The sequence below is a fragment of the Erigeron canadensis genome, chromosome 1, assembly GCF_010389155.1.
Source record: "Erigeron canadensis isolate Cc75 chromosome 1, C_canadensis_v1, whole genome shotgun sequence".
In the NCBI taxonomy this organism is placed as follows: domain Eukaryota; kingdom Viridiplantae; phylum Streptophyta; class Magnoliopsida; order Asterales; family Asteraceae; genus Erigeron; species Erigeron canadensis.
In genome coordinates this window covers 30,011,849-30,083,937 of record NC_057761.1, presented here as the reverse complement: position 1 = coordinate 30,083,937, position 72,089 = coordinate 30,011,849, and the positions used below count along the sequence as shown (strand labels likewise).

At 32.7% G+C, this 72,089-nt stretch overlaps 5 protein-coding genes and 3 long non-coding RNA genes across 8 annotated transcripts in view; 4 read left to right on the top strand and 4 right to left on the bottom strand.

Moving 5' to 3' along the window:
- Nucleotides 1-1,585, top strand: part of LOC122601563 (ABC transporter B family member 20-like) — an 11,985-nt gene extending 10,400 nt beyond the window's left edge. The window contains exon 11 of the mRNA XM_043774317.1: nucleotides 1-1,585. This exon is cut by the window's left edge and continues 25 nt beyond it. Within this exon, the coding sequence (XP_043630252.1) occupies nucleotides 1-1,205 (1,205 nt within the window). The 3' untranslated portion in view covers nucleotides 1,206-1,585.
- Nucleotides 1,586-2,141: 556 nt separating this feature from the next.
- On the top strand, nucleotides 2,142-3,264 carry LOC122582158 (aquaporin TIP1-3-like). Its single transcript, XM_043754517.1, has 3 exons — nucleotides 2,142-2,347; nucleotides 2,446-2,696; nucleotides 2,781-3,264. Exons 1-3 carry the CDS (start codon nucleotides 2,215-2,217, stop codon nucleotides 3,147-3,149), a joined length of 753 nt encoding a protein of 250 aa, XP_043610452.1. The 5' UTR covers nucleotides 2,142-2,214; the 3' UTR covers nucleotides 3,150-3,264.
- A 128-nt stretch (nucleotides 3,265-3,392) lies between these two features.
- On the bottom strand, nucleotides 3,393-5,850 carry LOC122586016 (F-box protein At2g39490). Its single transcript, XM_043758133.1, has 4 exons — nucleotides 5,786-5,850; nucleotides 4,753-5,548; nucleotides 3,932-4,087; nucleotides 3,393-3,782 (listed from the first exon to the last, which is right to left on the bottom strand). The coding sequence occupies exons 1-4, from the start codon at nucleotides 5,821-5,823 to the stop codon at nucleotides 3,435-3,437; spliced, it is 1,338 nt and encodes a 445-aa protein (XP_043614068.1). The 5' UTR covers nucleotides 5,824-5,850; the 3' UTR covers nucleotides 3,393-3,434.
- A 9,584-nt stretch (nucleotides 5,851-15,434) lies between these two features.
- Nucleotides 15,435-17,508, bottom strand: LOC122608521. The gene is made up of 4 exons (XR_006325239.1): nucleotides 16,591-17,508; nucleotides 16,305-16,520; nucleotides 16,036-16,073; nucleotides 15,435-15,938 (listed from the first exon to the last, which is right to left on the bottom strand). It is a non-coding gene; the product is annotated as an uncharacterized LOC122608521 (long non-coding RNA).
- A 16,915-nt stretch (nucleotides 17,509-34,423) lies between these two features.
- LOC122585278 (protein SOSEKI 5-like) lies at nucleotides 34,424-36,549 on the top strand. Its single transcript, XM_043757398.1, has 4 exons — nucleotides 34,424-34,703; nucleotides 35,423-35,492; nucleotides 35,597-35,819; nucleotides 36,032-36,549. Exons 1-4 carry the CDS (start codon nucleotides 34,439-34,441, stop codon nucleotides 36,365-36,367), a joined length of 894 nt encoding a protein of 297 aa, XP_043613333.1. The 5' UTR covers nucleotides 34,424-34,438; the 3' UTR covers nucleotides 36,368-36,549.
- Nucleotides 36,550-40,256: 3,707 nt separating this feature from the next.
- LOC122585279 lies at nucleotides 40,257-41,162 on the bottom strand. The gene is made up of 3 exons (XR_006321682.1): nucleotides 40,954-41,162; nucleotides 40,429-40,505; nucleotides 40,257-40,276 (listed from the first exon to the last, which is right to left on the bottom strand). It is a non-coding gene; the product is annotated as an uncharacterized LOC122585279 (long non-coding RNA).
- Nucleotides 41,163-54,323: 13,161 nt separating this feature from the next.
- LOC122585171 (zinc finger protein ZAT11-like) lies at nucleotides 54,324-55,111 on the top strand. Its single transcript, XM_043757278.1, has one exon. The coding sequence runs from the start codon at nucleotides 54,461-54,463 to the stop codon at nucleotides 54,986-54,988; it is 528 nt and encodes a 175-aa protein (XP_043613213.1). The 5' UTR covers nucleotides 54,324-54,460; the 3' UTR covers nucleotides 54,989-55,111.
- A 3,694-nt stretch (nucleotides 55,112-58,805) lies between these two features.
- Nucleotides 58,806-62,761, bottom strand: LOC122596793. The gene is made up of 3 exons (XR_006323384.1): nucleotides 62,708-62,761; nucleotides 62,372-62,492; nucleotides 58,806-58,829 (listed from the first exon to the last, which is right to left on the bottom strand). It is a non-coding gene; the product is annotated as an uncharacterized LOC122596793 (long non-coding RNA).
- Nucleotides 62,762-72,089: the final 9,328 nt, after the last annotated feature.

Genomic DNA, 72,089 nt, shown 5'->3' with positions numbered 1-72,089 from the left:
AGGGAATACAAGAGATGCACAGGAAAGCATCATTGGTCCTTGAAGATGCAGTTAGAAATATTTATACAGTTGTGTCGTTCTGTGCTGGTAACAAAGTAATGGAGCTTTACAGATTGCAGTTACGGAAAATATTCACAAAAAGCTTTTTGCATGGTATGGCTATTGGTTTTGGTTTTGGGTTATCACAGTTTCTTCTCTTCGCCTGCAATGCGCTTCTTCTTTGGTACACTGCACTTTCTATAAAAAATGGACATGTGGATCTCCCAACTGCCATTAAAGCGTACATGGTTTTCTCTTTTGCCACATTTGCCCTTGTGGAGCCATTCGGTTTGGCTCCATATATTTTAAAAAGAAGAAAGTCTCTCATTTCGGTCTTCGAAATAATAGACCGAGTCCCTAAAATTGAGCCCGATGACGTCACTGCTTTGAAGCCTCCAAATGTTTATGGAAGTATCGAGTTGAGAAATGTTGACTTTTCTTATCCTACACGTCCCGAGATTCTTGTGCTTAGCAATTTCAGTCTTAAAGTCAACGGTGGGCAAACTGTTGCGGTTGTGGGTGTTTCGGGATCAGGAAAAAGCACGATCATTTCTTTGATAGAGAGATTTTATGATCCGGTTGCTGGTCAGGTGATCTTAGATGGTAGGGATCTAAAGCAGTTTAATCTAAGATGGTTGAGGAATCACCTTGGTGTTGTTCAACAAGAACCGATTATCTTTTCGACTACCATACGGGAAAATATAATTTATGCAAGACATAATGCAAGTGAGGCTGAAGTTAAAGAGGCAGCAAGAATAGCAAATGCTCACCATTTTATAAGTAATTTGCCTCATGGTTATGACACCCATGTTGGTATGAGGGGCGTAGACTTAACCCCAGGTCAGAAACAGCGCATTGCAATTGCACGTGTTGTGCTTAAAAATGCTCCAATCTTGTTATTGGACGAAGCAAGCTCATCTATTGAGTCAGAATCGAGTCGCGTGGTTCAAGAAGCTCTCGACACACTGATAATGGGGAATAAAACAACTATTCTTATAGCCCATAGAGCTGCTATGATGAGGCATGTCGACAACATTGTTGTGCTTAATGGAGGGCGGATAGTCGAGGAAGGCGCACATGATTCTTTAATGTCTAAAAATGGTTTGTATGTTCGGTTAATGCAACCACATTTTGGAAAGGGTATCCGTCAACACAGGCTTATTTAGTTTTTTGGGGGTATATGATCCGTTTTACAGAGTCGAGGCGGCCGAGGTTGTGGTGGATGTAGCGACTGCCTGGCAGGGGTTATGAGGCGAAATAGGTTTGTAGATTGCAAATTCTTTTGGAGGCCAAGGATTGAATCTTAGCCTTCATGATATATTGTTTTGTTAATTGTAGAATTGGTAGTTGGTATTGTGCCTTTTTACTTTTTTTCCTTTGTTTCTGTTTTGTTTTTCTTAGCATGTTTGACCATTTTGTAGATTTTGTATATGCTTTTTACTTCTGTGGCAGTTCATATGAGGCTCAAAAGGAGAAAGTTAAGGTATTTATTGTAATCTTCATTGTATATAAAGAGACTTAGAATTCATTCAAGTTCTCTATTTAATTCTTGGTGCGTCTAGTTTTGTTTATTGTAACCCGAAGTACCATTATGAAAAAGGGGGTGATATCTGTTCCACAACTATCGATTAATCTACCACAAACATGTTTCACTGACTTCTACGGTATGCCTTAAAAATTGTACTAATATCAATTCTCTTATGAAAAAGCCACCCATCTTCGATTTTTTTATCAACACTTGTACCTATTTCATACGAAAAAATTATATGCAGGTGAAACAATTACAAGTAAAACGGCGTATCTTATTATTATGTGAGTTAATTTTTAATCTTTTTATATTAGATGGCATAGATATCAATGTGAAGTTTACCATTTGATTAGTGGTTGCGATGTGTTGTACTAATATATTTTGACATTTTAATAGGTGGAAATGTAACATTATGTAATTAAAGTCTTAGTACAATCTCAACTATTAGCTACCATACACGTGTCAACTGACCCCATTGAGCAGCTTTTTAACCGGGCTTACTAATTTACCGCGACCTGTAAGACCGGTTCCTTGGCCGTTATTTTTGTTTTATAAACACATTAATACAATGCTCTTCATGCCTTTCACTCCTGGTCACTTGGTTTACACAACCATTAGTTTTCAAGACAAACTCATCTTAAGAAAACATGCCTCTCTACAGAATTACCATTGGAACTCCGGGGGAAGCCAGCCACCCTGATACACTTAAAGCTGGCTTGTCGGAGTTCATTTCAACACTCATTTTTGTGTTTGCGGGTTCAGGATCTGGCATGGCTTATAGTATGCTATTTTCCCATGTCATTTTTTTTCTTTTTTTTGGGTATTTGTCTTGGATGTTTACTAACTATTTATATGTTGAAAATATTTTTGGGGGTCAGGTAAGCTGACTTATGATGCACCAGCTACTCCGTCAGGACTAGTGGCAGCATCACTATCCCATGCATTCGCCTTATTTGTGGCAGTTTCAATAAGTGCAAATGTCTCTGGTGGCCACGTAAACCCAGCCGTGACACTTGCATCCTTCATTGGTGGAAATATCTCATTTCTTAGTGCAATTGTTTATTGGATTGGTCAGTTGGTTGGGTCTGTTGTCGCGTGCTTGCTCCTCCAGTATGTCACCGGTGGAATGGTAAGATCATATGAAACACAATCCTAAACACCATCCAACTTTTTCTCAAAGGCTAATATAAGATAATCTATAACCAAATTGTAGGAAACGCCAGCGTTTGGTTTCTCATCTGATGTTTCTATTGGAAATGCACTTGTATTGGAGATCGTAATGACCTTTGGGCTAGTCTACACAGTGTACGCCACAGCGGTGGATCCAAAGAAAGGCAATATCGGAATCATTGCACCTTTGGCGATTGGTTTGATTGTAGGTGCCAACATCTTAGTTGGTGGTGCGTTTGATGGGGCCTCAATGAACCCAGCAGTCTGCTTTGGCCCAGCAGTGGTGAGCGGGGTATGGAAGCATCATTGGGTCTATTGGGTCGGTCCATTTATTGGTGCTGCCATAGCAGCCCTCATCTATGACAATATCTTCATTGGTGAACACGAGCAGCTTCCAGTAACTGATTATTGATCGTATTTAGTCCAAGATCTTTTGTTTCATGTTTGGTTTAAGATTATGGAGGAGAACAAATAGTGCAATTAATTTTGCCATTTTCGGAAATTAGCTAAGGTGTTACTTATGCTTTTAGGGGATTAAATAAGATGTCATGTTTTTGTCTTGCTATTAATAGTATGATCTTGATTAAGTATCATTAGGGAATTACTAGTAGTTTATCCACAAACCATAAATACAAAAATTTCAATTATTGTTTGGTTTAAAAACTTAGTCAACAGCATTAAAGAGAAAGATGCCTCTTTAAGCCATATGAGGATGCTTAGAACATAAACCTATGTTATTTTCAAGTTCTTCCACAAACTTGTAACAAAACTTCAGTTTATTTGATTTTGTTGCTTTACCGATTGTCTGCCGCTTGGGGATCCTTATCAGACACCTTGTTTGCATCCCCTCCCTCGTCTCTACTACTCGAGGCTCAACATTGAAAACTTCCATCATATGTTCCTTAAAGAACATAACTTCTTCGTCGCTCTTACATCCCTCTAGTTTGACCAGTTTGAGCTTGCGTAAAGGTGATTTTTTGACCTTGATGGAGCTCTTATGGTCACCAGTAAAGGGCTTGCGTCTTGAGTACCTTTGAGGGTCAATCTGAGTGTTATTGAGTTAAACAATGTCAATGTCAAGGATATCCAATCCCATCATGAACAAGGTATAAAGGGGTGAGAAGTAAACAGTCTAAACCCTACCATATTAAAACATAAAGGTTCAAAGCTCTGTATACATGTAAGGGAGCTTACACTTATGAACAGCCTCTTGAGAGAAGTGCAATACTTTAAGAAAGAAAACAACCAATTCATGTTATCCTCTCCCATACAACCATCAATCCACCACAAATCTTCAAGTTTGCTGAATCTGAACTCCTTCTCTAAAAACAGCAATGGCCCAAATACTTCCTACAAGTAATTAAAGAAAATCATAAACTAAAGTCTTTATAAGACTATAGCCGTTGGTATTATCTTCTAGAAAGGTACCCGCGGAATGCGGCGGTGGCGGCTGCGACTCCGGTCTGGTGGTGTCAGCGGCGGGTGGTGATGGCGGCAATTATTGGTGGTGGTGGTAGCGATGTCGATTGGTATTGGTTGATGTAATGTAAAAAATATAAGATGGTAGTGGAATATTTTATAAGATAAGTATTTAGAGTGTAAATTGTTAAGATAATAGTTTAGGTTTAAAATAGTTCATTAAGGGTAAATTGAGTTATTTTTAATAACTTCTTTTTACTAGGGGGTGTTCAGTATAGGCAATCGAGTCATTTCTAAACTAACTTTCTTGTAACTCTCTTTTGGAAAGAGGGGGCAAAAATTTTTAGAAAAGAGTAAAGATAAATATATATATATAATTGCCCAAAATAGCAGATTACTCTGAAGACTTCTGCCTTCAACTTATGACAAAATGCAACAAACCTTCTTACATTTTTTATTTTTTTTTGTCAATCAAGTCTAATTAAATCATAGCAATATTCAAAGTACATTGCCTTCAAATTATCACAAATGCAACAAATTAACCTTCCGATTTTATTCCAAGTATGTTGATATTTTATCTCTAGTAGGAAACTTACCTCATACATTCGTCCATGAAGTGTAAGCACTCTGACATCTCTCATTGTTTTCAAGAGCGAGTAATAGACCCTGTAATCCAAGTGTTTAGACCCCGGTCCTTCTAAGTCGAAGTATACATCTTCTAAATAGTTATAACTGTGGAACCAAAACCAGCATAAGAAACCATAATTTCGAAGAGATGTAAGCTCCAATGCATCCACATACACCGACTTAAGATCAACACAATTTTCCACACTTAAGCGCACGAGCTTAGCAAGGCCCTCAATTCTCAAAGCCCTCAATCCATTACACTTTTCAATAAATAAATTCTCAACATACCGAAACTTGCTGATCAAAGATGAAACAAACTCACAGCATATATAGTTAATTGAAGTTAGCTTAAGTGTCTTGATACAAAGTGAATATGAAGAAGAAGGTGCTAAATCCATTGTGTTCAACACAATGTCCCACCAAAACTTCTTTTCCCAACCTTGATTTCCTTTAGAAAAATCAAGATGAAGTTTCATGTTCACCCCAATCGAAGCCGTGACAATCAACCCTTGATTGAAATGGTACTCTAGCTTTCTAGGCATCTTTAGAGGATGCTCTTCATCAAAATTAGCAATAAAGGCACTAATCACAGACTCGAATTCTTGAACGTTGACTTCTCTTCCTCCATGTTTTATCAAAGGTTTGCTCCATAATCTTGTAAAGTGAGCTACAGCCTTTGATCCGGAATCCAAAGGGTGAATTGAGAGAATTTTTGCAAGAATTTCATCTGGTAATTTGCTTATATAGTCTTGATCAATCTCTGACCTGCACCATAAAACACGTATTAAAACATACAACAAGCCGAATGCACATATCCGGTTTGAACATCAAATTAAAGCTTTGTTAAACTATCGAGCTAGCTCGAGCTAAAGCGTAGCCTAATAATGTATTAGTCCGGTTTGAACTCAAAGTTGTCACAAGAAGCACCCAAATGGCCAAATAGGTAGCTAGGATTACGTCCATCTAAATTATTTGCAAACAAAAAAAGAAAGGAGAACTCACCTTGAGATATCATTAGTGTTTTTTCTTCTTTGTTCCATGTTTTGTTGGGGGTTTAGGTGGTTCAAATTTGCAATATGATATATAGAAGTTTTTGTCTAATATAATAAGACTTTTTAACAAAAAGGATAAAAATACATACCTTTAGCGAAACACATTGTCAATTATTTCCCAAGTCTTTGTCATATCACACTTTAATATGTTGACGTTTGACATTGGTCGGCCTACTATGCGCCGGAACAGAATTTTCTGGGAAATTTCTTAAGTTTGCTAATACTTTAGATGGTTGAAGTTTTAAAAGTAGTTACTTTTTACTTAAGTTTAAGGCTTTTTGAAAGTTTTGGTAATTTTATACTTCATTATTGGATATAAGGCTTTTGGAAAGTTATGGTGATCGATTTTATACTTAATTATATTGGATACATATTTTACTAGCATATATTAATGAGTTTAATTGGATATACAAAGGTTTACAATATAATTCATTGACGCTTTTCTTGAATTATTAGTTAAAAGTAATAATAATTTTGTCCTCTATATCAAAAAGTTTACTAATAATGTTGTATACATTAGCATATTTTTAATTAATTTGTTGGTGGAATATTTCAAAATAGAAATAACCAATCAAAGTACTTTCGTACGAAAGTTTCTAAAGGGGAGGGAGCCGGAGCGAGATGGAGGAGAGAGTTGGCGGCGAGCTCGCGAGATGAAGCGAGCTTCGGTTGTCGGTGAGGGGAGCTGGGCGCGAGATGGAGCTGGCGAGTATGTATCTCGCGGAGAGTTGGAGAAGACAAGGACCATTTGTGAAACTTTTCAAACGGTCATTTGACCGTTAAAGGGACTGTCGGTGCAAATTAAGATGCTCCAAGGACCATTTGTGACAAGTCTGGCAAACTTTTTTTTTTTTTTCAAATTTCTATATAAAGGGCCGAACCTATTACACCAAAATCACAACCAAACACCATTTTTACTCTATATTTCTCATTTCAAACACAAATATTAACATATTTTCATCATATGGATCCATCAACTTCATCATCATCGTCGTCCGAAGCAATTTCTTCGGCTTCGGAATTTTCAATTCCTTTGCCGTTTCCAAATTTATCCACGGGTAGTAGCCTACCTTTTTTGCAAAGTGTTCTTGACGCGGTTGAAGACGACACGGCAAGCTCAACCGAAACCCGCACCTACATCGAGCCGTTTCGGGAACGAGCTCACGAAACGCTTATGCGTGACTACTTTGTTGAAAACCCAAAGTTTGTGGATATTGAGCAACGGTTTGGTTTCGTGAAAGATTTCGAATGAGTCAAAGGTTGTTTTTGAAGATTGTTGTTGATATTGAGCAACGGTTCGTATTGTGGATAAAGGATTATAAAGGATGATGGAAGGGCAATATCACCGGTTTGTATTATGGATAGGGGAGTTCGAGTGGTTTATAACCACGATGCTGTGGATGAGATAGAAGATAAAGAAGTTCATTATCGTCTTCGATATGATCTTACAAAGCACGTTGGGAGACAAAATTTATCCCACCTCGACGACCCGGCGGCTCAACCAACACCGATTGCCGATTTATTTATTTAGTTTTTTATATTTCGTAATAAAATGTATGTGGTTTTATTTTATTTTATGTTTTGTATCTTTAAATTTTTAATATCTAAATGAAATGTATGTGTTTTCCTTATATATTTGATTAGTTTATATTAAAAAGAGTTAGTTATGTAAAGTTTATAAAGTTAAGGATAAATTATTAAAATGTGAAGAAAAGGTTGGGAATTTCGGATGCCACTAAAAAAAGGTTGAAAAAAGGTTAAAGGTTTGAAATGAGGTGGAGTAATTTGATTGGATAAAATTGAGGGTTGAGAGGATTGAGCTCTCCGGCTCCCTCCCCCTAACAATTTAAAAAGACATTCCGCATTTATTTTATAACATAGTACTAGTACGTAGTAAAGATAGAGATAGTTTCTAGTAATTCAATAATGGTTTGATGTCTAAAAAATTGCAAGTTCACAATATTAATTGAACAAGAAGTCCAGGCATTTTATGGCATGTGAGGATGATTAGATAGTTTTTTAGACTTCAAATCTCGAGTTTCTTCTGTAAACTTGTAATTAAACTTCAACGTATGCGATGTTGTTGCTTTCCCTATCAAAACCCTCGTGTACATTCGTTCACTTGCGTCTACGACAAGAGGTTTGGCCTCGAAAACATTCCTCAGCCGATCATTCAAGTCCATCATGTCTTCGTCATTTGTAAATCCCTCCAGTTTCACCACCTTAAGCTTGCACAATCTCCACTTTTCGACCTTGCTAGAGTGCTCGTAGTGATCACTTACAGACTGCTTAGGCGACGCATAGCTTTGTGGGTTTATCTGCAAATTAATATATATAGTTGCAGTGAAGAAAATTAAGATAGCATCAAATTAAAAAGAATTCACTCCAAGAAAAGAAAAGGAGCATATATACTTAACTGTTATGAATAACCTTTCTAGAGAAGTGCAAAACTTCAAGAAACAAAATAATGAATTGATGTTATCTTCTTCCATACAACTATCAATCCACCACAAATCTTGTACTTGGCTAAATATAATATGTTGGTTATTTGTATCCTCTTTGCACAATAATGGTTCAAAAATTTCCTAAATGTGTAACAAGAAAAGAAAAAACACACACATCAAGTGATATATAGACAAGCCATAGTATTTTCAAAAATATACAAGTCTATAGAGTATATCTTAAGTGAAATTCAAAAGATAAAAAAAAAAGTTACCTTAAACATCCATCCATGAATTGTAAGCACTTCTACACCTTGAATTGCTTGAAGGAGTGGATTAAAAAGATCATAGTCCAAGTGGTTGAACGCGGGACGCATAGAATCCAACTTCACATCTTTCAAGTAGACTACGTCATAGAACGTAAAAAGGTATAAACTTCCCCTGCATCTAAGAGATCTAAGCTCCAATGCTTCCACACACACCGATTCAATACCAACACAATCTAGAATTCTTAAGTCCCTGAGATTATACAATCCTTCAACTCTCAAAGAACTACCGAATCCATTACACTTTTCTAATATAAAGCACTTAATATCCGGAAACTTGAAGATCATATGTGAAAACAATTCATGACTCAAATGTTTGATCCAAGTTAATTTCAAGCTCTGTATATAATAGGGATATTTAGGAGTTAGTGCTAGCTTCATCGTGTTGTACAAAATCTCCCAATTACCCGACTCTTCTTGATTTAGTACTTTGGAAAAATCAAGATTCAGGCTGTTGTTCAACCCGATTGATGCAGTCACAATCATTTGCTTAGTGAAATGGAATTCAAGATTTCTGGGTGCTTTTAAAGGATCATTTCCTTTATAATAAAAAAACAAATCACTAATTCCGGTTTCAAAATCTTGGATTTTGACTTGTTTTCCTACATGTTTGATGCAAGGCCTGTCCACTAAACCAGTGAAAACAGCTACAGCTTTTGACCCAGAGTCCCGAGGGTGAATGGAGACGATTCGTTCCAGAACATCGTATGGTAATTTGCTTATGTAATCTATCTTTGATAATCTGCATGTATACATACAAATTAATTTTCCATTATATTGTTTCTTAAGGTGTAATATGTGCAAATCATATCTTTGACGTTCAAAAATAAGAAAATCAAACTCACCTTAAGTGACTACGAGCTGGTGACACTCTATCATAGCGATGTAAATTGCTTATGTAGTCTTGATCAATGTCTGTGAGCTGCAAATTCTTGATCTTTTCACTGATTTGTATCATAAATGTAATCGTGAGTCATACATGACCAAATAAATATCATACAAGGAAAATGAGCAACCATGAGAAAAAAAAAAAAACTTTGCAAGGACATGTCTTGATCGACTTTTTTTTAGTCAAAGTCAAAGGGATATATCATCGTTATATATCCTCCAATAGTTTTTATACATTTGTATGGCCTTTTTATTATAAAAAAGGTGAAAATTTTAAAATTATATATTAGAAACATGTAAAACATAATAAAAATTCATATGCGAATTTTTTTTGTGTGTGAAAAATATATAAAATATACATATAATTTTGTTCATGTATATATTGATTTATTAATATGTGAATAAATTTGTTTATATTTACCATTCATATATAAACCAGTCTTATATGTTATTATTTATAAAGGGTGCTCATGATTATTTCAGAATAAATGATTTTCACATAAACTTTTTCTTATATATACATATATCCTGTTTTGTATGCATATATATATTAATATATATATGTCTTAGGTAAAATAAAACAAGTATTAAAATAAAACAAATAAAATAATAAGTTTTTTTTCACTAAAAATCACTGTGTATCATAAAAATCATCGTACATAAATTGTTTCGTGAATCTTCGTGTATCAGTTTAACCATGATTTAAGAGTTAAGATCTTTAACTATTTGTTTTTACTACCCTAGAGTATTTATATATGCATTATTTTTGTATAAACATATGTTCTATATGTATATAGTGTTTATATAAACTTTATAAAGTATGTATGTATGAGTATTATGCATGTCATAGTGTCATACATATATGCATGTAGTTTTTTCTTAAGAAAACGTCCTTTTTTGTGAACCTTGGTTACTTTCTATGAAGGTGAACTTCAACCATGTGCACATTGATTCGGTTAAAAACATGCACGACAATAACTACAAATTAAAATTAAAAAACAATGAATAATAGAAAAACAGAATAACCTCACCTCGAAAAGTCATCATTGCATGTTTGTTTTTGTTCTTGTTCTTCTTCGTGTTCCATGTGAAAGTTTAAGGTCTAAATTAACATTGATAATGGGATTTTGGTTTCGAACATCAATTTAAAAAACTTATGAAATTTGGAGAAGGGTCTGATGAAGACGATGACGATTAAAACGGGTATCCGAACTTTTAATTATTATTTGTTAACTGCGAATTGAAGTTTGCACAGCCAATTAATTATGCATAGCCATAGGCACCATGAGCTTATTTGAATGATTACTTCAATTCACAGGAAGTCCCGAGTTCTCCGTTTTTATAAGTATATAGACAGAGAGTTGTTTAGCTAATTTATGTTATTAAAGTATATTTTTTATTTTATTTTTTAGACTAGTAATTTTTTCTGGACTCTTATTAAAATTTGATAATTATATAAGTAAATCTTAAAAATCTTATATTTAATTGGTGAAGGATATATACCAAATAATTATATTTACTTAACTCTATAAAAAGCTTTCCGTATAAAAATATTACATGAAGGAGATATATACCAAATATATAAGTTTGTAGATGATTTACTTTAGTCGATAGATATAATTTTTAAAAAATATACCGCTTGGCCAAAAAAACAATGTATTACCACTGGCTCCACATATGAAGTTCTAAAGACGTAGGTTCAATTTTTTTGGGTGCTCGTCTGCTCAGATCATGGAAGTATTATGCCGACATAATATAACTCATACGTGATTAGTTGATAGGTATTTAATTATGACACCGGGGCTAAGTGGTTAAGTATCTAATTGTGATACTAAAACTAGGTTCCCCGTTACCTTTTTAATATATAACTAACATTGATAACTAATTTTTTTAACAAAGCAATCATGCATGTGTTAGGTGTTTTAGATTAAAAAGTTGTAAACATATGAATCTTTCACTAGATAAAAACATATAGACATTTAATTTTATTTTACATAAAAGATAAAAATAAGCTCACTATAAGTTAAGATTTTATACAAATTGCATATTGTATATGATGTATCATGTGTTAAACCTATTATACTTATTAGAAACAAGTTTTGGAATATAACTTACCAAGAAGATTATTGAGGTTGGCAACCTATGAATAAAATCTTTGATCATGAAAGGCAGCTAATTAAAAACTATAGTCTTAATTTCTTAATTTTAGAAAAATCAAAAGTAAGTTTCATATTCACTCGGCCCATTGAAGCCGTGACGATCCCTTGATTGAAATGGTATTCAAGCCTTCTAGGCATCTTTAGAAGATTGTTTCCATCTGGTGAAGTTATCAAGAAAGTCACTAATTAATCACATACTCAAATTCTTGAACTTTGTGCTCTTCCTCCATGTTTTATACAAGGCTTGTTCCCTAATCTGGTGAAATGATCAGCTACAGCCATTGATCCAGAATCCAAAGGGTGAATTTAGAGAATTTTTGCAAGAATTTCATCTAGTAATTAATTTGCTTATATAGTCTTCATCCATCTCTGGCATGCACCATAAAACACGTATTAAAAGTTTAAAACATACAACAAGCCGAATGTATCCAGTTTGAATATCAAGGCTTGTTAAAACTATGGAGGTAGCTCGGGGTCAAGCTCAAGCTTAGCCTAATAATGTATTAGGCCGGTTTGAAGTCAAAGTTGTCGTAAAAGCACCCAAATAGCTAGCTAGGATTTAATACAAAATGGACAAGGATACATATACCAATGATTTGTACACCACTAATTTTTAATCATACACTACCAAATATCATTTTATGATAAAACATTGCTAATTTTATAACTCTTTGTCATATCACACTTTTATATATATGTTGACGTTTGACATTCGTCGGCCTACTATGCAACGTAATTTTCTATAAACTTTTTGTCAATCTATATATATAATTATTAAAACAGTAGAAAACCGAATGATTCTATAGGCTCTACAAACTCAAACCTATCTTATAATATTGCCACATAGGATTCTAACATATGTGGCATTCCCATATTTTTTTAGAATTAGAATAAAATAAAAAAATATATGTCTATATAAAAATAAAGATAAATACAAGATATAGAAATGAAAATAAGGTGAAACAAATCTTTAGACACAAAACAAAAAAAAAGTTGAAAAAATTGTTCGACATTATGTTAGGTTTTTTTTTTGGCAAACATCATTCAAAATATTAAAATTAAATACAAAATATTAAATAAATGATATAAAATTCTATATAAATCTTAGATCAAAATTAACAACATAATTAAATTAAATCTTACAATATACGAAACGACTACTTATTATAGGTATGGTTTAAAATTATCGGCCGAAATTTTGAATAAGAAGATATGAAAACAGCTCCAATGTTTTCCTAACCGTAATTATATGAAGCAAATTTCTTTTAATTGTTTCATACATATGTTGTGTGACAAGTTATATATAAATTTTCTCCAGGTTGAATATATCTCATCAAAAACAAAGTAATTTTGCAACCATTAGATGATTTATTATCCTCACCACATAGCATATCTCCTCAAAGTATGATATTATGTTTCTTATTATGTTTAGATTTTTTTTTTTATTTTTATTTTTTTTTTGACAAGTAATTTTTTTATATTTTATTTAGGTATTTGTATTGACTACTGAATTATTGTCATGTTTTGTTTGTATTTATTTTTGGAAATAATCTGCTGCTTATGTTTTTGTTAGTTTTCTATTTAAAGGTGGGATCAAATATCACAACAGAGATCAACATTAATAATAAATTTTGGTTAGTCTAAACTATATTTTGGTTAGTTGATTGTACATTTTATATATGTTGTTAGGTAAGTTAAAATTTTTGTTAGTATTCTTTATAAAGGTGGGATCAAATATCACAATAGAGATCAACATTATTAATAAATTTTTGTTAATCTAAACTATATTTTGGTTCGTTGATTGTACATTTTATATATGTCGTTAGTTAAGTTAAAATTTATCAGTAAATTTTGTCATTAATTATTAATAATTTCTAGATATACAGACGAGCATGTTGGTAATTTGCGATGACTTCATAATTGAGATTAGTTATTTTTGAATACAGAGATCAACATCTTTATATTTTGAGATGGATGTATAATCGGTTAATGGGTGATGTGAGAAAATGGAACAAAGGATGGCCATAACAATTTGGAATTGAACACAAATTATAACATAATCAATTTTTACAAAATTAATCTCTACGATAGTTATTTAATTATGTATTTAAATAGTTATTAAAGCCTATTTATGTTAAATTTTTTCCCTAAAAAATTTTATATGTATGTATTAAACAATTATTTTAACTACCGCACATCGTGCGGGTAAAATACCTAGTATTACATATAGGAGGTGTGAAGTTTTAAACATCGTTATTGTAAGATTCAACTAAGCACAGAGTCACAAACAATAGAAACTATACAACATATATATAAGAGGAAATATATATATATATATATATTCAATTTGTGGATCAAATAATTATGAATCGTTTCATTCATAAAGAAAAACTTGAAAACAATTTAACATTTTAATTTCTTGATGTACAAAATAATTTTTGACAATTGTGGGTTGTATTTAGATGTATGGATTCAATTCGTACCAAGCAACTTCTGTGTTTTCCTTTCAAAATTCTGAGTATCTATCTCAACATTTTCCTTCTTTTCTATCTTCAAAAACTTTTCCATTAACCGATAGTATTTTAAAAAACATAATTTGTTATCATTGGTTAATGACCGGGTATAAACTATAGATGTGGAAAAAAACGGAAATACTCAAATGTGTTTTTTTTTTTAAAAATTAATAATAAATAAATCTCAGGAAACAAACATAAAAAAACTCGTAAGCCCATCCGTTCTAGGAACGTTATTACTTTTCACTAGTGGGCAAATCACAAACCCAATCAATACAAGTATCAAAAAGTGAAACAAAAATCTAGCCCAAAAATGTAAACTTTTTTTTTTTGAACATCCAAAAATATAAACTAAGAATCCGATCCAATTCAAAATCTAACTTTAAATACCTCATATATATTTGAAGCAATCTCCCTACGAAATAATTTTTTAAATCTTATGATGCAGTTTCGTGTTAAAGGTTCCTTTTATATCTATCTTTCTAAACTAGTTTTAGTTATTTAAATTTTGAATATATGCAATACTTTTTTATTTTTTCAAAAGTCAACTTAATAAATTGCAAAGTTATTTTTAAGAACTACTTATCTTTTTATAAGTATTATACATAAGCAAAGGAAAATGACTAATCCTCCTTACACTCTAAGAGGATGACATGTAATATCCACTAATTTTCTTTCCTAATCTTGCCCCCTGATTTTTTTACATATTATAATCCAATAGTTAGAAGGATTTTTAGGTTATTTTGTTAGGAAGATTAATCATTTCTCATAAGCAAAACATTGATATATTTTGGAAGTTATATTCTTTTCTTCTTTTTTTTTTATATAAATTATAACAAGTTAGATTTGGTAAAATAATTAATATAATATTAAAATTTTGTATGAATTCACTTTAATCTGTTCATAGTAGCATCAGACAAATTGAAAAATTACTAAATTTGTTGTCAGTACTGTATTATGCTAGTTAGTGTTAATAGCACTACTAGAAACACAGTTATTCTTGACGTGCAATGCGCGTCATAAATGGGTCAGATGACGCGCAAATGCGCGTCAAGGAAGGACCAGTCATAAATTTTCATTACCCACATTTGGGCGTCATCCTTCTATGACGCGCACTTATGACACACATTTATAACTCTCCTTTATGACCCTCTTTTCTGACGTGCGTTTTTGCGTGTCATAACTTTTTTTTTTTTAAATAATTTATTTCAATTCCTAATTTTCTATTAAATGAGAATTAAAAACCTGATAATACAAAATTAAAAACACAAATATCAAAATAACGCATTTCATATATATATCAAAACAATGAGGTTAATTCAAGTACTAATTCACGATTAGTCACAAGTTAATTAACAACAAAAATTACATATCGATAGTAATTCACAGGAGTCAACTCTAAAAGGGTTTCATCAGCAAGAACCGTAACCCCAAATGGTCCCAATATTCCACTTTCAGCTGCACCCGAGCTTGTGGTGCAGTTGTGCAAAAACAGCATGTAAACTGAGCAATAATCATTCAGGACTATAAACCAAGACAAACAAGTGCCTGGACTCTATGAGGTGCAGGTCAAAAAAGCTATTGGTAATTGTTATCCCAATTAGACGAAGGCAAATTACCAATAGCTTATTTATGAAGAGCTCATCAGTTTGTTTGCGCGCAGGGCCATTCTCAACAATACTCGCACGACTTGAAAATTCAGTGAACAAATAGTTTCTCCCATGTCTGATGAACTTGGGCTAATCTGGACAAACATTAGGGTCTTACAGTCACCTCCTGTAGAATTTTAGAGCTTAAAAGTTAGTTTCATACAAACCTAACAGCTGGGATTTAAAAATAATAAGCTATATATGTATCCAATTAAGAACCTCACCTATAGAGCTCTACAGGATATGAGTAAGTTTGGAATTCCTGATTTGGCAACAATAAGACGAATTCAAAAATAGTATATGGAGGTTGTAGAGTGAGCAAAGTTGATATATAGGGGCAGGCTTGGGATAAACTAAGATTAATATACTTGGGATGTTTTGAAATTAGTCAATGTATAAATCAATGTCCAAAAAATATCTAGTTTGAAGTATTCATAATTTTCTTCTCAGACTTTTTAGTCCACATCCCTTAACTAAAAGAGGTCGGGTATACCTGTAAGGGGTGTGACTAGCCTTTGATGCTACAGCAGAAATTACATCTCCTAATGCTGAAAGCGATTTGTTGATGAAGTTTGATTCAGTCAATCTTTCACCTTGAAGCTCTATCTTTCCCCCTCGCTCACTCCCTGCCAAGTCCACTAGCCAAAGGTGGCTTCTAGTCTTATCTCCATTCACTAAATTCTCCCCACAAACAGTGACTCGCAATAGGCTGTAATATTATAATTAAGATTCCACATATTGATTTTTGGACATTTACAAAGAAAATTATGGAGATTTACCAGTGAGAACGGCTACTAAGCTCATTAGCACTTGTTGATCCAACAAAACGAGCTCCACTCCCTCTCTTAAGTCTTAAGCAATTCCCAAACTTGTGAGGTGCTGCTGACCTACACCTCAGAGAGTCCAGGCACTTGATGGCTTCCTTGTGAGGTGTTGCTAAGGAGTTAAAAAAAAAGTAAATCAAGTGACGAGTTAAAAAAAACTCTCATATACTGATATAAACTGAGCAATAATCATTCAGGACTATAAACCAAGACAAACACTACATCGAAATCAGATTCACTTTCATTCAAGCATTATCACAAACACCTTATATGCATTCTTAATAAAACTCAATTTCAGACATAATTTTCAACCAATAAACTCATTAATTCAGCAAGAAACTTACAAATTCACCAATAAACTCATAAATTCAGAAAAACTGATTACGCATCACCTAAGTAACGATTCAGAATAGAAAGATTTTAAGAGAGAATTACAGATCGATCGAGTAAAAGAGAAGAACAACCATTAAACTAATCACACAAAGCAGTAGAGAAGTACACAACTAACAGAAAAATACACCAAATAATCAAAAATAATTGCAGCAAATATAGAACAAACGTAAGCAAATAAAAGAAATGAAAAAGAAGAAGAGATCAATAACACAAACAGTGCTAGTAGGCAGTGAACGAAGATAAATTAGAATTTAAAAAACCCAATCGCAAAATTAGGTTTTCGAGCGAATTTAGGGTTTCGAGAAAACGAAATACGCCCTATTCGCATAAATCTTGACACGATCGAAGAATCAAATACTGATAAACAAAGAGAAATATCAAAAAGATTTATTATTAGGATCTGAATTATTATTACAATAGTTATATGAAAACAAAAATTATGTTTATATCATCCGGATGATGAACTAAACATATGATATATCTCAGAGATTGATTCGAAGAAAAAGAGAAAGATGATAATAACATATGATATATCTATCGGACACCATTCAATAAAACAACAATTTTATTGAAGATACTTTCGAATTATAATAATTAAATTACAAGTAAATTAAGTACTACTTAACAATACAAAAATACAAATAAAGAATATAACAGAAATAGAAAGAAAGGCAAAAAAAAAAACGGGCTGAGGAAATGGTTAAACCAAGGTCCCTTAAAACTGATTTCGGGCCACCCAAGTGAACCCGACAGTTTCCCAGGGTACAACAGCCAAAGCAGATTGTACTGCCGGAGTTAACCACAACCCGGAATTATACCTTCAAAAACAAAACGAAATGAAGAAAATGAAAGAAAATCTGGTTGATGATCCAGTTTGAGAGAGTGTTTTTGCAGTTTTCTAACTACCAAAACACCACTAAGTATAGTTTATATACATATAAACTGGTTAGTGGATGTTTTAGTGGGACACATGTTGGTTTGCATGATTGAACAACATGTGTTACACTTAAGGCTAAGTCAAGTGTCCTGCCAGGTGCAAGGCCTGGAATTAGACCACCCACTGAGCCATATACAACGACCCACTGAGCCATAATCAAGCCATGTAAGCCTTAACCGAGCTATACTGAACTAGCCAAAAATAAAGACGGCTCAATAGCCTCATCGCCCACGCCCCCGGTCCCGGTCCAGGGCGCGGGCGCGTCGGGTGCTTCGCACCCTCCTAGCTCACTTGGGGGCTACCCTTATAAGGAATTATAATTCCTCCAACACTCCTCCTTATAAACATACTTAATGTTTATTCTTCTACCAATGTGGGACACAATCACATTAGTTAATTATTTTTTCTAACTCCTTTTTAACATATCTATTAACTTGGATATTCTATGTTATTACATAAAATTTCCAACAATCCCCCACATTAATAGATATGGTTATTAAAGATAAATTCCGACAGTCAAGTATTGCAGGATAAGTAGGTGTTACCCTTTGAACTTTCCTTTGTGAGTGCACTTAGTCTCCTAGCAGTTAGTAGAACTTGATGTCTTTGAACTAACTCCTTTTTACGTAGACGTTATTGCACATCACACAATACTTTCCCTAGTCTAGTTAACTCCTCACTTTCGTGTCCGTTATGGTCATGGAACACTATCCTGGTTCTGCGAGAGCTCTAGGAATTGCGCCCCCACAATTCCATTCGAAGCGACCACACTTCTCTCTAACATAGGTGATTGCTCACAATCATTAAAAGCTATAAGCTTAACCTCTATGATATCATTGATTTGATATATGAATGGACTAGGAAAAATTTGCAACTCACTTTATTGTGGTGGGTTCTCCCCCCACAGTGACTGTAAACTCCCTTTGATGTTTGGGGTACTCCCCACAATGACTTCCTCTATTCGTACAATTAGGTTGTCCTATTGAACCTAGATCATGGGATCTCCATTTACATCTAGGTTAGGTTTTCCTTCGTACAAATTTACTCAATAGGCTTTAGTCCCATTCCTCTTGATGACTTATAAACTGCCTCACTACTTAAACCTTTAGTTAGCGGATCCGCAATGTTATCCTTTGACCTAACATAGTCAACAGTGATAACCCCTGTTGTGAGCAGTTGTCGTATACTATTATGCCTACGACGAATATGTCTTGACTTGCCATTATACATTGTATTTTGAACTCTACCAATAGCCGATTGGCAATCACAATGTATACAAATAGCTGTTAATGGCTTTGGCCATCTTGGAACATATTCCAAGAAATGTCGTAGCCATTCTGCTTCTTCTCCAGCTTTATCCAATGCTATAAATTCATATTCCATCGTGGATCTAGCAATTAGCGTTTGCTTGGACGATTTCCAAGTTATAGCTGCTCCTCCAAGAGTAAATACATATCCACTTGTGGATTTGGAATCCTTTATATCGGATATCCAATTAGCATCACTATATCCTTCCAATACAGCTGGATCTCGACCAAAATGCAGCCCATAATTCTTTGTATATCTCAAGTATCTTAGTAACCTAGTCATAGCCTTCCAATGTTCCAAACTAGGATTACTAGTATATCTACTTAGCCTACTAACAGCATAGGCTAAGTCAGGCCTAGTACTTGTCATGAGATACATTAAGCTGCCAATTACCCTTGAGTACTCCAATTGAGCAACACCTTCACCTCTATTTTTCGATAGATGTTGCGTGGTATCTATTGGAGATCGAGCGACTCTTGAGTCCTCGGGACTGAATTTCTCAAGGATCTTGTCCACATAGTGAGATTGACTTAACACTAGACCATCTTGGGTTCGAGTAATTTTCATTCCAAGAATGACATCTGCTAAACCCATATCCTTCATGTCAAATCTCTCCTGCAACATGTCTTTGGTAAATTTGATCATACTATCATCACTACCCACAATGAGTATGTCATCGACATATAGACAAAGTATAACATATCCCTTAGATATGTCTTTGACATAAACACATTTATCACACTCATTAATCCTGAAACCATTATCGAGCATGACTTGATCAAACTTTTGGTGCCATTGCTTTGGAGCTTGTTTCAATCCGTACAAAGACTTGACAAGTTTACAAACTTTGTCCTCCTGGCCAGGAGCGGAAAAACCCTCAGGTTGTTCCATATATATTTCTTCATCAAGCTCTCCATTGAGAAATGCGGTTTTTACATCCATTTGATGTATTTCCAAATTTCTCAATGCTGCAATCGCAAGCACCAATCTGATCGAAGTTACTCGAGTTACAGGCGCATATGTGTCAAAGTAATCAAGATCTTTCTTTTGTCTATATCCTTTGACCACAAGTCTTGCCTAGTACTTATCAATAGAGCCATCAGATTTCATCTTTTTCTTGAATATCCAACAATGTTCAAGTGGTTTACAACCAGGTGGAAGATGAACTAATTCCCAAATATGATTCTGCAAAATAGAATCAATTTCACTCTTAATGGCTTCTTTCCATTGAGGCGCTTCTTGTGAAGTAACCGCTTCATTATATGTTTGAGGTTCACTCATAACCATATAAGAAACAAAATCAGGCCCGAAAGATTTTTCAATCTTTTGCCTTTTGCTTCTTCGCGGTTCTACTTCTTCTTCCTCTGATTGTTCTTGATGATCATCTGGAACAATCTTATCAACCGGAGTTGATGTAGAAGATTTTCCTCGATCCAAACGAGGAAACACATTTTCAAAAAACGAAGCATTTCTTGACTCAAGTATACTGTTTTTGTGTATTTCCGGGTTCTTAGACTCATGTACTAGAAACCGATATGCACTACTATGTTCAGCAAGATTTGAGGATTCACAATCGCTACCATGCTTAGCATATCCTATGAATACACAATCAACAGTTTTTGGTCCTATCTTTTGAACTTTAGGTGGTGGAACCACCACCTTTGCTAAACACCCCCACACTTTCAAGAACTTATAGGATGGTTTTCTATTAAACCATAACTCATAAGGTGTAACATCCTTTTTCTTGAAAGGTATCTTGTTCAAAAGATAGTTTGCCAATAAAACTGCATCTCCCCACATATCTTGTCCTAAGCCCGAGCTTATTAACATGGCATTCATCATCTCTTTAAGAGTTCGATTTTTCCTTTCAGCAATGCCATTTTGTTGTGGGGTATAAGGAGCTGTTTGCTCATGGATAATACCATTTTGAGCACAAATTTCAGCAAATGGAGAAACATATTCACCTCCTCTATCACTCCTTAATCTTTTAATCTTTTTGTTGAGTTGATTCTCAACTTCATTTTTGTACAAGATAAACTTATCTATTGCTTCATTCTTGCTCTTTAGTAAGTATACATAGCAATATCTTGTACAATCATCAATAAATGTAATGAAATATTTGTTACCACCTCGAGTGGGAATCGATCTAAAATCACATACATCGGTATGGATTAAATCAAGTGGCTCGGTGTTTCGTTCAATAGATTTGAAAGATTTCGTGGTTTGTTTAGCTTCAACACAAGTTGGACATTTAGAATTAGAATCAATGTTAAAAGATGGTATACAATTTAACTTAATTAAACGACGCATTGAATTAAAATTCACATGTCCAAGACGATTATGCCAAATTTTAGAAGACTCAATCAAATAAGCGGAAGTAGAAGCATTTTCATTCACTTGCTTAATAGGTACAACATTGAGCTTAAACATCCCATTAAGGGCATAACCTTGACCAACATACAAACCACGTTTAGTTAACACAAACTTATCACTTTCAAACACTAAACGAAACTCATTCTTGTTAAGCAACCAACCTGACACAAGACTCTTGCGCAATTCGGGAACATACAACACATTGGTTAACTTGAGTTCTCTCCCCGAAGTCCACTTGAGGATCACATCGCCTTCACCCTTGATATCGGCGGTGGCGGCATTTCCCATATACAACTTTTCTTCACCGGATATTTCTTTCAAGTTATGGAACATAGTCTTATCCGGACACACATGACGGGTTGCACCCGTATCAACCCACCATCCTTTGATTCCATCAGTGGTAAGATTGACCTCTTCCAACTTAGCCGTGAGGTTAGAAATCATAGCAACAAGAGCCATGTTATCTTCGATCATATTTGCCCTTTCCTTCCTTGGATTCTTGCATTGATCAGCTCGGTGACCAGATTCACCACAATTGTAACACTTCCCTTTGAACAAACTAACCTTCTTCTTCACACCACCATTCTTTGGACTCAAATCCATCCTTTTTCCTTTGTTCTTCTTAATAGGACCTTTCCCTTTACCCTTGAAATTACCTTTTCCTTTGGAACTTTGTCCATGTTCAACAAAGTTGGCCTTAGCAAGACATTCAATATGACCACCATTTTGAGCACCTCTATTGTCTTCCTCAATTCGAAGACGAAAAATAAGCTCTTCAACGGTCATTTGCTTTCGCTTATGCTTAAGGTAGTATTTAAAATCCAACCAACTTGGGGGCAACTTTTCAATCATGGAAGCAACTTGAAATGTTTCACCAAGAACCATTCCTTCTGATAAGATTTCACTGATTATGATTTGCAATTCTTCAACCTGTGCCATAACAGTTTTAGAGTCAACCATTTTAAACTCTAAAAACCTTGCAACAATGAACTTTTTAGTTCCGGCATCTTCGGTTTTGTATTTCTTTTGCAAAGATTTCCATAAATCTTTTGCAGTTGTTATTTTGCAAAATACATTATATAGTGAATCAACTAGACCATTTAACACATAGTTTCGGCATAGATATTCAGAATGCTTCCAAGCATCAACAGCACTTACTGATTGAGCATCAGTAGAACCTTCAGGAATTTGAGGTGCTGTTTCAGTTAGGAATCTCGCAAGATTCAAAGTGGTCAAATAGAACAACATCTTTTGTTGCCACATCTTGAAGTTGTTTCCAGAAAACTTTTCTGGTTTTTCACAGTGGTTGGCCATAGTTTGGGCAGCTTGGGTACCTACTAAAGGTCCCATGCTTGTAGAGACAGTAAGTCCTACAGATTGTGAAACATTTGCACCAACGGTGTTGGTGGTGGTAGAAGAAGTAGTTCCATTAGTAGAGGAGTTCATTTCAGTAGCCATTTCTGAAATCGAACAATCAAAGTTTTACTAAAAAACTTGCAGAAAGTAAAGACTAATTTAAATGAATAACTTTACAGAAAAGTACATAATAAAGTTTTGGAAAACATATTTCTGTAATTCGAATTAATATAATGGTGAAGAAAGAAAGTCAGTTTTAAGATTGTTGGACACCATTCAAGAAAACAACAATTTTATTGAAGATACTTTCAAATTACAATAATTAAATTACAAGTAAATTAAGTACTACTTAACAATACAAGAATACAAATAAAGAACATAACAGAAATAGAAAGAAAGGCAAAAAAAAAACGGGCTGAGGAAATGGTTAAACCAAGGTCCCTTAAAACTGATTTCGGGCCACCCAAGTGAACCCGACAGTTTCCCAGGGTACAACAGCCAAAGCAGATTGTACTGCCGGAGTTAACCACAACCCGGAATTATACCTTCAAGAACAAAACGAAATGAAGAAAATGAAAGAAAATCTGGTTGATGATCCAGTTTGAGAGAGTGTTTTTGCAGTTTTCTAACTACCAAAACACCACTAAGTATAGTTTATATACATATAAACTGGTTAGTGGATGTTTTAGTGGGACACATGTTGGTTTGCATGATTGAACAACATGTGTTACACTTAAGGCTAAGTCAAGTGTCCTGCCAGGTGCAAGGCCTGGAATTAGACCACCCACTGAGCCATATACAACGACCCACTGAGCCATAATCAAGCCATGTAAGCCTTAACCGAGCCATACTGAACTAGCCAAAAATAAAGACGGCTCAATAGCAGCTCGCAGCGATGCGAGCGTGCTAAGTGCGCCACTAAAACGCCACATTACGCCTCATCGCCCACGCCCCCGGTCCCGGTCACGGGCGTGGGCGCGTCGAGTGCTTCGCACCCTCCTAGCTCACTTGGGGTGTAGCCCCTTATAAGGAATTATAATTCCTCCAACACCCCTCCTTATAAACATACTTAATGTTTATTCTTCTACCAATGTGGGACACACTCACATTAGTTAATTATTCTTTCTAACTCCTTTTTAACATATTTATTAACTTGGATATTCTATGTTATTACATAAAATTTCCAACAATATCTCAGAGATTGATCCGAAGAAAGAGTCAATAATAGAGCTTTGATTTAGGGTTTTTTCTTGATAAAGTGTGTGTGTGTTGGAGATGGATGGCAATGGTGATGAGAGCGGCAGAGATCGATGGCGATCGGGTTTGATAGGTAGGGGGTGGCTGTGTGTGTGTTTTTTGAATTGCGAGTGTCAAATGGGTGTTTTGACAAGGAGGTGGAAATTATTTTAGGGGTGTATCAGGTAGCTGACAAATTTTTAACAGACTATGACCCATATGTTATGACGTTTCTGAAAACGCGTCATCCTCGACAGGATTATGACCTTTATTTTATGACTTCTCACTTTGCGCGTCATCTATTAGCGTGTGTCATAAAAAGCGGGTCAAGGATAGACCTGTTTCTAGTAGTGTAGGATAAAACTAGTTAATTGATCCCGCGCGTTGCTGCGGATTATGTTTTTTATACAATAAAAATGACAACTAACTATCTAGTAATAACATTAAAAATATTGTAAATAAATAATAAGTCGTATAAAAACACAAACAATAACTATATTAATGCTTTAAATGTTTTATAAAGTTTTATGAATTTAAGACGTAAGAATAATGAAAATTATTATATATTAAAAAGGTTATATATATGTATAAAAACGGAAGAAAAATAATCAAAAACTAAATCTTTAAAAGTAAAACATAACTGTGTGCAAAATTGTATGATGAAGCCTGAGAAGCCAAAACTTTAGTGTCAATGAAAACGAAAATTTTGATGTGAGGATACAAGTTAAAAGATAAAACTTTCATTAAAAAAATAAGTAAACATGTAGCAATATAATAAAAATAATGTAAAAGAATATTAAGATGCATAAAAACATAAACAATAACTATATTAATGTTTTAAATGTAACATGAACGTAAGACGTAACGATGATAAAAGTTATTGTATAATGAAAACATTATATGTATAAAAAGACAAATGAAAATAATCAAAAACCAAATGTTTAAAAGTAAAACCGTAACTGTGTGAAAGTTGTTTGATGAAAACATGAGAACCTAAGTGTAAAAGTTAAAAAAATAAAAGTTTTAGGGGGTTAAAATGAAATTTAGTTAAAATTAGTATGTGTTTTAAAAGCTTATAAATTCCACGTATAAAGTACATGTACATTTACATCCGTTTTTATTATATATAATGTGTTTCTTAACATATAAATTTTAAAGACTTGGAAGTAAAAAGTGGTTTAGTTTTGAAATTCAGTATTATGTTCATGCGTGGGGTAAAAGATTTATAAATCCTAGTTTTGAGTCGTTGAAGGTATTATTAGAAAAAAAAAATCATCATTATCTTCTTTTTTGAACTCAAATTAAAATATATCACATGGTTTATATTGCTCTTTATGAATAATTTTAAACATGTCAATAGAGTTGATAGTCTAATGGTAAAATATTTGACTTTGTGGTATTTTAATATCACAATTATTTTATTTATTTATTTTTTTAACAGCGTTTTAGTAGTTAGTTGTTAGTATTCGAAACGTCATAGTGACATCCAATTAGGCAGTATTCGGTGCACGATCCACGCATGCCTGGGATGAAACTCATGACTCTCGAAAACCCTCCCTAATAATCCACTCCTACAAATGTAGGAAGTGAGATTCGAACCCCGGTAAATTTCCCAAGATCACAGACCTTAATTCTAAACTTTTTTTTTTTTTTCAGAATATAAACTATTAGATATCAGTTGATACTTATATGATACATCTCTCTCATTATTATGTTATTATTAGAAAGATAAATGTATGTGATAGCGCATGTTCAAATATTAATTTTAAGAAAAATATTAAATTAGTTACACCAGTACATTTTACTACTAAATGTATGTGATAGCGCATGTTTGCAACACGGGTGAATTGATGGTGATATGAGTAAGTTGCGTGCAAGACAAATTCGTATGATAAATGACAACACGCGATTTCTCCCGCACCTGGTGGGCCGGGGCCCCCGGCAGCATAAGTCAGTCTTGAGTTGGTATAACATGAACCACTTTTTGCCAACTAGTATCCGTGAAACTTGACTCATAATAAATACAGACGATTTTGATACTGTTACTATATGGGCCCCACTTACATTTTTTACCTTCAAAGTTCAAAGTAACAAAAGGATACAAAGGTGTTTTAAAAAAAAAAAAGGATACAAAGAGATGCTTTAGCTGGACCATTTTTTATCACATCCCAAACTATTAATGTTAAGAATTAAAATCTTGTTCATCGATCACCTAATTTGAAAAGCGACAATAATATCCAATCTTATTTTCCACGGGTGAGAGGTAAAACGTGTTATACCTATCCTAAAGGGTAGAGGCTGTTTTAGAATAACTTTCATTCATTTTGTTAGAGAGTAAAAATTGTAGAGAGAAAATTGAATCTTTGACTCATAGTCTCTAAAATTAAAAGGTTTTTCATTTTACCCAAACCTACTTGTTGATTACTTGATCATCTATTTTAGAAGATGCAAGATATCGTGTTTGTGATTGTCTTTGTGACCGGATTTAATTAAACAACCACCATTCAATTTTTTTCTGATTTGAATCATTTGATATATATTGGATCATCTCAACTATTTTTATCAAATCCTTGCGCTCCCTTTTTCCAATAAGTCAGATCTAAAACTCAAAGAATACATTCTGATGAGTACGGAAATTGTCAATCTTTGATTTATTACTCGTATGACATATGCATTTTTACTTTTTTAGCACCCAAGTCAATGAGTCATAGGAAAGTGACTTTTTATTTTGATTTTATCCGTTTGAGAAATGGAATTGTTTATATTGAAGATGACATAAGATACATAAATTTTGTCAACCTGATCGAGTTGTAAGTTCAGTATATATACAAACAAACGCGTGACATTACCATAAGACCATTCGTAATCGTTCACCCTTTCACCTACACTTTTTTCTGCCTCATCAACATCACCTTTTCATTTCTTTCACCTTATATTTTTCCCCTTAACCATTCACTTATCATTTGGTCCCCACTATTATTTAATTAAAAACACAATACCTTACAATCTTTCACCCTATATCCAATCAAAATAAAAAAAAAACAAAAAAAAATATATATAAATAAAAAAAACACTCCACATTTTGTCTTTTTACCTAGGTGATCACAATCACCTTCTCCCCGTCACTTACACTTATCACCTATACTCCTTAATCATTCACCTTTACCCTTCACCTACCTGTATTACCTACCTTTACAAATGCTCTAAGTTGGTTCTAATAATTAATTAACTTATACTATTATACTTGCCAATGGGGTTGGTGGCTCATTGGTAAGGTTTTTGACCTTGGGGGTAACCACCTGGGTTCGAGTCTCACTTCCTACATTTGTCAGGTGGATTAATAGGGATTTTTCGAGAGTCCTGGGTTTCATCTCAGGCATGCGTGTAATTTAAAACTATGAGTAGATTAGAATGTCGTTCTAAAAAAAAAACTTATACTATTATACTTTGTATTTTATTTTGTTTGTCCATTAATATAAAGATTATAATTCTTAGTTATCTTAACTACTTTATTTATAAAGCATTTGACACTCTTATTTTTCTATATAAAAAAACTTGATTTACTTAAACTATTCATCTCCCTTATTCCTTAATTTAAATATCTCCACCTAATATACCTACAATACGTTTAATGAAATTATTTACCACATACATCCCTCAATACTTAAATTAACTACAATATCTTCTTTTATATCATTTAATTTGTATAAATGACTCACTTCCAACACCGCCACCCATCTCCACCACAGCCACCCGTTGCCGCCGCCACCGTCACCACCACCGCACTGGCACACCTTGCTGGCATGTGACTTCATATAATTAAAGATCAAGTCTTTTAGTTAATAAAATTAAATTAATTGGCATGATTAAGTTTGTATTAAATTTTTCTGTTAATATAAAGATTAAAACTTTTTATGTAAGTTAAAAACAACTTATGGTTAAGGTTAATTGTCATTAGCAAAACACTTAGAAATGAATATAACTTAAATGATATTAATAATGATAGTTAATTAAGGATTTATACTATGTAAACAGGGTTGGGTTCAAATTTAGTGTCAGCAAAAATGCTCACAAGAGATAGAAATGAGTACTTTCTCTTGGAATTGAAGTCGTTGAGGATGTGAATAAACAATATAAAAGTCATTACCGTTAACTCTAAATATGTCGTCAATTAACAAAACATATAGAAATGTCTTCTTTATTACAAGAGTGATCAATAACTATTGATAGAAATATTTAAAATAGTGGGGAAGATGATGAAACTTATATGTAGAGGATTTATATAATTATATTAATCATGATTACTATTGTTTTCATATATCAACTGATTATTTAACTAAATTTTCTATGTATGGACATGCAGGTACATGCAGGTATGCATGTTGGATAGAAAATTTTGGATCTTTTTGAGAAGGAACGAAAAGTAATTTGAGATTAATCATGCACCGTTTTATATTGTTACAGGGTAACACCATCAGGCAAAAGTCAATCCGATCAAGGCATTTGCGGCGACGTCGCTGCTAATACTCTGACACTGACAGGGGGCCCGTTATTTTCTCTGCCAGATTTACCATTACGGACATGGGGGCCCGCAGTATTAGCGGCGACGTCGCCGCTAATACTTCCTGGTCGGGGTTTGACTTTTTTTAGTCTGGTGGGTTTACGCTCCTCATTTATTTATATATGGGAAGTGATATTCGTACCACCAAACTTGATTAACTTACCATACTGTACAAGTATTACAACACATTGTACAAACAGTTAATGCATAAGTGTGATAAATCAATCAACTTAAATAGTACTAATATCACCTCCCTCTATATATATACGTAACCTGTAACCACAAGTCACAAGCATCAAGTGATCCTTCTGATCCCACGTACTTTAATTTAAATTTGTTTTCTTCTAAAATAATACAGTACATCCATAAGGATTTTGTCTCACTTCTTGTTATTATTGTCATGTGACAATTATATTAATTAAATAATTTAACTAAAATTTTCAACTATGTACAACAAAGTATTGTCATAAATTCTTATGAACAGGAACTGTCTTACGTACTGGAATGCTATTCTTAAATTAACAACCAAATGGTTAAATTTTTGGATGGGAAATGATAAATCCTCCTAACCAAATAGTTTAATAATCCTCCAAATATATTAAGAAGGTGATATGTGGTATTCACTAATTTTCTTTCCTAATCTTGTCCTCTAATTTTCCACGGGGCGTACTATTGACACCAAGGAATTTGGCTATTGACACCATACCTTAAAAGGGGCGAAATTTGCCCCTTCTGACTTGAAAATTCGCCCCTTCTGCTAGTGACGGTCAACCTTTATTCAACGTCATTATTTAATTTTGACTTTTACCTTGGGCAGAAGGGGCGAAATATCTTGGTATTTAAATTCCTAATCCATACATACTAGAGGTGCGCAAAAACCGATCCAAAAAACCAAAAACAGAAATAAAGATAAAACTGAACCAAGAAACCGAAAACCAAATAAAGGATTGGTTTGGTTTTGGTCTTCTAGAAACCGAAAGGATCGGTTCGGGTTTCGGTTTCATATATAAAACCGAAACGAACGGAAATCATATATGACTTAACTTATTATATATTTGTGTTCTAGTGTTAATATTTAGTACATGGTCTTATGGATCATTCAAACATTAAAGAAGAAGATGTGGAAGTATCAATATACTTACTGATGATATACCCATACGGAGCTTTAGCTCCGTACCCGAAGCAGAATACGAAGTCATCTTCGTACAGGTAAAAACACTTATACCCATAACGGAGCTCGATCTCCGCTTAACATGACTACCCCGGAGCCCCAAAGGTAACGAATACCAAGCTCCGATGAGATATACAAGAAAGATCGGACAAAAATCTTTCCCATGATAATCTTATTAAACATATATCGAAGCTCCGATATACTCGGACACAACTTGTTAACAAGATTATCACAAATCTCCTCAAGAAGGAAACAAGATATTCACAAAGTAGGAAGAGATTTACCCTAATTCTCTTACCATCCTCTCCAAGTTATTTACCCTCTATATAAATAGAGGACGAAGCCTCACGGCAAAAATATAATCAACAATACATTCGATATTCAAAACCCTACAAATCATTCATAGTTTATTCGACCTTCGTATAAACCCTAAACAAAACCCATAAATCCTAAACAAAACCCACAAACCCTAAGTCGAAGATAACGACTTAGGACCAATAAATCATAGGCGTAAAGCGGTCTCCGACCCTCTGACCGTAAGGGAATCGCTGATAAACACCAACAACCACACTCACACATCCGGTTGAACCATAATGCGATTATTTGATCAAACACTCACTATGTTTGAAAACGGGAACATGATTATAATAATCTTATTCATGCAATCTTCTTTCACTGTTGTTAATATCTTTGAAAGTATATTTTGGTTGTTTAGATTAACGTAGCCATTATGGTTCTTTCATCATCAATACTCTTATTTATACTATCTCCGATTTGAAAAACCAAAAACTGAATCAACGGATTGGTTTGGTTTTGGTCTTCTAGAAACCAAATGGATCGGTTCGGCTTCAATTTCATATATAAAAACCGATGGTAAAAACCGAACCGACTTCAGTAATACTATGTCCTTACGTGTTCTTCTTTAGCCGGAGATAAACGTCTAGCAAACGCATGACCATACACATCATTTGTGTCATAATTATGTGTATGATATATCACATTTACTCTCGAATCATATGTCTTTGAATAATGACCATGCAACTTGAAAGGACAATTACATTTTTTCAATAAAACTTTTTTTGATGTTCGTCCTCCTCTTACGGTATACTCTACCACCATCACACATGAATAATACCATAGAAATATCATCGGCTGCTTCTTTGTTTGATCTACCATTGACTAGGAAATAAAACAACATTTTATATAGTTATGAGTTATGACACTATTACACAAATGTAAATAGAACACCCTAAATAAAATCCGTTATTCTTATTGACTGGAACATATTAAGGCCACCTAAATAGAACCCCCAAAATGGAGCCCGCTATCTTTATTAATTAGGTCATATTAAGGCCACCTAAATAGAACACCCAAAATAGAACCCGTTTTTCTTATTAACCGGAACATATTAAAGGCACCTAAACAATAACCCTAAATAAAACCTGCTTTTTTTAACACCGGTCATATTAAAACCACTTTTACGAATCCTAATGAAACCCCAAGTTAAATAGAATTTGATTTTTGGTGTAAGACCATGGCCAACGTCCCGCCCTATTTCTTATTAAATTTTTTAAACATTGATCTTTCCCTCCCTCAAATTAGATTTTCTCAAAATCAAAATCATACCTTTAAAAAAAATAAAAATCATACAGACTATCTTTATCTTCCTTGACTCCTTTTAACCCCATTGAATTAAAATGTCTCGTTGAGCGTTCTCTCACAATCATGTATGTCTTTTTTTTTTTTTTATCTTTTTCAATATAGCCTCCACTTATTATTAAGGCTGATATTGTCAAATAAAAGGGGCGAGTCTGTGAATGTCTTTCGTCCTTTCTGCCCTTACATTGTCGGATAAAAGTGACATACAGGTAATAGGGGTATTAGAAAAATTGTTGAAATTGTGTGAACTTTCGTTGACCCGACTAACCATATGTCTTCGGATCTTTGAGCCTATAGGGTCATACACAATTGAACATATATAATATTTAACCATAAAGCTACAGAATGATATTTGATCATTTACGCATTTAATTAAATAGTTTTAATTAATTTATACGTTTAAAAATTAACGCGAGTTAATTGAGGATAAACGGATAAAACGACAACCGTTATTTATAGTAGTTGATTAAAGTTAGTTTTAAATGATTGATTAATAACTTATTAATTAAATAAGTTTAATTAATTAAATGAGTTAACAGGTTGGATAATTAATAAATGTTCATATTTAATTAATAGTTAATTAATTAAATAAGAAAAGTCTGGTCAGACCCACATATCCCCATGGGGCGGTTCTAAATCAATCCTAGGAGGGGGAGGATGAAATTTGCAAGGGATTTTAGGGTTTTTGGTTTCATAATTTGATTAGAAAACTTCCCTATAAATACCTTAAGAAATCCCTAATTAATTCATTTATTCATAAATCCCTAATACACACATAAAGGTGAAAATCATATTTCTCCCTTTTGTGTGTGTCAAACAAAACATCCCAAAATAAGCATAACCCCAAAATTGTTTTAGCTATAGAGGTTCGAATTCCACTAGGTGGAATTGTAAGGGTTTCGTTTGTTGCGGTCGTAAGCTTCAAGGTGTCTAGCACATCCTTCGTTTAAGACATTGTTCGTGTATGCACTTACGGAGGGTTCTACACTTGGAATCTTGTTTCCGAAATCTTCCACATCATGAGAGATCTTGTCTACCGCAACAAGGTCAGTTTTGTATTTATTAAGTTACTTATATTGCACTGCATGGTGATCTTGGTCCGAGATGTTAGAACTATTAAATGTCTCTTAAAACATTACCACACGTTTTTAATAGTTGCTAACAGTTTATTAACACGCTTCCGCTTAGCAATTTGATTTGTATTTTAAAATTTGTTTTAAAACTGGGTCGTTACCCGATCCCTTTTATGTTAGCCGGTTAATGAAATCCCAACAAAAGTGTGGGGTCAGATGGGGCAAATTTCGCCCCTTTTGCTTATAAATTCGCCCCTTCTGCTCAAAATTTTGTCCATTCTGCTCTGACATATCGGGTTGAAGTGACGTAAAGTTGACAATATTATAATAAAAAATGTCAGGTCAGATAGGGCGAAATTCGCCCCTTCTGCTCCTAAAATTCGCCCCTTCTGAGGGGTGTCAATAGACAAAAAAGGGTGTCAATAGGAAGTCCCTTTTCCACATGTCAATCATCCCATAATTAAAAGGATTATTAGGCTATTTGGTCAGAAAAATTAATCATTTTTCTGTAAGAAAATATGAACCACAGTCAGCCACTTGGGAGACAAGATAGCAAGTCATGACAAGAAATGAGAAGAATGAGATGTACTTATTTGCATGTACAAGATACAGAGAGTAAACATAAGAAACTTTAAATTCTACTACAGAATGTATCAATTACCATAGATCTGGTTCTTTGACTCTAAAGGGACTCACGCATAAATAATCAACTAATCAAGTTCGATTAAAGAAAACACGTACGAAACAGAAAGGTACAACATTATATATGTATTTCTATAGTGAAATTATATACTACTAGCATATTTTTAATTAAAGTAGATAGCATAAGGTTTACGTTATGCAACGGCCTTGATGGACATGTTGTGTCAAAAGTCGCTACAAGAAAATAGAAACGAAATTGACGAAAATTGAAACGAAAATAGAAAAAAATTGCGACAAAAATTTGCGACGATTTTTTAGAATTTACGAAATGTTGTAGAATTTTTTTAAACCTTTGTTGTAAAATTGAATGTCAAAATTGAAAAGGAAAATACAGTTGTTTAACTAATTAAAATTTGTATACTTTAATTTAACTTCTGGATATGGGATATTTTACACATTTCACCATTAATAAATTTAAAAAGTAATAAGAAAAAAGATGTAAATGCAATAATGAAAAAATGAGGAGCAAGGAGATAATGCCAATTTTTGACAAATTAACAAGTTTCGGTGAAAAAAAATGGACCAATAGAAATGTCATATGGTCTTCAAAAATTTATTAGAATTTATCAAAAATTGTCAAATTACGAAAGGTAAAGAAACCAAAGGGTCAAAAGTTGTCAATGACAAAACACAAAAAAAATGAAAAAATAGAAAAAAAGTAAATTCGTTATTGTGAAAAAGGAAATTAAGAAGAGCCACAATCAACTCCACTAGGTTGATGGATACCTTGTCAAAAAGTGTCGTATATAAGGGTGTAAGATAATCGATGTGTCAAAATAAACTGATAAAAAAACCGATTACACTTTTACACCTTATAGGCCGGAAAACTAGGGTCTTACTATTTTACTCGTACTTGTAAATCATAATTCATAACTAACTCCACTGTCTCAATTCAAAAGTCACACAGCAAAACAGGATCATATTATTTTACTCCTACTTGTGACTCACATTCATATCACCCCACGCCTGTACATCATATAACTTACAACGTCACATTCAATTCTTTCAATTAAGTTTTCAATCCTTTTTTTTATATGGCCGCGAGTTCGAAAGCTAATGAAGAGCAAACGGTCCCCAGAAAGAGCTACACACGTAATCGTAAAGATGTGATCATCGACAATGGTTCTGTTAGAAGTCCAATTTGGATTGAACACAACTCAAAGACAATATCAGCATCTATGCAGGTGGTGCCTGCGAGAAAAGTTCCAGTTTTGTATTACCTTTCTCGAAACGGTCAGCTTGAACATCCTCATCTTATTGATGTTACTCTCTCTTCTCCTCATGGTCTATATCTCAAAGGTAAATAAGTTTTATGTGCTTATTATAACTCGATATATTCTGCTAAATTTATGTTCTTGATACAAAAAAAACTATGAAAACGTACATATGAGTACGTAGCTAGGCTAGTAAATTTTTCGCAAAATGCGTATGTCCTGTTATGATGAAGTATATACTACGAGAACTCTATGTTCATTCAACTTTTAAAAAGGGTCGTTCATGAAGATTTAAGTGTAGCTGGGAAAAAAATATTGGTAAAGGAAAGTAAGAAAACTATATCTTTGTAATTTATATGCGAGAAAAAAAGCCTTTAGCCCTTAGCGAATTGAATTATATAAACAAACATTCTCATAAATGGGTCCACAGAGTCACAGGTTCAAATATTGGTAAAGAGAAAGTAAGAAAACTATATTTTGTGACTTATACGTGAGAATGGTGAATCATCCTACGTATGTTTAATTTTCAAAATGTACATAGGTTTCCACTCATTTACCTTGTTTTTTAAATGGCAGCTAATCGTTACAAACTTTTGAAATTTTTTTGTCCCCAAACTATATATAAAAAGTCTCTAAACTAATGTGCTTATATTGCCTCAATAGTTGGTAATTAAATAACTTTTAGGCTTCTGGCACATGATCAACTCTAAGAAATATAAATGCAACCAGCCGTACTTTCGTTTTCCCTTAATCGTGCTATTAAATTATTTCATTGTGTAATCTACTTTCTTTTTATTTATTCAGACGTAATAAACACCTTGAATCATCACAGAGGAAAAGGAATGGCAAACATGTATTCATGGTCTTTCAAACGGTACTCGATCTTCGTGTTTGGACAGAGTACAGTAATGATTTACAGTACTATTTTGACTTTCCATAAGTTGGCATGGAATAACTTGATTTCTGCTCATCGATCAGGAGCTACAAAAACGGATACGTATGGCACGATGCATCAGATGACGACATGATTCAGCCTACAAACGGCAACGACTATGTCATTAAAGGATCAGAGCTTCTCCAAACACAAACACCTCAAATTGAATCAGATACCCGCCATACTGGTGACAACTACTGTGGTTCTGCGTTAATAACTACATCAGTACGACGAAACCAATCATGGAGCTCATTCGACAATCCTCAGGTACCTGCGGATCTAAAAGAATTAAAGAAAAAATCACTAGTAGCATAACTATACAGAAAGTACCAATTTTAATTGTGCATAAGTTTATAACAAGCCTATAGGCCAATTGCTATTTTTGTTTCTTACCAAGTGTCAATTTTATGTCCCATATATTTATTTTTTTTTGTTAATATCATGTGCTATAAATTTTTTACACATAGACATGTCTACAGGATTATGTAGTCCTCAAATGCGAGTCAAACAGAGAGCTCGCAGCTAAGTTTGCTCCTGATACTACAATAATACAGGAACAAAGGAGTGAGGAAAACGTCACTGTGGACCCCAGTAATGATGAGATACCATCCCCACCTCCTTCAAATTCAAGTTCAGATGTTTTGGACACGGTGGTCAGTGGATCGGGATTTGTTGATAGGAGGGAGAAAGTGATCATTAGAGATCGTGACCCTGCGGTTGATAATGATGATCAGCAGCGTGGTAGTGGGCGGATGAAAGCTTCACAGGTTTTTCTGCAGATGATATCTTGTGGAGCTGGCTCTGTTAGGGTGTAGCTGAGTACTATGGTAACTAATTTAACATTTTAAGAAGTGAAACACAGGATCATTAAGTTAATGATAAGTATTTAAAGAGAGCAGCAGATTGGTCAATTCTATAGTTTACTCTATATTAAGCAATTCTAAGGTTCTTATGCTATATTGTTTTAAAGCATTTCATCCAACATTCGCTGTGCATCAGATAGTGTTCATCAAACAACCTTTTAGTTAAAACTTGCATGCCGACCATGAAATACACCACAAAAAACAGCTTGAGCATGGTTAAACGTGATCTAGAATACTTGTTGAAGAATAAAGATTAGTGAAGATTTTAAAATCTTGTTTAAAGAAAAATACTGTTTAACAACATTTGGGGTAGAGTTCCAACCAATTGGAGAAAAGCTTTTGTTAAAAGCTTCAAGTGAATCAAAGAATAAATGAAAAACAATACTGCATAGATAGAAAACACCAATGGCAGACCCATCTTGAACAATCAAAATCCACAAATTAAATAACCAAAAGAATATAAGTATGACATCACCTTTGCTTACATGGAGCCTAGTTGGAGCATACTTGAACATCTTTATATGTTGACACCTAGAAAAGATGAGATGAGCAAAAATTCTCCTTTAGTAAGGTAAAAAACTTGATTTGATTCATTGGAGGTGAATCAGAAGTAATTGGGTCAAATTGGCCACAACTAATAATAAAATAGAGATGTAGATGCAAAAGGAATTAACAATTTACAGGTGACTTGGAGGGGTTTCATACCTGCAGATATAGAACTACTTTCATATGAGTGATGACTTTGACAGCTCAACCAAAGTAACCTGCTCGAGTCAATATACGATTGCAAACTAATAAGATCATAATCTTACACTTTATTTAGCATAAAGTGATTTAGAAGATTGTATGCAATAAAAATATATTTTGGGAGACTTTTGACCCATTGCCTGTTACAGTATTCATTTTAATTTGAAACTTTAAAATATACATCCCAAATAACTCTTCAACTTTGACCAACAAACAGAGCTTCTACTCTTCAAAGTTGAAACAAACATAAACTTTTTGACTCTCGAGTTTTTAGTCTGTAATGGTGCACTCTTCCCTCCCCACGAATACATAGATAATTACATTTTGGACCACCAAACTAGTCAATGCTAAAGTCTGAACAGAATATTCTAAATTTCTAATATGACAACCTTCTTTCTTAAAATTCTGAAAGTAGCAAGTTTCATCAAGTACTTCTGTTTTTCGTTAAGTGCATCATGATAGAATTTGTGTTTCGGTCTTTATTATGATATTAGGATTACCTTTTTTTTGTTTATTCAACCATTCTAATTTATCTGAATCCTTCATAGCAAACAGCGAGCAAAGTAAAACCAGCCTGTTTGTCCTGAGCTATGTTTGCCTTCTGTTTTGCTATGGCAATAGACCGCGAGAACCCTCCAATTGCATCAATTAACCTCCGTGAAGCAGCATCTTTTCTAGTCTGTTTTCTCCCTTGAGCAAACTTCTCCATCCTATTCAGCGTTTTCTCTTCATCTGGTCTGCGCAGAGATTTAAAAGCAGTTCAAGTCACAAATGAAAACTGATAAGAATGAAAAGAAGATTGCAATTTGCTAAATGCAAATGAACAGGTTCTTTTACCCGTTTACAGTTTACCTAATGAACATATTCGTTGGTACAAGATATATGGTCCACGAACCTTCAACCAAATCAGATATGAGTAGTGGTGCAACGGGTCAAGATGCAAAAAACAGGAAGGTTGGACAGGTTTTAATGTTTGATAACTCAAAAAATGAGATGGTCCAACATGTTGATCCGTTTTTATGCATAACTTGTGTAATACATATGTTACCTACACTATACTATTCCAACAAATCAATAACGATCTAACTATTGAATCTAAATAATTTACAGGATCATCTGCAATAAAAACACTTTAGGTCGACTCCTAACCCATTTGCAAGGTTGTAAATATCGCTTTTCGGTATCGTCTCGGTCGACCACCTATAAGCGATATATCGGGGATATATCGGGTGTATATCGGATTTATCGGGGATATATCGGGAATATATCATCTCGGTTGACCACCGATAAGCGATATATCGGGGATATATCGGCCGAGATAACCAAGATTTACAACCATGCCCATTTGACTAATTTCCTATATAGCTACTTATTTGATCTGTTAAACATAAAAACCTACCCTTATTGAACCAATCATAAATAAACGGACTTGCCATCTCGAGATATAAGGATCCTCTCACCTGAATTGTCACTGGTCGGTTACAGTTAGCTCAGCATATCGTCCCATCGATATGATTTCCTTGTTAAAACAATCATTTCATATGGTTTTTCCCAAATTAAATTTACCTACAACAAAAATAATGACCTTAGGTACAACCTGGAAAACTCAAACACATCTACGAGCATTCTTCTTTTTTACAACATTGTATACATGACCCACTAACAATTGTAGTTAGAGACCATATGGATAGAATCACAGCAGTAGAAAAGGTTAGACATCAATGAAAATTGCAGCCGGATTTTAATATTCTCAGTCATTTACTGATGCCTAAACTTCCGATGAAGTATTTGGAAGACATGCTCAACATTCCAGAAAAAGTTTGTAAAATTTGTAGGTGATTCTTAAATAGATGATAAAATTTGTGTTGTACGACTCGAATGCTATACTATTTGCCTCTTAGTTGATACTTATACAAATGTTTTTTAGATGATACAAATACTTTTAGATTTTAAAAAAGTTTAAGTTGTTCATTTGAAATAACTCGAAGAAAAGATGTGATACAAAAGCTTTGATAGCTTCACCGAGGATTGCAAGACGTTTAAGTGGATGAACAATAGTAACTCAAACATGTAACAATTTCTTAGTTGATTAAATTTGCATGTTTAAGACATAACTCAACATTCCAGACAAAAGTTAAAGATAGTGTGGGCACCTGGGACAACACCAATTGAATCCATCGATTTAAGGTTCTCAGAAATTATAGCCTGTGCTGCCATGACCATGTAGTATCTTCCACTAGCAGCCACAACCACTGCTGCAATAAAAGGTTTAGATTCAGCCAATAGTCTCATCTCCCTCCAAATCCTGCACACACACAAAAAAGCTGGCCACATGAAGGATTAAATAATCATTTAACATTGTATGCTATTTTTCAGCTTTACTCCTGCTATTGACCAAGGAATATGATTATAAACAGTGGAAGATGAAGAAGAACAGCATACCACAAGTGTTTTTGGGAAAGAAGAAGGGTAACAAGTCATAGATACCTCTCATGTGCTTAGCAAACAAAGAGAACCCATTACCCACGTCCAATACTTGTAGTTTCGTCGCATGAACTCATACGGGCGAGATGATCTAACTAACCTGCATAAAAAAGAACCAGTTAAAAAACAAGTATACAGGGTTGGAGCATTAATTATGATCGTGTATTTGCATTCCATGTTTTGGCCTACATTGGCATGCATAATGTAAATAACTTCGCAGCTGCCTTACATAATACTAATACTCCAATTCTAGTCCACCTATTAAAACCGATTCCATGTCCATTTTTATATAGCAAAACGAGCACTTTTTGTGAACTTTTTGATCCAGTCTAGTTTTGAAACTAAACTTGGATGATATCAGATAGTGTATTTCCAGTCTATCTATTGAAACTGAACCAGTGTTCGTGTGTATACTGTATACCGATGTTCGCCTGACTGAGTAGCTTCATATCACAACTTAAAAGTTTTAAGTTAAAACAGTGAAAAAGAATCAAAAGGCACAGCCAAAAACCTCATAAATTTCATATCAAAGTAAAACAAGTAGCCACTCACTATTACGAACCTTTTTAATAGCAGATTTGGAAGAGACTTGATTTCCTTCTTGAAACATTCTCTTGAAGCTGTTCACTCCTGTAATCATTAATTTGTGGAAGAATATTCAATAATAAATTAAAATATACGCACATACCAAAATGACATTCTTATTATTATAGTAACAAACTGGAGCAGCTTTAAAAAATTTGTAACTGCAGCACTTTTATCAGTCTCATTGTTGACCTTACCGGAATGAGATGCAATACTGTTAACATTCTCATATTTATCATCCATATCATCATCCAAAACCTCCAAGCAAAGTTTCCTGTTATTCAGAAAGCATAAAGCAAGGGACAGATCAAAACAAACACCGATCATGGCTACACATTTTATAGTGAAGGGGGTGTACGGGCATTTTGAAACAGTTTACTGCAACTTGAAAACACTATTAACTTTTAATAGTTCGCTTCTATTACTAGGACATCAAAATAATTAATTGAGAAAAACTGATATCTTATTATTACAGCTTCAAAAAGCAGAAGTGCATCCAAACACCATCTTGTATGGCTTGTTTCGTTACAGGTGTGTGCTAATTATTTAATTCTACGTATTCAATAATATCATATAATCACTTTCAAAAGACATCCAAACACCCCCAGAATTTCACAGCAAAAAAACCTTGGTGCAATATTTATGCATAATAAGATAATGATGTTCTCTTAAAACTCCACACATTTTGAACCAGAATATGCATAAAAAGATAAGGATGTTACTTTCAAACTCCCCGCATTAAAAGTAGCTCAGCAACAAATGAATTTCCATTATCCCAGCAGAAGAATCAATGGAAATCAATTATCGAACTCATGGCAGTAGTTTCCCAAAGAGCAACTTGAAATAGTCCATATACCTCACATAGAAAAGAATCAGTTAAAAAACAATTAGGACCAGGATGGATCTTTATGATCATGTAATTGCAAGCAATAACCAGTTAACAATGCGTGAAATCCATATTGTGGCCTAATTGACATGCCATACTAAGAAGATAAAAAAATCTGAGGGTATATCGATCTGCAAATCTCTAGTCTAAATGATGGAAGAGGTTTGACTGACACTGACTACATACATACTTCCAGAAGGAAATTACTAAATCAATTGAAAATTTTAGTAGCATATGTAATCCCAACAACAGAACTGTCAAAATCACAAAAAGCAGGGGAATTCAAAAACAAATGCAATGCCCCCTACAAGAACAGCCAGACACATGATACAGGGCTACCATAACAAATGAAATTTTTTGAAACATATGTAATGCCATTATGGAAAACGTCAAAACCACAAAAAGTTGGGGATTTCAAAAGCTAAAGCAACTTCTGGCTAAAACAACCTTAATACACACAATCAAGCACCCAAATTACAAGCCTCAAAGTACAAGAGCATTTGAAAGGTGATTAGGTGTTATAGTAGTTGGAAAATACAAAAGCATTTGAAAATTCCAAGTTCCAACATATGTAACCCCGCCATAAAAAACGTCAAAACCATAAAAAAAAAAAAAAGTAAGGGAATTCAAAAGCTAAAGCAATCCCCGCCAAAACAACAACCTAAATACACACAAACAAACACCCAAAGTACAAGAGCATTTGAAATGGGTGATTAGGTGTTATAATAGTTGGAAAGTACAAAAGCAATTGAATTTTTTTAAAACATATGCAACCCCAATATTAAAAACGTCAAAACCACAAAAAGTTGGGGATTTCAAAAGCTAAAGCAACTTCCGGCTAAAACAACAACCTAAATACACACAATCAAGCACCCAATGTACAAGCCTCAAAGTACAAGAGCATTTGAAATGGGCGATCAGGTGTTATATAGTAGTTGGAAAATACAAAAGCAGTTGAAAACTTGAACATATGTAACCCCATTATTCAAAGAATTATACAAACCACATAAAGTAGGAGATTTCAAAAGCTAGAAGCAATCCCCGCTACACCAACAACCTAGATACACACAATCATACTCTCAAGTACAAGCCTCAAAGTACACAAGAATTTGAAAGGAGTGATCAGGTATTATGATAGTTGGGAAATACAAAAGCAGTTGGAAAATTCTACATATGTAACTTGTCAAAACCAAATAAAGTAGCGAAATTCGGAAGTTAAAGCGATCCCCACCACAATAACAACCTAAATACACGCAATCAAACCCTCAAGTACAAGAGCATTTAGAACGAGTGTTTAGATGTTCTTGTAATCGGAAAAAATAACAAAACCGTCACAAAAGAAAACAACAAGTGAAAAAAACACAAGAAATTGTTTGGAAAAAAAAAAATAAGAGCAGTAATGTTGTTAGGAGGATGTTTGCTACTAGTATTAAAATCATGTTGAAACTATTTAAAATTATCGGTAATCGCAGCCTAAAAATTAGGGGCTAATCAGTAGGGTCTTTTTCCGGAAAGGCGATAACAGGCAATCGATTTATTATATAAAGGATTTAATAAACAAATTAAAATAAACACAACAATAAACAAAATCATCAACAATGGATTTAATATAAAGAAGTGGGGTTTAACATTGCATACCTGACACCCGCGTGTGCAGCAAAAAGAAGCACGTGCGTAAAAACGGCGTCGTCTATATCCCCATCAGCAACAAGCACACCATTCCGATCAAGAAATTGAGTATTTCTAAAGTTCTTGAAGGAAAGATCGTAATAATAGTTGTCAAGATTATCAAAACCCAAAAATTAGAAAGAACCCTAATACAAAAGTAAAAGCTATATATACATTATGTATAAATTGAGTTAAAAACCATAGGCGGATAATGAATTGAAATATGAATTAACAAAAAAGAAAGGAATAAATAATGAGATGTTTTAGAAATAGATAATATTTGATGATTCTATTCTAAATCGAAAAAGATGTTTAATGAGAAAAACAAAATAGTGATTTTTGTGGAGGCGCTGTATGATTTTATTGATGAAATATTTTCGTGGGGGGTGTTATGGCGGTGGGATTCGGCGCGTGTTCGTAGGGGGGTGGTATGACGGTGGGAATTTGATTGCGTTTCAAATAAACCCGCGTTTTTTAGCCTAGAGATTTTTTTTGTTGGTACAGGTGGCTTTTTTTTTTTTTAACAGCTAGTCAGTATTCGACATCAGGGAACACATCACCGTTTAATGGTGAAGCCCTGCACGTACTATAGACTACGAGATGTAGATCATAAGCTGTTACAGGTGATTCAGGGAAAAAACCCACAGACTTGTCACTTCTAAGAGTCGAACCCAAAACCTGTAAGAAAAACCAGGGACGCATCTGTCAGTTGAGCTAGGCTTCATTTGCGGTACTGATGGTTACCGGACGATTATTTTTGGTGTTTTATTAATTTAAACATTTCCATCTAATATGCTTATAATACCCTTAATGAAATAATTTACAGTATAGATCTCCAACACTTAAAATAATTACAATACCACATTTACCATCAACTACTTTTACATTCATCACAATCGTCATCCTCATCACCGTCCCCACTGCCGCCCCCACCACTGTCACCACCACCTCCGCCATCACTACCCTTACCGTTGTCGCATTACGCAGACATAAGTTTAGTTAATAGCAATCTATTCTACCTACTACTCCATACTAAATTACTTGAATTTTTATGATGTAGCATAAGACTTATGTAAATCCCTTCAATAATCAACTCTCACAAATATAAAAAGTAAAACTCAAATTCTGGTAAATGTTACAAAGCCTTGTTTTTGTTATATTTGATTCATGACATAAAGGAAAGTCAATTTGATAAAATTGATCGATGCGATTGACCAATAAGTCATTAATTCAACTTTCTTTTGGTATATATTAAGATAAAATGGACTCATTGTTTATTTTCAAGGAAATTTTCATAAGTTACTCAGATAGATTAATAATCAACTAATCTTAACTTGGATTCAATACAGCCACAATAACTTGAGGTGTTTGGGACAGTTTGGTTTAGAAAATATTTTTAAATAAATTGGAATCTGCTGTCACAAAAAATTAAATTTGAATGAATTAGAATTAGAAACTTTAAACATATGTCTATGTTTAGCTTACATAAGTCAATGTAATTTAGTTAAAGAAATTAAAATATAAACTATATAAAATGACAAAATTAAACTTTATTATATTCATGTAATAATTTATTACATTTTATTAACATATTTTTATACACTTTATAATAATAACAATAATAATGGTAATAATAATAATAATAACTATTATTATAATTATAATTATTCTTCTTATTATAATTTTTTTAAATAAAATTTCGCTTATATTAAAAATTAATAGGATTTACAAGAAATTAGTGAAAAACCAAAATACAATCTCGGCGCCCATTCCCCTAACTAAAGAAATAATAATCATATTAAAAATATGAGCAGCAACACGTGTTCTAATGTCTTGAGTCATGGAGATCTTTCGGATTCGCTTGGGCAGGGTCACCGCATCCTTCTCAAATTCCTGAAAGGAAGAGAATGAGAATGGGATAAACCAATATCCAATATCGTCACACTTATTATTATTATTATTATTATTATTATATTATTATTATTATTATTATTATTATTATTATTATTATTATTATTATTATTTATAACAATATCCAATATTGATATTATTATTATTATTACTATTATCATTATTATTATAAAAATCACTTTCATTTAAAATTCGAAGGATTTACAAGAAATTGGTAGGAAGCCGAGATACTATCTAAGCACCCACCCCTCTGACAATAGCAAAACTAATCTTATTAAATATATGAGTAGCAGCACGTGCACCAGTGTCTTGAGCCACAGGGAACCTTCGGATTCACTTTAATAGAGTCATCACATCCTTCTCGGGTTCCCCAAAGGAAGAGAATGAAAAGGGGAGAAACTCATATTCAATATCCGCACACTTAGCCTCGTATTTGACATGTTTACGTTGTGCAGCCTCAATCACCGCACTGCCAGGCAAAAAGTCAACCATACCAATTTGTGTCAAGGGCGATAACCCTGTCAAGTCGACACATACGTCAAGCCCTCCGTGCCACGAATAAAACAACAAATCAGCGGGGCACAAATGATTGTCTTTTCCTCCAATAAGTCTGGTATCAACTTCTTTACAAACTGAAACCCCAAACGCTACTACAAAATTCCGACGGAACGACAAAAAATTTATTTACAAGAAAACTTACGACAGAATTCCGACAAAAGCATATATCCGTCGCAAATCTGTCGGAATTTTCCGATAGAATACCGACGGACTTTAAAATGTCGTCGGAAATCCGTCGAAAATATAATAATTTTTTAAAAAATAAGTTTTATTACTATGTCTGTCGGGAATCGGTCGGGAATTACCGACGGAATAGCGATAGAAATTCATACTCCGTCGGAAACATTATTATTTAACAAATTTAAGTTTTACTATTTTATCTGTTGGGAATCTGTCGGTATATTCCGACGGATACCGACGGCAAAATTAAAGTTCGTTGGAAATCCGACGGAAATTTATTTGTTTAAAAAAATAAGTTTTTCTATTATATCCGTGGGTAATCTGTCGTCACTTGCCCACCGATTTCCGTTAGAAACTTATAAAAGTGTCAGTAATCCATCGGAAAAATAACTGTTTTTTAAAATATTAAATTTTATTATTATCCTAGGGCATTTTCCAACAAATTTGCACATTTACCATGTTTTGCTATCATAGATTTTAAACTTTAATCGTAATGTTACTGTTTAATGTTTAATTTTATTTTCAATTCCAACGTGTAACAATCTTATTTTAATCTTTATGTTTATCTCTATATTTGTCTCATGTGTATATATGTATGTATTTATGTATGTCTCTTTTAATCTTCTTTAGCTTCATTTCTAGTGTTTGTCTCATCATTGGGCTTACTGGGCCCCATATGTTTTTCTTTCATTCGTCTGGGCCTAATGGGACTAGTATGCATATTACTCGTGTATTTGGGCCTATTGGGCCTTGTGTTTGTCTTTTACTCAAATGGGCCTATTGGGCCCCATATGTTTTTCTTTCATTCGAATGGGCCTAACGGGACTAGTATGCATATAACTCGCGTATATGGGCCTATTGGGCCTTGTGTCTGTCTTTTACTCAAATGGGCCTATTGGGCCTTAAGCGTCGTTGTTATCTCATGTGTATATGTATGTATGTATGTCTCTTCTAACTTTCATAAGTTTCATTTATAGTGTTCGTTTCATTATTGGGCATAATGGACCAAATATGTTTTTCTATCATTGGTCTGGGCATAACGGGACATTTATGCATATAACTCGCCTATTTGGACTAATTGGATGGTGTATATTTGTCTTTCATTCAAATGGGCCTATTGGGCCTTAAACCAAAATCTTTTCTCTTATGTTACAAAATTTACTCATATAAATAAGACACATTTTTATATATCATTCTTATGCGACAATGTGTTTATTTCTCAATATTAGTAGGAGTATCAATTCATAAAAGTTAGATTAGTAAGAAACACTCGATATTAGTAGGAGTATCGAAATGGTATTTAGCTAGTTAAATAAATTAGTCATTTCGCACATCGTATTGTTATCAAGACTAGTTAAATATATAGTGTTCGTCATCATTGGGCCTATTGGGTCAATAGGGTCGTGTGTGTTTGAATTTCACTCAAATGGGCACGTTGGGCCTTAAACATCGTTTATGAGTTATTAGCAATTAAGATATTGGGCCCTACTGGTTTATCTTGTAATTAGCAACTAAAAATGTGTAACAAGTGTTATATTATGAGAATAAGATTCGAGTTTGAGTATCTGAGCGCGCTTTAATGATTATGAGAGGTTGTCGGTTAATGAGAAAGCAATGATGATTTTCAAGAACGAAAAGTAACTAGTGTTCGATATAAATGCAAACTAAACTGTAAAATACTTAAAATTTGACGAAATGATTTATTAATTAACTAATCATGTCATATTTATAGTCGTTTGAAAGGTAATTAAAAAATACAATCAAATGTGTCGACGAAACATTTTAGTTAATCTCAGGTCTCTCGTATTTGGGTGGTCAAACGGAGTCAAAGGCACTTAGGGTTAGATAAGTTAGGTTAAATGAGTCATACAAAACCCTAGCCTACCACACTTTCTCCACCACTTCTTCAACTCTCACTTTCTCTCCTCCCTCTCTCTAGAACCGGCCTCCCTCTCTCTACTCTCTCTCTCTTCATTTTCTTCAAGATTTGGTAAGGAATATCTTAGATCTATACAAATAAACGATTTTTAAACCAAGTTTTTTTTTATAAAAAACACAATATATGTGTATGTATGTACACGGAGCTGAGAAGAAACATATGAAACCCAAGATTGTTGTCACGAATTTGAGAAGAAACCGAAACATATATATGTAACATCACTAGATCGGACGTGTAAAGGATAAGATTCGTTCGGTTTTTGTATCATTGGGTCATATATAACTCGATTTGGTCGAAAATCTTTTGTCTCTTCTTTCTTTCTCAATCAGGTGTGGTTGGATGTTCATAACTTAGATGTAATTTATGTATATATCTATAAATAAACTGTTATTAAACCTAAATCTTTACGAAAAAACAAGGTATATGTGTTTTTGAAATGATTGTTTTTTTTTCCGGTTAGATCTAGGGTTCATATGTGTGTTTCTTTATATATCTAATTGATTTTTTTTAGATCCGAAAATTTTGCTAAGATAGAATCAAGAATATGTTTAGATTTTATTTTTTGCATTTTATTTATATAATTTCGGTATATTTATTTGTTATTTTGTTTCATAATTTGTTATTTTCAGATTTAAAAGAATAAAGCTTATGAAGGATGGAAAATGAGAAACAAAAGATGGATAGCAAAAGAAGAATTCAAAGACCTGTAGGTGTAAAGATTTTTAATTAGATTTATATTTGGAATTTTGGGTATAATTGTCTGTTTTTTTTTTTTTAATTTTGTAATTTTGTTTATGAAATCTTATTGAATTTTTAGGTATAGTTTTTAGTTTTGATATGTTTTGTATGAAATTTGTATATTAGAATATGTTATTAATCTGAATTTATTGTATTTAACATATTATATTTTTTTTTTCTATAAAATAAATACATACATGGATAATACATGTAAATACAATTTATAAATGTATATTGGATATAATATATATATATATATACACGATCAACCTATAATATGGATAAAAAATTTTTTCAAAAAATCTTTTTCATCCGTCGGAAATTCCTCTGTCGGTTTTCTGTCAGTAAAAAGGGTCGGTAATCCGTCGCTAAGTTTTTATTTTCCGACAGAATATTTATTAAGACTAAAAACATTTCCGACAGAATTCCGACAAACGTTTTTGTCGGAAATAAAAATTTCCGACGGAAATTTCAGACGGATAATGGGTTACCCACGCATATATTCCGACGGCCGAAATCCGTCGGAAATGCGTCGTTAAAGGCCTTTACCGACGGATTTTCGACGGATTTCAGCTGTCGGAATATTGCAGTTTTGTAGTAGTGAAACCGAGAACAAATGTCAACAAGTGTGTCACGTACAATGTTATTTCGATGTTTAATGCATACCTAGCCGATAACATAGAACACACCGGTGTAGGTCCTAGCATTCATAGTCTGTGCCAGTCCAGAGATTGGAACCACCCCAAGCCAATCTGAAGTGCACTCCTCCATTTGAGATTTCCATAATGCCATCTATCAAGTGGATAAAGAAAAAGTAGATTCCGTCATTTGAGTAACACGTGTAAAATATATTATTATTATTATTATTATTATTATTATTATTATCATCTTTTTAGAAAAATTCAAAAAAAAGAAAAAAACTAAAAAACTATCTTTTTCAGAAATTAAGACCCTTGGTTTCCAATTGTTGGAAATTTTATGTTTTTTGGATTATTGTATTTCATGTGTTGAAATAAGTAAATGATATTAAACATAAAAATATCTATGTGAATAGATATCTTTGTTAAAGGAAGATGGAAAGTTGTGTTTTATAATGTGAGTTTGTCTCACAGATAAACAACTTTAAGTGTGTTTATAAAAATGAGTGTTAGTAGAATAATAATTTCTTATGAAGGGGTGACACCCCAAGTTGGCTAGAAGGGTGCTTTAGCACCCGACGCGTCCGGACACGGGAACGGGATCGGGTCGAGGGCGATGAGGCGTAATATGACGTTTTAGTGGCGTACTTTGCACTTAGCTCGAATAGCCGTGAGCTTATTAAGAGCCGCCTTTAGTTTTGGCTAGATTTGGTTCGACTCAGTCACGGTTCTACCTGAGCCACCGATCGGCTCAGTTGAGCCGTCTGCTGAAGCCACTTAACGGCTCAGTTGAGCCGTGTACTGAAGCTACTAAACAGTTCAGTTGAGCCGTAACTAAAGCCGCCTATCGGCTCAACCCGAGTAGTTGACTGACCAGTTGACTAGGCACTATGGTGCGACACATGTGTTGTTGAAGAGGTGCGACACATGTGTAGCCTTGTGTGTTAAAATGCAGATTTCTCATGCATTTAAAATAATAACATTAAACACAGCAAGATATGATTATGAAAATTTCACTCCAAAAACACAGACTCGAAAATCAGAAGGTATGATGGTTCATCAGCTTGTGTTTCGACATTCTTCCTCCATCTCGTTAAGGTACGCTTTCCGAGTGCTATGATAACTCCGGCAGTACTAACTACTTCGGCTGTTGTACCTGGGAGACAGATGGATTCACTTAGGTGTGCCCGAAATCTGTTTTAAGGGCCCTTGGTTAAACTATATCCTCAGCCAGAGTGCCATTTCCTTTCTTTGATTTACAGTTTCTTATATTTATATATATAAGCTTTGTAATAGTTAATTTATTCCTTGCATGTTTATTATTATTATGTATTTATTCATATTGTAATTAGTTTACATTTTGAATTAATATTTTATAAATTGTGAACGGAGTTCTTACAATAGTTTCATGATTTTCTTTTTTGTAGGGTTTTAATAGGGATTATTTATTTATTATTTTTGTTATTATTGTACAATTAGGAATTTTGGAAGGAAAAAAAAAAACTAATTTGTTTCAAACAGAGGGTTAAATGAAGAAAGAAATATCCGTGGAGATGAAAAGAGAAGAATCTTACGTTTTATGAAATCATGATAAAACAATTAATTGTAAGAAACAACTAAACAAACAACATTTTAGTTCACTTACGAAACAATTAAACAAACAACATGGATGCTGAGCATAAAAAATATTAATTGTAAGAGTTGACAATGAATTGAAGCAAAAAAGGCATTTTAAGGGCAAGTATTCCAAAGTCAATGTGAATTAATTGATAATCGCTAGCTGCCAGCGTTCAACTAAATTAATTATTAGTTTCTACTGTTAACAGTTTTAAGTTTGCTTTTTGAACTTGTAAATATTCTACCTTAATTTATGCATATACACCTACGAATGTCTGCAAGTTGCTTCTTCTTTCCACACTAAGATAATATTGAATATAATGGACCAAAATTCAAGTTCACTTGGAGAAGTTAAGCTTAATTAACTAGGATACAAACTTCCACGTAATATCAATAAAATTTAGGTATAGTATAGCTACCAAAATGAGTCATTTCATACTCTACCACACCTTATAATTATCTTTTGATCAGCATAATTGTATTAACAACACCAAAATTAAAATAAATAACTAGGACAAATATGTCATAAAGATTAAAGACCAAACTATATATAGACGACATCTAAAAAATAATGTTGAGAGGTCAATTTAATTAACTAGTGTACGATCCAACACTTGTTAAAAAGTATTAATCAATCTTAATGTTTCTTTTTATAGCTCAAATTATTTTTATTAAGTAGTATTAAATAAGTCAAAACTTTGTATTTTAGCATGATTTTTTGGTTTTTATAGATAAATTTGACTTCATTAAACAATCTTAACAAGTACATAAGGCACTAGTTTTAAACTAAAATCGTAATATTATATTTTTATCACTTAATTTAATTTCTTGTTTAAGAACCATCTACGAAACGAAAGATGAGTACCAGTGTTAGAAAGTAAATTGTAGATTTACTCGTAAAAAATGGTTATATATATATCAAAAACACTAATTGACTTCAAAGTTTGGATATATATGTATTAATCCCACTCTTTTTTGTTTGTTTTTAAAAAATTGGCATTCCAAATCTTAAAAGTTATAATACCAAGAACGGGGTACCAGTGGCGAAGCCAGCTAATTGGCTTAGAACGGGCCAAAAAAAATTTCGGCACTAACTAGGCACAAAGGTTTAAAAGAATTAATAAAATCAAAGGTCTAAAAGAATTAATAAACCAATTCACAATTTAACGATGTTAAATTGTTCCATACTTTATAATGAATTAAAATAAAAAATAATTAAATAAGTCATACTTATAACTAAAGAAGCATTGATTTATGCTATCACAATCACAATCCAGTAATATATAAGGAAAACCTATATAGATTTGTAAATTGAGAATATTGTAAAGTTCAACTTAAAGAAAACAGTAATGTCACTTGTTATGAAAGCTCCAGTGACACGTTTTTTCTATTGGACCATGAGTATGTCTTCTAACTAGAATGGACCAAAAGATAATAAAGCCCATTATCAAGGTTAATATACATATATTGGATCTAAAAAACCCAAGTCTAGAATGGGTCATGGCTCCGCCACTGGGGGTACAACTATACAAAGTTTGTATATGTGTATTATTTAGACTCGTTTATATGTTTGTTTAATTCTACTAATTAAGTCTTTTATTAAATATTTGATTTCATCACCTAAGAAATAGTAGTCGATAGTCATATGTTTAAAGTTTAAGCATGACATCTTCCACCTATAACCTATTCACACTTTTGCTTAAAAAGACAAAACGTGCGAAAACTAAAGAGTCTAGCTTAGGCGCTAAAGTACATAAAGGGATTCCTTTTGACCAAATGTTCTAATATGAGGGGTATAAATGTAAATTAATACTCTTGTGGTTCTCGATCAATACATCACACGTTTCGTCATGGGATCCGACTTATTATTGTAAGACCAGAATTTAAAAGTTGATATTTGGACTATTCTTGGATGCATATGCCAGTCTGGTTAATTACTACTCGTAGTATTCTAGTAGTAAGTACTTTCCCATGTAATAGCATTTGTTCGAGTTATACTAAGAATACTTCTTAATTGATAAAGTAATAGCATTTGTTCGAGTTATACTAAGAATACTTCTTAATTGATAAAGTTTAAATGTTGATAATCATGAGGGGCTTAGGCAGTTAGGCGTAGGACGAAGTGAACGATCGACCGAGGTCCGAAATTTTAAGGGGCCCGACTTTTTTTTTTTTTTTTATGTATTTATATAAAAATATATGTTATTAATTAAGTCCGTTATAAATTTTAATACTTATCCAAAAATCAAATAATAGTACTTAACAAAAAAAAATTCACGTACCAATTTGCTATCATGTTTATTCTCTTATTAATTTAATTCAAAATTTCATAAGTCAAATTACGAGTATTTTTAAACTCACAGACGGACGATGCTCATCTAGTCATCCATTATTAGTTGCTTAGTTAGAAATTATCAACAGTGCCGTCTCTGAGGAATTATAGACTTCGGCCGAAAAATGAAAAAGGGGCCCCGGAGGATAAGTTCGATAATTAAGTGCCTACGTTTGACTTTTTGAGTCTTTTGCTTTCAACTTTGATTGAAAATATTTTTATTTGTATTATATAAAATTTGATATAACATATATGAATTGATTAAGTTTATATATGTATTTTTCATTAATATAACTATCATCAACTAATATATAACGAAGATATTTGCGGTAGTTTTTAAGATGTATGTTTACACACTATTCACATATACTCGACATGGGCATCTCGTGAATCAGAAGATGCTTTTTGATCCAGCTAAAAGGTATGGCCGCCTCTAATTTGAAAATGCCTTATTCTAACTCATCTTATACCAATATTATATCTACTACATACGAGTATAAATTTTTTCACAAAAACACTTTGTTGACTTGCGAACTTGCTTTGTTTTGAATTTTTTTTTTTTTTAATGTAATTACCATAATTATGTGTAACTCTTTATTTGTGAATTTACGTATGTGTATTTTTATTTATTTTTTTGAAAAAATAGATAGTTATGTTTAATGATTACCGGCAAAGGGACTAATTAATTTCGTGTTCTTTGATCCCTATTTCAAAACTAATGCTCCCTCTATTTAAAAATAGGTATTTTGTTATAACACGCATATAATAAAGTTTAGAGACGTGTAATCGTTGCAATGTTTAATAGCGTATTATCACTAATTTTATACAAACTTTAACAAATTAGTTGTATAATAAAGTATATCAATATCAACTATAAAACGGCAAAGTTAGTACTTAGTAGTGTATTCCTTTTTAAATAGATAAATATTTGATAAAAATCAAAATAAAAGGTAGAAATTTAAAATGACATTAGATATTTAGATGGATTGAGATCTTCTAAAGTTATAATAACTTTATAGGTAAAGTTAGAATGATCTAGACCTTTGAATTAAAATCAAATGTTAAGATTTAAAAATGATTTTTTAATATTGTCCATTGATTTTAATCCAATGGTCCACACTATTCAATTTTTCTTGTTAAATTTATTTTAAATTTAAAGGAACTTAATTATATTTGGATATACGCCATTGAATAAGTTGAGTAAACAAGTAAAAGTTGGAGCCTCTACTTTTTCGAGAACTATGACCTTTCTAGAATCCGTACAAGTCTCACTTGGGCAAGTAATCTTGAATTTTCGGCGGCTTCACGACTTACTCGTGGTCATGTCAGCCTTACGTTGTCCATGACGGCTGAGTCAGCTTCAGCTAACTACAACTTCCTACTTTTCACTTTCACACCTTCTTCCCTCCACTTGTCCACTTTACTACCCTCAACTGTTTATTTATTGTCAACTAAATCACGCCTCATCCTATACGTGTTCAGCTACCCTTTACCGTTCCCACAAGCAACTACGTGTCACTTTCGTCATCCACACTCTTTGGTCAAACTTAAAATAAGTCAACACTTAGACACCTATAAATGCCCCATTCCCCCAATCAACTCTCATTTCATTCAATCCAATTTCACTTTGATTACAACAAAACCACATTTTCTTTTTTCATTTCACACAAAAATCGTCATCAAGATTTATTTTTTACTTTTTGAAATCCTATCTTTATAATATACATATATTATACTTTCCTGTCCTTTGTCATTTTTAGAAATGGTGTATCTACCGATGAAGAGATCATCTAAAGAAGCTGAATTAGACTCGGCCATATCTAACATGGCCAATTGTTTGATGCTACTATCAAGAGGAAACTTGACGAACGAGCCATACCATAACTCACCAAGCCGAGTATTTGAATGTAAGACGTGTAACCGCCAATTCCCATCTTTTCAAGCTCTAGGTGGACATAGGGCTAGCCACAAGAGGCCTCGAGTCAATAATAATGATAGTGACTCACATGGCACGAACTTGGTGGCCACAAAGCCTAAATCACACGAGTGCTCGATTTGTGGGCTAGAATTTGCAATAGGGCAAGCCTTGGGTGGACATATGAGAAGACATAGAGCGACCACAACAAATGATAACCAATCTTCTGCATCGGTAGATTTATCGAATTCTGTAGTAAAAAATGTCAACAGTCGAAGAGTGTTTAGTTTAGATTTAAACTTGACGCCTTTGGAGAACAATTTGGAGTCTCCATACGAGAAGGTGGTTCCAACCACAATAGAGTTATTCGTATGATGGATTTTTTGATAGATCATTTACTATATATTGTTGTTACACATTTTTTCATATCTTTGTATCTTTATGTAAATTAAGTAAAGATTTTAATACATATAGAATAAAACAATTATGATTTGGATCTATTACAATATATCGTTTACATTTAGAGACAGGGTTCTTACAAAATGGCTAAAGGTACTCATTCTATCTCAGCTTCTCTATCTTGTTTAGGGATGAGTCTGTTTACATCTCATCTTTTTATGCCTTTTGGAAGAAAAAATTTGATATAAAACGTTGTTATTTTATTTGTTTTATTTTAATACGGAGTATATAAAATATCTATATATGTATACTTTGAGATGGATCGGAGCGTTTTTTATTCAACACTATAAGTCATACCGATGATGGCCGGTAATGTGAATCGTATCTAGATATATTCAGAAGACAAGTTCAAATTACGTGCGAGATAATGGGCTTATAATATTGTGTTTGAAATATTATTTTATATTTAGTTAAACGTTTTTATTAGAATGTTTATTATGAGTACTATATAAGTAATGAGATGAGAAGTGTCAATATTTTGAGCTGAAATGATTTAGATAAGAAGATGCAACTATATATTCTCTTCATCCGTGTGTCACTTTTAATATATATTATAAATTAAAATTATGTTATTTTGTGATATTTATCTATATTTCTCTTTTAGGGATTATGAAGTGTTTGTAAATTGCAAGTAAAAAGAAAGAGCTGAGAACACATAATAATCAACATGTACATTAATTCCATATATATCCACCTACCGTTATGAAAATATTAGTCGAACGATCTTCATAAAAATTGCAAGAATGGTCTATGAGCATTACTACTCTCTGAGTCTTAAGATGAAAGCTTAAGAGATTAATTGAATATGACCAGAATAGTGTCCGCGCGTTGCAGCATCAACGGTTTATAATGCGTGAAATGTCGCAACGGTAATACAAGTTGTTTAGGTTACCTTCATGAGATGCGGCGATAAGACATTAAACCGTAATTATCATTCTAAATATAAGTCGAGGATTAGATGCAAAAAATAATAAGTTGCAAAAATTAACCTTTTTAAATATATTTGTTAGGTTATTTAGGTATAGGTTGAAGATACTGAAACAAGTGATTGAATTTTCTAAAGTAGAGAAGCCATTTTGTTTTATAAAAAATTATAGATTAAGATTTCTCAAGTTTAATTCAAAATCAGCAAAGACAGGTCATTTGAACTTTTGTTATATATAGCGAAGAAAAATTAATAAACTAATAACAAAATTAAATTCACAATGAAGACCACATGTATATTTTCACTCATACATGCTAAATAAATTTGTTAATCTTGTGTAAGTATCTATAATATAACTAAAAGAGGGGGTTGGGGGTGATCGATGTCAAAGTAACGATCAAAAATAAACCTAAATACCTTATACTAAATAAGGTAAGTGGATATCGTTCGAATGAGTAACGTCTGTGGTTATAGTCAAGTTGTCACAATTTGAATTGGTTTGAGAATATTAAGAAAACTAATTTTGATCAACTAAAATGACAATGAAAATTAATTAACTAAACTTATACTAATTAAACTAAGCAATAATAAAATTAAAGTTATAGATAGTAATAAAAAAAAATACATCCATCCCGGCTCCTGGATAATTTAATAAACTAGTTCAACAAGCCTTGTGAATTATTTGTTCCAAATCACATAAACATAATTTGTTAAGTTAAAATAAACTATTTTTGGCACAACCTATGTTTACCACATAAACTTTCAAGTTGATTTCGGTATATCTATTTAATATATTTGAATTCTAATTTTTTAGTTTTAATTAATATATTTTGAGACTACTCGTCCATTGGACGGGTCTGAACCTTAGTATTATATGTATTATGTATAACGGTATAAGTATAAGCATATACTAAGTATTATATTTTATACAACCGTAAAGGTTTAGTTGAATTGAAGTAGCTTTACGTACATTAATGGTGCATCCAAAAAGTCTACATATGGAGCTATATATGCTATTGGAGTTTTTTGTTAATTTGGTTCAAGTTGACTACCAAATGCCCATAATGTTGACCTTTATCTTCAGAATTAATTAATTTTTTGAGGCATTATCTCCGCAAGAGAACTACCTCACATGCACTTTTGTAGTTACACTTCAATTATAGTTCGCAGAAAATTTTGTCCACTAATATATTGTTTTTGAAAAATGGCTTGTCAAGTTAGCACAGTTAAAATGATGTTGTACATAAAGTCATAAACATCCATGACGTGGTAACTTACAAGTCTGTTTAGCATGTTTCCTAATCACAAATGTCAATATTGTGATTTAATACATACGGACTAACTGTTTTCTTTTTTTTTTTCTAATAACAACGACTTTAAGATCTGCGATTGTCAATGTATAATACTTGCTTCTTTATGAAATATTGAATGTGATTAAGATCCTCATATTAGTTTTCAACACGATTCGTGATGTTAAATATATTTTGAAGAAAGTAAACAAATAATTAATTATAACAAGACTTAATTAATCTTCTGTTCATTATTTTTATAAAAGAAAAGTTGAGGGTATAGTATAGTATATGTTATCTTTATGATGCATTAAGGTAGTGAAAATAAGTTTATGAGTTGATAATTGATATGCATCAAAAAAAAAAAAGTTCAGAGAAGAAAACTAGAAAAGAATAAAGAAAAAGGACCATGGGGCATGGGGCCATATATTCAGCCCAACCCATATGGCCCATTCCGATGAGGTCTTCATTCAAGTGTTATTCAATTAATTAATTCTACCTTACGTCCTTACCTATTCGATTTCCCACATTTAAGAGAAATCACATCCAAATGTAACAAGTACACTTCATTGTTTGCGACTTTCCGTAGAGTAAATTTCTAACTATAGCAATGTTGGTGTCGTTAAACTGCAGCTAAGAATGTCGCAACACTTCTTTAAATTGTGAGTGGCTAAACGACAATTTCCTAGTAGTAAAAAGTATTAAACATACCACCAGCTTCAATTACTATCTGGTGTATTATTTATATTGTTTCTGTTTATGTATAGATTACTTTAGTATATGAAAAGATATTAGTTTTAATTGGTCTTTTTTAGATTAATCATACACCATTACTCGTGAGCGTAAATGCTACATGTGTGTACAAGCATGTGTAGACGAGCACCATAACCAAAAAGGCAAAAATCGACATATCGAGCTTCGTTAGCAATGTAGATGTGATAGAAATGACATAATATATAGTTGCACCAAAATGAAAATGATTTTCAGTATAATCCATTGAAAAACTTCTAAACGACGTGCGAGTGATTTGTGTTCCTCTTTCACTCACAAACATACTTTAGTCACTAATTTCTTATTGATTTCCTCGACTGTTTCATTGGTTGGTGGTATGGCCATTGAAAGATTGTGAGGACCTGTTTTCCCAATCCGGCCTCATGCCTCTAGCTAGTTGTCAATGCATTGTGTACGAGTATAAATTGTTTTTCCACTAATGTATTGTGTACGAGTATAAATTGTTTTTTCAAACTCCTTACACCATAGACGATAGTCACAAGTCCAGCATCCCATTGTAGTCTCCATGTCGCATTATTCCCCATTCAGCTATTATAGTCACTATACCTCCTTGTAATGTCCCTACTGCAAATATTAGAGCAACAAGAGAGATCTCTGCCGGGTATGACTTTAATGTAAATGTCTGCAAAAGATACTTTATTCGGTTAATAATTTAGTAATAAACAAGCTCGAACGCATTTTTCAAATGTTATTCCAAGTCGTGCATTTTTCAATTAATCAATTCTACCTTTATTATTGCATAGTATAGATTCTGGTCAGCAACATGCATGTATCAAAAACATGAAATGTTATTAGATTCATACTTCAAAACCCGTTTATTACAATGTATTCTAAATTTTAAGTTTAAAAGAAAATAAATGATATGATGAATAAGGAAAGAAAAGAAAAGAAATCATACACATAATGCATTCTTGACTTGAGAGAAAAAAGATGCATTCCCGAATTTAAAGTTATAAGATAAGAAATGAGAAAATTAAATAGGATAGGAAAGAAAAAGAAGTTATATACAAAAAATGCATTTCGAGTTGAAAAGAAAACGAAGGAAATGAAAAAAAAAAAAAACAAACACTAAAAAGTTAATTGCATTTTTGAGATTTTTAAGAAAAGGAAAAGAGAAAAAATTATAACTTTACAATCATCTTTTTCCTATTATTCTTGAATTGTAAGTTTTTATATGGGTAAATGAGTAACTTTTTAGTTTTTCTACTAAATTATGTCATATTTGGCTAGAAAAACTTAAATACAGAAGGGCTAAATTTTTATATTCTCTCCTTTTATTGCTTTTAAGAAAAGAAAAAAAACTCAAAGATACCTTTTTGGTTTTAATTTTTTCACTTTCTTTTACTTTCTTTTATAAAAACAATTCAAGAAAAGTAAATAAAAGGTTAATTATATTCTCGAGTTCAAAGAGAAAAAAAAGATATACTGTGAAAATATATCATTCTTATATACTTTAATAGATAAAGATTGAAGGATGGAGTGGTATTTTTTTTTACACATTTATCATTTTGTTTCCATCCAAATTATATCAAATTGCTAGAACTTAAAATCTCATGCTTTCCAAACATTTCTTTCTTTTCTTTTAAATTATATTCATGAATGGAGATTCAAAATAGTTTTTTTTATTTTTTATTTTTCTATCCCATAAAAAAAACTCAAGGATGCAGTGGTCAAGAGGATTATGATACATACTCTAAGAATCCAAGCACCAGTATCTTGAAAAAGTTTGAGATCGTCAATTTAGGCCTTCCTTTTATGTCATAATCAAATATCTATATTATGTCTAAAAGAGAAGGTTGGGGGTAAATTTTATACCCATTAAAACTCTTTCTATACCTAAAACTCTCTCCTAATTAATCTTGAGCCCCCCTTTTTTTCTAGATTTTTTAAATTTTTTTTTGATTGCTTGTTAAATTGATAATTTAAAACTCTATATAAATCTTTTTCAATCAAAACAAATCCTTTTATATTTTAAAGATATATAATATCTTTCAAAATCTCCTTATAAATTAATATATATATAAATACTATCCAATTACCCTATTTTTTCAATTATTATATATACAACCTAAATTTTTATTAATTATTCTCATTCTCATTCATATTATTTCTCCTTCCTATCTTAATTAAACAAATCAAGTTCAGTAAATTTCTCAATAAAAAACATACAGTTTTTTTTAAATCACCTTAATATTATTTTTGATATTTTGTTTGTGTTTGTTTATTATCTTGATATTGAACTGTTATGTTATTGTTATTTTTTATCTCTTTTAATTTAGTTTGTTGTCAATTGTAATTTGATTATGACTACTTCTTCTATTACAAAAGGGTTTACTCTTTCAAATGTATTTTGTTTATGTTTTGTTATTTTTCACCCGTTTTGTTATTTATTATTTTGATATTTACCTTTGATATATATATATATATATATATATAGTGGTGAAGCCAGGATTTTGTTTCAGAGTGGGCCAAAATGTCATGTAAATAGGAACTACCAACCGTTTAGCAAATCTTTAATTAGTATATTAGGGTGTCAGCACACTCCAAAAAGTAGTAACCATAAAAGTCTATTTAAGAACTAGGCCAAAAATATATTAGGATAGACCATGATTTAAAATCATGAAGAAAAAATAGTAGCTTACATTATACTAATATACATTTCGAGATAGGTTTTCGTCAAGTCTATTCTTATATAGCTCCGCATACAACCGACTACGAAAATATTATCATAACGATAAAGCATTGAAATTAAGTATATATTGCATTTTAATTCTAGCTTTTTATGTTTTAAATACTTCATCGTTATGTATATATGAAAAGAAATTTATATGAGCAAAATATAATCTTAAATAAGGGGTAAATTGATGTTTTATAAAGACTTATTATTTAAGCAAAATAGAAAAAAGTGGAGCTTTTGGGACTCGGGCCATGCAACTTCCGTCTCTGCGTGTGCAAGTGAATTCTTTAATCAAGCTCTTATTTGTTTTACGGGATGGGCCAATGGAACATATATCAAATTTTTATCAAATTATACATATGATTTTGAACATCATGGGAAGGCTTAGGATGGGCCTTGGCCCAGCCTGCTATCAAGGTGGCTCTCTCTCTCTCTCTATATATATATATACTAGGTCTTTTACCCGCATGATGTGCGGTTGCTTAAAAATATAGTTGAATTAAGTCGGCTAAAAGTTTAGAATGTCAACAATTATTAGTAATTTGTTTTTGTGTTTTATATACACTGATAAAAATTCATCTAAATATTATGTGGTGGCATCATGTATTCATACGTTTAACTTGTAGTTTTTGATGATAATTTATCAGTTTAAAGAAAGTTTTCACAATCTTAAAACCCTTTAGATTTTATCATGTTAACTATAACATTTGTTACTTGAAATCATATAAATTTTAACAATCAATTGATATTCTATTGCGGTTGTGATTTTATTAACTAAATAAAATGGTGCTTGTTTTTAGTTAAAAAGAAGATTTGATATTTAATATGACTGGTAATTGTTGTTAAAAAGAAATATGCCTAATAATCAAAAACTACCTTTTAAATATCTTTTTATCTTTGCCTAAAAATAATTGTCATTGAAGTTTACGATTTCTTTTATAATTTTATAAGATAAATAATTTTATTTAATTGTCAAATAACTGATATGATGTACCTAATTGTTATTTGAATGACAAGTTAACTCAAGAAAATGATGTTGTTAAGCTAACATTAAAAATAACATCATAAATAAAGTAAAAAGCAAAACAAAAAATTAAGTAACAATATTAAGGAAACATGGTTATGGTCTTATGGATGTCTCCATCTTACTAAAACATGAGGAAAAAGAAAATCAAAATATACTATGGAAGACAACAAAAAATTCTAAAATAACTTAGATATATAAACGAACCTTAGGATCGAAAACAAATTCTTTTTGTGTTTTGGAAAGTGAATCTTTTGGTAGGAAGAGAATTTTAAGAAATTTATTATGAATATATATTATGATTTGAAAGTGATCGAGTTTTACAATTGAAAACATATATTAGAGATATTTATTATTAAATAATATTGTAAAAAAATTATAAAGATGACACATAAACTTTTATCCCATGTGTCAATTTTTAAAAATAATTTTAAATTGAAGATGTCTTTAAAAAGCTAGGATTCCTACTGTTTTAATATGTATATAGATATTGAGACTATCTGTCTAACGGACGGGTCTGATGACTAGTATACACATAGAGATATCGATAGAGAGAGATAATTACATATAGGGCTAATAAAAGGAAAATTACCTCTCAAAATGATAGAGAGCGAAAGGGGCCATAACAAGGTGGCATTATGAGGTTCCATGTGTTGAGAAAATGTAATAGTTCATCCCATGATTAGGAGCAGCGTTCGCAATGATGCCCAGACCTGCATTCTTAAATTGCAAAATTACAACATACAAATAACTGAATAAGGCTTCAATTGTTTGAAGATGTTGCTGTGAAGTATTAAGATATATGCGTGTGTTTAAATGTATTTATATACGTTTTTGGCAAGTAAAACTGCATAAACTGAATGGAAAATGGAACTTAATGCTTTGACGATAAATATATAGTCACATTTATCATTTGGATATACACTACCTGGGCATTTTGGAAATGGCTTTCACAAGTTATCCTTGAGGCGTAACATCGGAGTCTTAGACCGCTATATGTTATTTAGTATGTCATATGCATTGTGTTTTATTGTTGTTCTAGAATAGATTCGTGTTTGCCAATATTCTTTTTTTTTTTCCTTCTCTTTTTGTAATTGGAGAAATTGATGTATGGTTTGGAACACAAGTACTATATTATCCTATATATAGTCCTATAGTATCTTCTATCAATTTTAAGTTAATAATTGAAACAGGATTGAAGAAATTTTAGTCAATTTATTTCTAAGCATTGCTTCTTGAAACATGTGGTCAACACTGGCCTTTTTCTTACTCTTGTTATCTATATACAGTACTATAATATCTTCTATCAATTTTATTTCTTTTTTGTGGCATGAGCGTAATCTTCATCAATTTCAAATGAAGAAAAAGATAGAAAGAGCAAGTGGTTGATATTATCATTTACACGGTGCGACTAAACCTTCTTTCGTATATGTTATAAGGAGTCTTAGAAGTTTGAATTGTTCCCAAAGAAAGGAACTTACCTCGTTTTCATTTAAAGAAAGAGGTTAGATGACGAGTTTTAAGACATGTTTGATCATCTGAGTTGCATTTTATATCTTATCTATAGTATATTATAATTTTTTTTTCCAACTATGAAATTAGCAACCCAAAATTATTTTTTTTATTTTTTTTTTTTCAAATTATTAGTTTTAAACTTTTCACCTAACATATGTATAATATACTCAATGAAATTATTTACAAAATATATGCTTTAACCTTTAAAATAATTACAGTATTTTTTAACATCCATTATTGTTATTTTAAATTTTTAATAGCACACCTCTAACAACACCATCAACCCGCCATCGCCATGGTTTTAATTTTTTACCCAAGTTATTCTCATGATAAAATTGCTTTAAAATAAAAATAGAATTACAAGATACAAAATAAAAAATAAAATGGGAGTTCCAATACTGTTTTGGATGAATTGATAGTATCAAAAATAGAAAAGAACTGCAAATCGAACCCTTGTCTGCTTCGCCTGTTGATTCCAACTTCCAACCCATTTGTTTGGTTTTAATAGTTGTGTGTGACACAAAAATACATTTCTATATAATTAATTAAATAATGGGTGTGAGGAAGCAGCCGCGTCTATCTCCTTTCAAGTTTCGTCTCCTCCGTTTTTTCCACAAATTGACAGGTCTTACTACTTATATTCACTAGTTAGCTACTTGTTTTTCTGTTTGTTTTGTTTCTTGTTCCAGTCCTCCTACCTTAAATCCCCCAAATATGGTTTTTCATATTTGAGAGTTAAGTTTCAGAATGAGGGTTGGGGATTTTGGCCTAGGTTATTATTAGTATTATTTTGTTTGCAAAAAACACCATTTTTAACTCATTTAAAAAAAAGGGCATTTTCTTTACTAGTGTTTTGCTAGGCTCATTGTTTCTTAAATTTTTAATAATGAAATAAGCTTACAAAACCATCCCCTGTATATGGTATTTTTGATGAAATGATCTTTTTGGCCGGGGGCTTATTTTATGGCTTAATGAGTTAATTCAATAAAGCCAGGCCTTTTTGTTTATTAATATTAGCCATAAAAATGTTGCTATACAAAAATGTGCCCCTGTATATCTATTTTATTCGGTATAAACCTTTTGGATGTTGTTCTAAGATGGTACACGGAATTAAAATAAAAATAACGATGCCCATATACGAACAACATTTGAAAATTTGATGTGTATTAATTCTTTAAAAACAACTACGTGGTGTATATTGGACCAGCATTTGAAAGTTTTGTGTGTATCGTATATAATTAAAAAGTATGTGGAGTGGTGCGATTGGAATATTATGTTACCTTGGTAAGTTTCCCCTTTATGAAGTGGGGTGTGTTCGCCTTAGTTAAAGTGGTAAAATGAATGGTTACTTAAGATAGGTTGTCCGATTGAGTAACAGGTCAGGTCAGCTTGTGTCAACGGTCACGTTGGGTAACGGGTCAGGTAATTTTTTTGCTGGTTTTAATTTTTTTTTTTTTTCTTTGGGGGGGGGGGGGGGTGTTTAAAATTAGGTCAGTGTATATGGATATTAAAAAATACTATTAAGTCGTACAATTATTCACGAAGAGTTTTTGATGTTATGAAAATAATGCATGATGATATCATTACTATTGTCGTTTAACATATCTTCCTCAGTAAATGATAACTCATTCCAGGCATTGGCCTAAATTGTAAATGATCTACAACTCTACAAGAGTCTATAATTATACATGGGCTGCAAATTACACTTTAATATACTGATTTCAGTTTTTAGGAAATGTGGGTAAATCATGGAGTTTCGTTACAAGTCTCAATGATGATTTGAGAATCAAGGTTATGGACAATTATATAACTGACATAGGCTTTTTTTATGATTTAATGGTGTGACTGTCTGTAGATCAAATAAGCAAATTGGTGTTTATGGGAATATGGGATTTAGATATCACAAAATTATAACATGTATTCATGAGAATTTTAACGTTTACGTGTCTCCAAATGATAAATATTTGTATGCTCTCTTTAAAAACGTATAGTTATAACACGTGTCCATGAAGTGACATGAACACTCTTGAGCTACAATCTTTGCATAGATGTAGAAACTAGATGTTACTTTTTGAGGGCGAGAAAATTATCCATAACTCACATTGTCTTAATTGGTATTTTATGTTACCTTTTCATTGCAATCTTCCGGGGTATTAATGGTATTGCATATAGTGCTATGCTCCTCAGGAATTTCTATAAAGAATGCTCATGATTACAAAGAGGATCAGCCAAGTTTGAGCAACCTCCCTGATGATGTTTTATGCAACAACATAGTAATGCGGTTACCTGCAAAACTTGTTGCTCGAATGAGGTGCGTCTCCAAATCATGGAATGCTCTTTTATCTCACCCATCTTTCATAAAATCCCACCTTGATCATTCAATGTATAATAACAACAAGGATGAAGAAATTCTCATGGTTTTTAAGGAGCATTTTTCTTTTTGCAATAAACCAGTCAAAGAACATCCAATCACAGTACACGGGTCTCGATCTCCCCATCACCAGCTCACTAGTGTCTTTAAACTCCCTATTTATGTAAAGTATACCCCCTGTCTTGTTATTGGTTCGGTTAATGGCTTAGTATGCTATGCAAACAATGCATATCATACTCCTGCTATCACCATTTGGAACCGTCTCTTTCTGCCTTGTTACCTCTTCCACTATCTACTCTAATTCCCAACTCCTCACATGTTTATAGTAACCTTTTACGGTTTGGGTATGATCCCAAAACTGATGATTACATAGTTGTTAAGCTTACGGGCAATGGTACAGGATCTAGAGTCTCATGTTATGCATGTGTTTTATCATTTAAAACCTGGCTGAAGGTTGAGGTGTATAGTATGAGGAAGCGTTATTGGAAATCAATCGCTCAAAGCTTTCCATCACACATTAAATGCATTTTCTATCAAAATGAAGTTTGTACTGATGGGCAGAATGGACATATTCATTGGCTTTGCTATATTGATGAGGGGATGACTAGAGAAACGATAGTTGCATTTGATTTAAATATGGAAACTTTCAATGAGATATCTCTTCCTGCTACAATACAACATTATGATGAACATCGATCACTTGTTTTGGGTATTATGTCTGGAAAACTTTGTTAGACGGTGCGTGTGAGGTTTGGGTGATGGACGGGTATGGGGTGGCTGAATCCTGGGCGATATACCATGTTTTCCCACATCATGCTGGTATTAAAAGACCAATTGGATTCACAATGAATAACGACCTCCTTTATGAAGCTGATGATAAGCCTCTAGCTCTGTACAATATGGTTACAGCTAATGTGAAATTGTTTAAGATGAGAGCGTCCGCTCGGGGTAGGTTCCTTAACGGAACTAAAGTTGTTCCGTATGTTGACAGTCTTGTTTGGGTAGCATGCGATCAACGTTTCTTCACTAGCAGCGGAAAAGAAAGACTACGGTGAAGCTGGTTGATAAAAAGATCGGCTACAGGAGGCAAGACATCATATTAATCTCGTTTATCTTTTGTTAGTACATTGTTGCATTAGACTATGCTTCTTTAGTTTCTTTTATTATATCTATCATTAGCATTTTAATTTCCGTTTCTTTTAACCAAGATGGTTGTGGATGGAAATCTAATGGTAGAAATTAGTTTACTGTTACGTAATGAGACTAATTTATGGATACTAATCTTGGTTAAACACTAATTTAGATTGTAAAATGGTATATTATAAACACCAGAACTCTGTTTCTTGATTGTGTTTTTCGATTTTCCACATTGGCGTGTCTTCATTTTTTGCATCATAGTTTTTGTTTAGGAAATCATATAAACTATTTGAAAAAAAAAAGAGGTAGCTGCTGGAGTAGCCTGATATTGGCAACAGGGGCAAAGTCTTTTCAAATTTAATGACTAATGTCTTTTTGCTTGCGAGTACAAGTAATTTGATACTAATTGCAACGTAAGTATCTGGTGATACAATTGAATGTGAAATGAATGAAAATATATATTGGCCTGAAATGATGAAGAATTCACAGGAAATGATGAAGTACTACTCGCTATTTTGCCAAAAAAAATTGTAAGTATTTATAATTGAACAATGAATGAATAAAATTAATTAGATAAAAAAACATGCTCTAATACCATAACAAAATAGAGAGTTTGGAGAAATTTTCATAGAATCCAATAAAATGTATACACTAACCAAACTAAAGCTACGTCTTTATTACTTAAGTAACAACACTATATATGTACATGTCCATTGTCCATATTTACATATCTACAAAATTAAACAAGTTGATATGTGCAAATGATATTCACAACTTAATTTGTTATATTAACAAAGCTAATAAAGGTTAGTCGTTTACGTTCTAGCTTTATGTTCCCCACTCTATAACATCTTTTATTGTTTGTCTACTCATGGGTTCGATCCTCATCCCATGCAAAGGTTGGAAGACCTTTTCTACCATTTAGATAGAAACTGGAAGCAGCCTATCTACTTAGGTAGAGGTAAGGTCTGCCTATATCTTAACCTACCCCATACACCGTCGAGGTATTGGGGCTCAAAACCCGCAGAAGACGGCACTGAGGCAGTAACTTACTTTACTTACTTCTATTCGATTATGTGCAAATGATATTCAAACTTTCACTGATTTCAAAAGTATAGCTCTATAGAGTAGCCATAATCTTTGTTCTTTGACCAAAAAGTGTGTTTGATTATTTAAGTGTCGTAGTGATATTTTTGTCATTAAATTGCATGTGTGACAATTTGTATAATTGTGAGGGTGATTCCACAACATGATCTTTTGCCAGACAGTATGATGGGCACATCTTTGATATGTCGTCAAAATAATTGGGTTTCATTCCTGAACAGATAAAATATTTATCATAAGATCATCATATGATATTAAAAAAGTAAAAAACACTCCACTAAGTAAATTTGAGCTTTAGAAAGTGATTTGACTATGATAAGTTAAAATATAGTTAACTGGATCTTTTGCTTTATAATGTTTTATAAAAAATAGCATCCCATCAATTCACTTATCAATGTATATTAACATATAACTTTCATAATCTAAGCTTATTATATACACGAAAAATACAAATTCAATACGATCTAACAGTTTCATTTAATATGTGATTGTTGAATTGTAGCTATAGGTTCAAATAATGATTTATGACACAAATGAACCAAGTTATGGTGATTTTCAAGATGTAGAAGGGAGGAACGTTTAGTTGGGAGTTTTTCCTCCTACTAGGTATTGAGGGCGAGGAGCTCTCTAGCGCAGATCCGGTTAAAACAGCGTAATTTAGATCCTTTGTTACGAGTAAATGATCTACATCTTTCAAAAAAATAAAAAGAAAGAAGGAACGTTTGGCTAGACATACACAAGAAGTTTGTAAAAGTTGAATTAATTAATATATTTTAGTCATCTTTGACTTCTAATTAATTTGGAGAAAGGCTTTAACCATAAATTCATTATAGTTTGACGGTGGGCTTTTCTTAATAAAGCCGTATGTGGGCTTTCAAATGAGAATTCAATAAAGATAGCCATGAAATTTAATAAATTATAGATTGAGTTTATAAGAAGGTCACGTGGGATATACAATACACAATTAATTTATAACCTATCGACGGACGAACGGGAGGGAGCCGCAAAAGATATCCGTCATATTCTTGAGGTATTTTTACGAAGGCAGCAACATTCGATCACCACAAACACAACCACAATCTGGTTTGAATTATTCTTTCTTTTGCTTTTAGTATATCATAGCTTAAACAATGAAACTTTTTACATTAGTTTTTGTTTTTGTTAATTTAGTTTTGAGTAGCTAAATATTTCATCATCTAATGAGAAATGATATGATAAATAATGTTGCATGATTATATAAATTCAAATTGATCCGTTTAACGTTATGTCATGATCTTAGTATATTTAATCTGTCACTTATCTATTGATTTATTGGTAACTTATGCATGATTTTTAGTGGTAGCTAGATTATGTGTTTGTTATTTCAATTGGTTTGGTAGAATTAATTGGCTCTAATCTATGGTAGTGCGTTAGAGAACAATCATTGATAATAAGATTAAACGTGTTAATAGTTTGGTAGAATCGGTAGACATAATTTTTAGATAATAACAAAACAAATTAATTAGTTAGGGATATTTTAATAGACGTCAGGTAGTAGCCGGTCTTTATCATTGAAACAATTGGTTAATGGATTGTTTGGTTGATGGATGGTCTTGATTGATTGTTGGATGGTTTATGCATATGATTGTGATGTTGTGATTATTAGGATAGTTGTGCATACATGGAAGTTGATTATGCCTTCAAAGGGTTTGAGATGTGGTGGGAAGGCTACGGGTGACCCTATATATAAGCATCGAGAACTCATTGAAAGTAGAATCCTCCTAAGTGTATGTACGTATTGTGTTGGTTGGTTTGATGGTTTGATGATTGATGGACTTGTGATTGAAACAAGCACGCATATGAAATGGTATGAATGTTAATGAGACGAATAAGTACATCGGAGTGTATAGACGTATGCACTTGTGTTGAATTGATGAAACGTACATGGACATCCGGGTATTTAGACGTGTATACACCGATGATTTTGAGATGCCACATTGTTCATTGTGATGACATGTGAGTATCGTTGCATTGTGTGGGGCGCACACGGACTCCAAGTATGTAGTCACACATACTTGCATTTGATTATTGTTGACAGGCACATGATATACATTCATACATTGCTTGATCATGTCTCATGCACATATACTTTATGCATCCTTATTGTTTCGCATATTCTTTGATATTGACATCACTTATGCATGGTTGTGACACACATTCCTCATCATTGTTGATACACTATTGGCTTGGTATGTGACGAGGTTTACTATCAGTTTACCTACCTTGGTTGACTTTGTGCCGTGTAAAGGCTACTTGTAAGACATTACTTACTTTTCCTTGTACATATTGTGATTGTTGACGATGGTTCCTTGTGATCCATTACTACGAACTCACTAACCTGGTGTTGACTTTGTTTAGTACACTTTTCAGGTAATCTTGTGAATCTAAGTCGTGATGGTTGGTTGATGCTGGTGCTTGGGCTTAGACTTACATTGATCCAGGATTCATTCGTTCCAATTTATGCATTTTGTATTTGATTGTTGATGTTGGATTCACCGAGTCCCTTTTTGTTCATATAGTTCATGTTCTACGATAATCCCATGCATACGCTATATCTTTTCAGTAATATTTCGAGTCTAGCTTGGGGTGTTACACTATTAATTAATAAACACATATTTTAACTCTTTAATTATTGTTTATTAATTATGTCGTGATCATATTAATCAATATACTACACTTAATATATTAATTAACTAGATTATTGTCCCGCGTAATACGCAAGTAAGTATATTTTTATACTTATATATATCAAAAATATAATTTTCTTAAGTAATAGTTAACGAATTAGTAATAACTAACGAATTAAAATATTCAATTTCACTTTATTAACATTTGTGTTTTTGACCTTGATAATTTCACAAAAATTTATTATGTTGTTCATCAAGTCTTATTGATTCAATAAATTACTCAATACTAAAAGTTATTGCTTATCCATGTGATCACAAATATCTCGATGTCATTTGGATTTCCATGTCATTTCATAAAAAATATCACACATGACACGTTCTTTAGATGGTGTCAAGGCATACAACCTTCTAAACCGAGTTGCAAGATTGCCACCATTAAGCCAATGATTATTCCAGAATCTTGTCTTATCTTCACTCCCAACTGATCTTTAATAACATCTTTAAAGAGCTAGCAATCTAGTGTCCCTCAGATAATGTAACATTCGTGAATTTTGACCTATTTGACAATGTGATTAATTGTAACACTCGTGGTGATGGACCCGTTGACTTTCGTTAATTATGCAGGTAACACTTGCTTTTTCTTTTTCGGATTCATTCTTCATGTATATAACTCGTGTTTCTAGTAGTCTAAATGTGACGAAAATGAGAAAAAGACATAAAATAGACTAATTCCCAGAGTAATAGTCTAAAGGTGCTGGAATCAGAAAATAGACTAATTCCCAGAGTAATAGTCTAATGGTGCTGGAATCAGAAAATAGACTAATTCCCAGAGTAATAGTCTAAAAGTGCTGGCACCCACACCCCCTTATCTTAGACTTTAACTTCCCCCCACCTACCCATCCATTTCTTATATTTCTTTCCCTCTCTACTTTATGCAAGAACACACACACACTCTTGCATCTCCCTCTCCCTCTCTAAAAAATCATCATCACTTAATGTTATTAAAGCTAGATTAGTGAAAGAATCAACATCATTATCATCATTACTATATCATATCAAAATTTTGAAAGTCAAAGTGCAAGAAATCCTTCCATCTAGCTGAAATTCGGGTTTGACTCTTTGAAGGTAATTTTGGTAAGTAAAACTCATCTCAAATCCACCATTTTATGTTTATAATCATGTTTCAAGTCTAATCTAAACAACCCTTAGTCAATTTTTGCTTCAAAAGCTTAATGGGTCGATTTTGGGGTTGACAACTTGGATAATTTAGGTCAAAAATCGGATTTAAGGCTTAATTGAGGTAATGGAACGATTTTAACGTATGGGTTAGTTTCATACACATTACTTATGTCAAGTTATGCTCAAAACATGTCTTAACACTCTTCAAATCAAGGTCTATGTCGAATTAGGGTTTTGTGAGGCCAAAATGGGTCAAGAACGATTCTTGAGTTTAAAGTGATGTTATGGAACAAAATTATGAAAGGAGTTATGTTTGTTATGTTTAAACATGTTGATTA

What these genes read in the sequence shown, in the direction of transcription:
- LOC122586016 (XM_043758133.1), bottom strand. Translation starts at nt 5,823, where the DNA reads ATGGAACAAAGAAGAAAAAACACTAATGATATCTCAAG. An exon ending in TTCATGGACGAATGTATGAG is followed by an intron (nt 4,088 to 4,752) that starts GTAAGTTTCCTA and finishes AATTACTTGTAG; the next exon opens with GAAGTATTTGGGCCATTGCT. An exon ending in TCAAGAGGCTGTTCATAAGT is followed by an intron (nt 3,783 to 3,931) that starts GTAAGCTCCCTT and finishes AATAACACTCAG; the next exon opens with ATTGACCCTCAAAGGTACTC.
- LOC122585278 (XM_043757398.1), top strand. Translation starts at nt 34,439, where the DNA reads ATGGCCGCGAGTTCGAAAGCTAATGAAGAGCAAACGGTCCCCAGAAAG. An exon ending in TATTCATGGTCTTTCAAACG is followed by an intron (nt 35,493 to 35,596) that starts GTACTCGATCTT and finishes CTCATCGATCAG; the next exon opens with GAGCTACAAAAACGGATACG. An exon ending in GCTCATTCGACAATCCTCAG is followed by an intron (nt 35,820 to 36,031) that starts GTACCTGCGGAT and finishes ACATGTCTACAG; the next exon opens with GATTATGTAGTCCTCAAATG.
- LOC122582158 (XM_043754517.1), top strand. Translation starts at nt 2,215, where the DNA reads ATGCCTCTCTACAGAATTACCATTGGAACTCCGGGGGAAGCCAGCCAC. An exon ending in AGGATCTGGCATGGCTTATA is followed by an intron (nt 2,348 to 2,445) that starts GTATGCTATTTT and finishes TTTGGGGGTCAG; the next exon opens with GTAAGCTGACTTATGATGCA. An exon ending in AGTATGTCACCGGTGGAATG is followed by an intron (nt 2,697 to 2,780) that starts GTAAGATCATAT and finishes ACCAAATTGTAG; the next exon opens with GAAACGCCAGCGTTTGGTTT.
- LOC122585171 (XM_043757278.1), top strand. Translation starts at nt 54,461, where the DNA reads ATGGTGTATCTACCGATGAAGAGATCATCTAAAGAAGCTGAATTAGAC.